The sequence below is a fragment of the Oncorhynchus clarkii genome, chromosome 5 (genome assembly GCF_045791955.1).
Source record: "Oncorhynchus clarkii lewisi isolate Uvic-CL-2024 chromosome 5, UVic_Ocla_1.0, whole genome shotgun sequence".
NCBI classification, from domain to species: domain Eukaryota; kingdom Metazoa; phylum Chordata; class Actinopteri; order Salmoniformes; family Salmonidae; genus Oncorhynchus; species Oncorhynchus clarkii.
This window is the reverse complement of record NC_092151.1, coordinates 32,598,066-32,663,579: the sequence shown is the minus strand read 5'-3', so window position 1 is coordinate 32,663,579 and position 65,514 is coordinate 32,598,066. Positions and strand designations below refer to the sequence as shown.

At 42.5% G+C, this 65,514-nt stretch overlaps 3 protein-coding genes across 7 annotated transcripts in view; all 3 read left to right on the top strand.

Annotated features, from left to right (window-relative positions):
- LOC139409956 (bile salt-activated lipase-like) overlaps nt 1–5,675 on the top strand; it is an 8,051-nt gene extending 2,376 nt beyond the window's left edge. The window contains exons 5-11 of the mRNA XM_071155367.1: nt 279–409; nt 972–1,079; nt 1,175–1,289; nt 1,505–1,691; nt 1,959–2,159; nt 2,277–2,486; nt 5,332–5,675. Coding sequence (XP_071011468.1) covers nt 279–409; nt 972–1,079; nt 1,175–1,289; nt 1,505–1,691; nt 1,959–2,159; nt 2,277–2,486; nt 5,332–5,497 — 1,118 coding nt within the window. The 3' untranslated portion in view covers nt 5,498–5,675. The remainder of the gene's footprint in view (nt 1–278; nt 410–971; nt 1,080–1,174; nt 1,290–1,504; nt 1,692–1,958; nt 2,160–2,276; nt 2,487–5,331) is intronic.
- A 1,313-nt stretch (nt 5,676–6,988) lies between these two features.
- On the top strand, nt 6,989–19,441 carry LOC139409955 (cholesterol 7-desaturase nvd). Its single transcript, XM_071155366.1, has 7 exons — nt 6,989–7,596; nt 16,830–17,018; nt 17,242–17,420; nt 17,602–17,727; nt 17,961–18,080; nt 18,584–18,760; nt 19,139–19,441. Exons 1-7 carry the CDS (start codon nt 7,167–7,169, stop codon nt 19,298–19,300), a joined length of 1,383 nt encoding a protein of 460 aa, XP_071011467.1. The 5' UTR covers nt 6,989–7,166; the 3' UTR covers nt 19,301–19,441.
- Nucleotides 19,442–28,302: 8,861 nt separating this feature from the next.
- Nucleotides 28,303–63,801, top strand: LOC139408658 (glutamate receptor ionotropic, NMDA 1-like). 5 transcript variants are annotated; one of them, XM_071152828.1, is made up of 22 exons: nt 28,303–28,934; nt 31,961–32,095; nt 32,465–32,641; nt 35,702–35,764; nt 36,479–36,576; nt 36,867–36,988; nt 40,007–40,181; nt 40,325–40,469; nt 40,708–40,794; nt 42,243–42,381; nt 42,874–43,001; nt 43,639–43,803; nt 43,949–44,067; nt 44,491–44,603; nt 48,762–48,910; nt 49,176–49,333; nt 49,839–50,000; nt 50,272–50,381; nt 51,270–51,415; nt 55,619–55,645; nt 56,476–56,589; nt 60,041–63,801. In XM_071152828.1, the coding sequence occupies exons 1-22, from the start codon at nt 28,686–28,688 to the stop codon at nt 60,107–60,109; spliced, it is 2,850 nt and encodes a 949-aa protein (XP_071008929.1). In that variant the 5' UTR covers nt 28,303–28,685; the 3' UTR covers nt 60,110–63,801. The 5 variants fall into 5 exon arrangements, with proteins under 5 accessions (XP_071008929.1, XP_071008930.1, XP_071008933.1 ...); XM_071152829.1 differs by lacking the exon at nt 56,476–56,589; XM_071152832.1 differs by lacking the exons at nt 35,702–35,764; nt 56,476–56,589.
- Nucleotides 63,802–65,514: the final 1,713 nt, after the last annotated feature.

The window sequence follows — 65,514 nt, the reverse complement described above, 5'->3', positions numbered from 1 at the left end:
GCTTTGCCTGGCAGGCTAGGTGGGTGGTGGGTGGGTGGGTGGCTTTGGTATGATCTGTGCCGCATCAGCTGATGTATGACATTGATATTTTCTTCATGTAGTGATTCTCAGGTGACTGAGTCCACTATATGATAATACTGATTAAGAATACGGTGTTCATCTAACCTTTAATCATCAACTGGCTGTCAGAAACGTTTGCCATTCTGTGAGAGCCAGATGTACAGTATGTTAGTAGGGAGAGTACTGCTGCTGGCTCACAGAGCGGTCTTCCATGTCAGGTAACTATGGTTTGTGGGACCAGCATGCTGCCATTGCCTGGGTGAATAGGAACATCCGCGCCTTCGGAGGAGACCCCAACAACATCACCGTCTTCGGAGAGTCTGCCGGCGCTGCTAGCGTCAGCTTCCAGGTGTGGGACTAAAAAGAGAACTAACAGTTTTAATACAGAGCTTTCAGGGCAAAGGTAGTCATGTCGAAGTACAAAAAAGGCCAGTACAAGGATGTTTCTTCCATCTCAATGTTATATACTCTTCATTATAATATCATTATTATTCAGTGTCTTCCTGTCATAAAACATAAATTTACTGTCACAGTGTGTAGTTTCTGGTAACTCGTGTCTATGACATTAGCTTATTACATTTGATATGTTTAACAATGAGAACCGGGAGACTTCTGATACCTTATTCTGAACCATGATGTCCTGTACAGAGTGATGGTCAGCCGAGTTTCTGAGACCTCTGTGATCTAATAAACAGGGTGATGGAAAACACTTGTACTTTAGACCATTTTAAGTTGAGCCTTTTTAAATTGTTAGATACAGTATATGTAAGCATATAATGATTGTAACTAAAGATACTGTAGGTAAGGATATGGCTTTCGGCATGGGTCCTCCGTCCACAGTATTAACAGATTAGCAAATGCAGAAAATGCAATGTACTAATTTGAGTTTGAATGTACTTTACACCACACAGACGCTTTCTCCCCATAACAAAGGGCTGATCCGCAGGGCCATCTCCCAGAGTGGCGTTGCTCTCTGCCCCTGGGCCATCAACAACAACCCTCGTGCCTTTGCAGAGATGGTATGTGTACTTCAGTAACATTGGGTGGAGGGTATGAAACTGACAGAGATGCATGTTGGTTGTTAAAGAGTGGTGTCATCCTCCTCTCTCTTTAGGTTGCTGGGAAGGTGGGCTGCCCCATTGATGATCAGATGATGGCCTGCCTGAAGCTCATTGACGCTAAGGAGCTCACCCTTGCTGGTACCCTGTCCCTGGCTGGTTCTCCCTCCAGTGAGTATTCACTGAGGTTAAAATAAGGGGCTGTGGCACACTTTGAGAAAGATGCTAAGGAGGTTGTGCTTTGCATGCATTGATGCCTGTATAGATGAGCATTAGCCTGACGCTCACATATCTCCTCAGCCCACCATTTTACACAGGAATTTGGTGATGGCCATGTCCTACCCATAGCGTTAAAAGTTATGTCTTTCTCTGCCTGCCTCCTCTAGCGCCCATAGTGGGCAACCTGGCCCTCTCCCCAGTGATCGATGGGGACTTCCTGCCTGATCACCCAGGGAAACTGTTCCACAACGCTGCTGACATTGACTACCTTGCAGGGGTCAACAGCATGGATGCCCACCTATTCACTGGATTAGATTTACCCGCCGTCAACAAGCCACTCGCTAACCTCCCTCTGTGAGTGACTTTGGGCTGATTGGTTACCTGGGAGGAGGAGGGTAGTCTGTTCAGTGTTGGCCATGTGCATTGTGTAGCTTAAATGGGACAGCAGATGTACCCACAAAGCATTTTATAGAAGCAACCAAGTCTAACTAACAAGTAGGAGTAGAATAAAACATGTATTAAAAAGAGTAGGGTTATCAGTTTGGGCAGGTACCTAACACAGTTGGCTTAAGAAGGGGTTGTTAGATCTCTTGAGACTAATCTCTCGCTTCCTCACTGAAGGTCAGATGTGAAACTGCTCCTGGGTTCTTTGACTAAGAAGGGAGAGGCCTCTATCAATAGCGCTTTCGCAGAGTACACGGCAGACTGGGGCGATAAGCCCAGTCAGGAGACCATCAAGAAGACTGTTGTTATGATCGAGACTGACTACGTCTTCCTGGTTCCTACCCAGGCTGCTCTCTATCTGCACGCCTCCAATGCCCAGTGAGTCTACCTCCTTCTTATTCTAGCACAGCCCTTCTCCCCCAGTATGTGCTGCTTCCTATCCCAGCGTCACATATCGGATATCTAATCATTCCCCCTCTCCATGCCCTATCCCAGATCTGCACGCACCTACTCCTACCTGTTCTCAGAGCCCAGCCGCATGTCCGGGATAGTTCTACCTTTCCCCAGCTGGATGGAGGCTGACCACGCTGAGGACCTGCAGTTTGTGTTTGGCAAGCCCTTCTCCACGCCCCTGGCATACTGGCCCAAGTACCGCAATGTCTCCAAATACTTTATCGCCTACTGGACCAACTTCGCCAGGACCGGGTAAGAAAGAGCTGCAGAGCAATCATATACAGTAATCACACTCTGTGGGGGATATATACACTGCTCAAAAAAATAAAGGGAACACTTAAACAACACAATGTAACTCCAAGTCAATCACACTTCTGTGAAATCAAACTGTCCACTTAGGAAGCAACACTGATTGACAATACATTTCACATGCTGTTGTGCAAATGGAATAGACAACAGGTGGAAATTATAGGCAATTAGCAAGGCACCCCCAATAAAGGAGTGGTTCTGCAGGTGGTGACCACAGACCACTTCTCAGTTCCTATGCTTCCTGGCTGATGTTTTGGTCACTTTTGAATGCTGGCGGTGCTTTCAATCTAGTGGTAGCATGAGACGGAGTCTACAACCCACACAAGTGGCTCAGGTAGTGCAGCTCATCCAGGATGGCACATCAATGCGAGCTGTGGCAAGAAGGTTTGCTATGTCTGTCAGCGTAGTGTCCAGAGCATGGATGCGCTACCAGGAGACAGGCCAGTACATCAGGAGACGTGGAGGAGGTCGTAGGAGGGCAACAACCCAGCAGCAGGACCGCTACCTCCACCTTTGTGCAAGGAGGAGCAGGAGGAGCACTGCCAGAGCCCTGCAAAATGACCTCCAGCAGGCACAAATGTGCATGTGTCTGCTCAAACGGTCAGAAACAGACTCCATGAGGGTGGTATGAGGGCCCGACGTCCACAGGTGGGGGTTGTGCTTACAGCCCAACACCGTGCAGGACGTTTGGCATTTGCCAGAGAACACCAAGATTGGCAAATTCGCCACTGGCGCCATGTGCTCTTCACAGATGAAATCAGGTTCACACTGAGCACATGTGACAGACGTGACAGAGTCTGGAGACGCTGTGGAGAAAGTTCTGCTTCCTGCAACATCCTCCAGCATGACCGGTTTGGCGGTGGGTCAGTCATGGTGTGGGGTGGCATTTCTTTGTGGGGCCACACAGCCCTCCATGTGCTCGCCAGAGGTAGCCTGACTGCCATTAGGTACCGAGATGAGATCCTCAGACCCCTTGTGAGACCATATGCTGGTGTCCTGGGTTCCTCCTAATGCAAGACAATGCTAGACCTCATGTGGCTGGAGTGTGTCAGCAGTTCCTGCAAGAGGAAGGCATTGATGCTATGGACTGGCCGCCCGTTCCCCAGACCTGAATCCAATTGAGCACATCTGGGACATCATGTCTCGCTCCATCCACCAACGCCACATTGCACCACAGACTGTCCTCACCAGGAGCATGCCCAGGCGTTGTAGAGAGGTCATACAGGCACGTGGAGGCCACACACACTACTGAGCCTCATTTTGACTAGTTTTAAGGACATTACATCAAAGTTGGATCAGCCTGTAGTGTGGTTTTCCACTTTAATTTTGAGTAAGACTCCAAATCCAGACCTCCATGGGTTGATAAATTGGATTTCCATTGATAATTTTTGTGTGATTCTGTTGTCAGCACATTCAACTATGTAAAGAAAAAAGTATTTAATAAGAATATTTAATTCATTCAGATCTAGGATGTGTTATTTTAGAGTTCCCTTTATTTTTTTGAGCAGTGTATATATATATATATATATATATATATATATATATATATATAGAGATACAGTATCAGCCAACCTGTGGGCACACCTACTCATATACATTGTAGAATAATAGTGAGGACTTCAAAAGTATGTATTAACACATATGGAATCATGTAGTAACCAAAAAAGTGTTAAACAAATAAACATAGATTTTAGATTCTTCAAAGTAGTACCCTTTGCCTTGATGACAGCTTTGCACACTCTTGGTATTCTCTCAACCAGCTTCACCTGGAATGATTTTCCAACATTCTTGAAGGAGTTCCCACATATGCGGAGCACTTGTTGGCTGCTTTTCCTTTACTCTGCGGTCCAACTCATCCCAAACAATCTCAGTTGGGTTGAGGTTGGGTGATTATGGAGGCCAGGTCATCTGATGCAGCACTCCATCCCTCTCTTTGGTCAAATAGCCCTTACACATGATAGTGCCACTAAGCGCAAACCAGATGGGATGGCGTATCGCTGCAGAATGCTGTGGTAGCCATGCTGGTTAAGTGTGCCTTGAATTCTAAATAAATCACTGACAGTGTCACCAGCAAAGCACCCCCACACGTCACACCTCCTCCTCCATGCTTCACGGTGGGAACCACACATGCAGAGATCATCTGTTCACCTACTCTGCGTCTCACAAACACACAGTGGTTGGAACCAAAACTCTCAAATTTGGACTGATCAGACCAAAGCACAGATTTCGACCGGTCTAATGTCCATTGGTCGTGTTTCTTGTCCCAGGCAAGTTTCTTCTTATTATTGGTGTTCTTTAGTAGTGGTTTCTTTGCAGCAATTTGACCGTTAAGGCCATATTCACGCTGTCTCCTCTGAACAGTTGATGTTGAGATGTGTCTGTTACTCTGAAGCATTTATTTGGGCTGCAATTTCTGAGGCTGGTAACTCTATTGAACGTATCCTCTGCAGCAGAGGTCTTCCTTTCCTGTAGCGGTCCTCGTGAGAGGGAGTTTCATCATAGCACTTGTTTTTTTTTTTAAGAAAATGAAATTTGTTTAACTCTTTTTAGTTTACTGCATGACTCCATATGTGTTATTTCATAGTTTTGATGTCTTCACTATTATTCTTCAATGTAGAAACAGTCAAAATAAAGAAACTCTTGAATAAGTAGGTGTGTCCAAACTTTTGAGTGTGTGTGTGGCGATTTAAAAGAAAATACCATTTAAAATTCTAAAGTGATATTATCCTCACACATTATTCTCACCATTATGTTTTTCTTACCATCCTCAACCCCTTTCCCACCACAGAGACCCCAACAAGGGGGAGTCCAATGTGCCTGTGACCTGGCCTGCATACACCACCTCTGGGCAAAAGTACCTGGAGATCAACGCCAAAATGAACAGGAACTCTGTCCATGAGAAGATGAGGGTGCGCTTTGTGAACTGGTGGTCTAACACCCTTCCCTCCATCTGAGGTAGTTCTCACTGAGCACAGGCTCCCTGATGCATAATTGACATCATGCTACATTCACAGCTATACAGATTGGTCTTGTTATGTCACAAATAAATGCAAGGCTACTAGTACCACCAGATGGATTTCTGATTGTAACCATTTTTTCTTCATAAGTAAATTAATGCAATTAAGAAGTCTACCCTGTTGTCTGTTTTTAATACTGTCCAGTCACTAGTGAAATGTGTTTTTGTTTGTATTTATCGAAATAGTAGCATGTTGGGGTATACCTATTCACCCAAATTGCATCTGAGTTTACAGTGGATTTTTTTTTCTCTGATTAGTTGCAGTACTTACACATACAGTACCAGTCAAAAGTTTGGACACACCTACTCATTCCAGGGTTTTTATTTATTTTTACTATTTTCTAGATTCTAGAGTAATGGTGAAGACATTGAAACTATGAAATAACACATATGAAATAATGTAGTAACCAAAAAAGTAAGTAGCCACTCTTTGCCTTGATGACAGCATATAACCATGTGGGTGATTGAAAGATGAACAAGGTCCACACTCCAGTCCAGTTGGTGGAGGTAATGCACCTTAAAGGTGGTTGCCAACTGACATATAAAATCAACAGCATCAAATCAAACAACCACCCACATGTCACAGTTTAGAGTAATTCTTAGTCAGTGATGAACACCCAACAATACCTGTAGTTGTAATATTTGCTGGTGGGTATGACTAGAAAGGGAAGATGAAGGCATGTAGCAGTGGTGTAAACATAGCTGGCGCTAACCTTTTGGGGGCCCTAAGCAAGCTTTGGTTGGGGGCCCCACCACCTTGTTGCACAACATTTTAGTGACCTCCTTATGACAGCAGGGAGAAAAGTTGAAGTTTTAAAGGTTACACTATGCAGAAATTGCTTTATTTCCTAGATGCTAAAAATTGTGACAAAATAAGCCAGTATAGTATAGAGAATCCTTGTACCATAAAATATATTTTTAATAATCCAAAATATTGCATTTTCAGTTGTTTGAAGCTGGTGTACAAACCAAAAGTAAAAGATGCAACAATAAAACTTAAGAATAGGAAGCATAGAAATAGTGCACATAAACCAGATCTACTGCGTCTTAGACTTTCAATTACAATGACAGATCTGTAACTCACATTTTAATGTAAATTTGGTTGGTTGCCCAAAAAGTTACATATTGAAGCTTTAAGGTTAATTTCTTGCAATTCTACACAATTTGTCATGGGGCTTAGATAGTGTTGCAGGTTTAAAGCATATTTTCTGCAATTCTACAAAATGTTCCATTGGTTTATGCCTGGGTATAAAGACTATTGTGTAACTCTTATCCCAAGCTTGACTTCTCATCTGTCGGAGGCGTGGCCTGTTACCCAAGTGTCACATCTCTATTCCAAGGCGCTCTGCCTCACGACAATAGCCTATAGAACATTTATGCCACACCTGACAAGACTACAGTACGACAAACTATTAAGTCAGTCTTTTTGTGAAGCCACACTGCCGATCTGGCACAGGAACCAGTGCGACAGCGCTGCAGTGGCCGGTACCGGAGGAGAGGTTTTCATGGTGACGCGGCTGTGACAAGCCGCCAGAGGGTGGCAGCCAGGGACAAACACCCGTGTACTCTGTCTGGAGATCTCCTTATAGGCTAAATAACACGAGAGGATGGAGGGTCAAAGCATGTCTCTACTCGGCAAGATGATGGCAGTTATAGGGATAAGCGTGGTAGCAGGTCTCATCGTGCACGTGCGAGACCCGTTGGACTCAATTTTAGGAGGTGGATACCCGGAGCTGTGGAGGAAAGCGGGACTGGTAGGTGCCCCAGCCCGGGCCGTGGCTTGCATCTTCGCCGGGGTTTCCCTTCTTGCTATGGGCTGGCTATATAGACTACTGTTTGCCCCCCTGGAACTGCTCAGAACTCCCGACGAGGTTGGATACATTGCCGAAGACGGTCGCTCCCGCGCCCAAGCGGCAAACGAAGTGCGTCGGAGACGGAAAACTGGCGAACTGCCACCCGTTTATCCCAACGGCTGGTATCGAGTATTGGATTCTCACATGCTGGAGCGAGGGGATGTCAAGAACGTAACTGTTTTAGGTATTCACAGCGCCACCCACTACAATACAGACAAACCAACAACACATTCGATTAGACGACAATATGTCCGTCTCTGAGATCAGCAAATAATTTGTGCATATCTACATGGTTTTTTTTGCAACACACACAGTGTCTCAGTAGTGCACCTCACAGTTGAATTAAAGGCTACGCATCATAGGATAAAAATAGCCTGTCTCACTCCAGATTGTAATACATGTGCTTGTCACGTCAGGCAGGACAGTCCAATAACGAATCCAGGTGGAGATGCTGACAATGCACCTGTCCTTGTTTAGGTCTCCCTTCTCTCTCACTTTTTCTCGCTGTGTAATGTATATCCACTCATGGAAAAAAACAAAAACATCCTATCCAGTTGATGTTAAATAACAAATATGTAGCCTACCTGCAATTAACAGTCCAAGACTCCTCTGACTCACATTTCCTGTGTGAACATTGTCACATCAAAAAGCTACACTACGATGTGCATAGGCCTACCAAATAGTGTCCTACCAACATGATTAGGCAACTTTTGAAGCATGATTTAAGCTTACACCATTTGTATACAAAGTCTCATATTACAACATAAACAGTATAGGTGCCTAGTTATGATCAGGTAAGTCAGATGATGTTTAAAAGTCATTCTTTCAATTAAAGTATTTCCATTAGGCCTATTTGAAATTATGGAAACTCTACTGTGTAAAAGAAAGGGACTACATTTGGTCATATTCTCTAAAGTTCAGCTTTGGCTCATTTCCTTAGGTGTAATAACACATGCAGTTCAATTCTATTGACTGAACACCTGATTTTGTATTACAGTACATTTCCTTGTCTCAGCTCTATATCCGCTCGCTGAGTGGTGGTGGTTGGAATAGGGAAACAATAGAAGCACCCTCTTTAACATGGACAACCTGGGGTTCCAAGATCCACACAAACTATGGACTTTTTTGTACTCTCAAGTATGCATAGTTTGTTGCCTCGTGCTGAGTGCCTGACACCAAAAAGTCAGCTGGTGAATGTGTGGAACACTGAAGATGAATTTGTATATAAAATCAGTCACATTTGACATGCACTAATCAGTACATGTGGTTTTGTATGTAGCCTACTGAACATATTTGCATGTCCTCAGAAAAGATGCAGTCACAAAACTGTACAAAAAATACTAATCCCCATGAGATAACACTATAATGATACACCATTGACATTCTCTTCCTCATATTATTTTTCTTCTTTGGGATGCCCTCTTTCTCTGGCTGCCTGCTACTCATAGCTCTATCATGGGATCTAATCAGTAACCTATTTTAGCCAAAGAAAATATAATGAATAGCATTGTAACAGTAATTAGGTGCCTGTTTGACCAAAACCAGTTATGCATTGAGATTCACTGTCCTTTACACAAAAAAAGCTGTAAAAAATAGTCTCTCAGGCAAATAATATCTAGGCCCGAAGGACTAAAATAACTTCTGAAAGGAATTCCATGTATTATTCTAACTCCGGTGACATCTGTATTGCATGATCCAGTCAGCACATTTGTAACCCTGTGTGATATGAGAGAAATGAATGTGTCATCGGTGTCTCCAGACAGTTATATAATAGATTATACTCTCTAATTAGTCACAGAAGTAGGTACATTAATGCAGAACTATTTGGACATATTTGGACAAACAGGGTTCAACGCCTATTGTGATTGGATTTCTAATCATTACTCAAGAATGAGGTTCTACTGAATAATTATTAAAATAATTACACAACTTCTTTTAGCTGACTGCACTCTGCACATTTTGTCTGCCATTTCTCTGCCATCATCTTGAATTGGTTTCAACTTTGAATATGTGACATCTTTAGAACCTGCCAAGGCAGGTCTCAACAATCCAACATAGATACATATCATTGAAGATTGTTTGATATACGCTCACTGTTGACATTTCAATGGTCATTGTCTTTGCCTTGTCAATACAATGCCTCACCTGTTCATTGTTCTTCATGTGCAGTTAGACGTAGCCAAGCCAATTTGCCAGGAGAAACCCTATATTGTTGGAAGGACCATTTTGGTTTTGTGTTGCCTGCCTGCCTTCCTTTAACCAAGGGCCATTGAACAGTTGAAGACTTGGCTGCTAGGAAACATTTAATCTGAAAAGACAACCTCCTTATTGTTTACTGGGACCTGGTCACCATCAATGTGTGTTTGCTTCAGCATCCTGGAGGTGGATGCCATGGCCACTAATGTTTATTTTAGTTACTCCATTCTTTCATCTGAAACTGCTGTGTGTCTCTGTGGTCTGTGCTTACTACAAGGGTGATGCAACCATTTTCAATAAATCAAGCAGAAGGCCCAAGTGTTGGTTTTGTTGCACAAGCCTCTGCTGTGTGTCAGGCCTGACAACACACCTTAGCTGCCCCGACCTCCAAAACTAATGCTCTTCACACACCAATGCATTGTGAGGCTGACTACTGCTATTCAAGGCCCGAGATTAGGCTATTTAAGAATGCTTGTCGAGTGGGTGACATGAATTAAAGTCACACAACCTGTCCAATAAAAACAAGTTCTTGGGTGAGACCCACTGATTCGCTAAATCAAATGTTTTTGTTATCCTGCAATGTTTTCTTTCTGCAGACACAAGAGTTGGAAAAGTCTTGTTGTGTCAAACCTCAAATTAAACTCTTGGCCCTCCACTTCAGTGCTATTTGTATTCATTCACATGTATAGTACAGACTATAAATTAAGATTAATGTGAGACCAGTACTGTTGAAGTTTTGACCATCCAGATGTTATTTATTTATTATTATTATTATTATTTTTACATTGGAGATTCTTCCATCTCTCCACATTCCCTTTTGACAGTGTTTACTGCAATACTGGGAAAAGGGGCTGATTTTGGAATGATTTATCTTTAATTATCTGTCAGCAAGAGTTGATAAATCTCCCCCTGTTATGGGATTAATTATTCTCCAATTCTCCCCAGGCACATTATTCTACATTCCCCCTCAAACACAGTCTCATGAGAGTAACTGGAGGAATATGCTGTAAGGGCTTGATTCTGACCCGAGTTAAGCGCACGTAAATGGAATGCAATTCCCTTTTTATCCACTCTTCTCTCTATGGTATTCTGACCTTGAATTTAAGCATAAGAATAGCTGTTCGCCTGTTATTTGTTTATAAATTAAGGAGTGGCGGAGGTGTGTCTGCAGATATGCCATATTCTGACCTTGACTTAATTCCCTAATAATTTCACCACTTTTACACATGAGGAAACCATTAATAAGGTCTAGCAAAACTACTGGTTCCAACTGTAAAAAGCATCCAATAGAAATAACATCATTCTCTATGCACTGATTTACAAATTGTTAAGGGCTATTGATAAGAGCTAGGTAAATGAGTAATCTGTTTGGATAAAATAATTGTACATTTTATGTGAAACTTGTTTTAGATCTATTTGACCTTATAATCACTGGAGACAAATGTGTAACCAATCGTATGGCAGCAAACTGAAGCATATCAACATAACTTTTAGTAGAGTTTATGAAATGCTGTGCCATTATACAGAATTTAAATTGTAGTGCCTTTTAACTTGTAGGAATGGGCACTCTCAAATGTCATGATTATAGGCTACCAGGACTTTTTTGGTCTCCTATTTTCTATCATGTTAAATATTAGCCACTATCAGTATCGACTGTCAGTTGGCTTAATAACCACACATATTCAACTGCCAATTTACTGTTAGTTCCCTTCAGTTGGTATAGTTGTCTCGTTCTGACCTTAGTTCTTTTGTTATGTCTTTGTTTTAGTATGGTCAGGGCGTGAGTTGGGTGGGTTGTCTATGTTAGTTTTTCTAGGATTTGGTATTTCTGTTTTTGGCCTGGTATGGTTCTCAATCAGAGGCAGCTGTCAATCGTTGTCCCTGATTGAGAACCATACTTTGGTAGCCTGTTTTTCACCCTTGAGTTGTGGGTGATTGTTTTCTGTTTACACCAGACAGGACTGTTTCGTTTCGTTCATTCTCCGTTGTTATTTTGTTTAGTGTTCTCGTGATAATAAATTATCGATATGGACACTTACCACGCTGCGCATTGGTGCGATATCGCTTACTCCTCGTCAGAAGAAGAGGACGAACCTTACAATAGTCTACATTAGCATTCCATTTAATTCAATTGTTTTGTTAACCTTCATTTACTTCCTCTGTAAACGCAGTCGTGGCCATGTGGTTATTGCTGATTAGTAAAAGTTGATCATATGAAAAAAAAAAGAAGGCAAGTAAGCTAATTAAATCGTTATGGAATGGAGCGCAGACCCAGCTGTAATAGTTTGAACCTGACGCATGGCGCAATACTTGGCCATGTCTTCACACAGTTCCATAGTTAGTGCAGTCAATAGGCGAGGGTATAGCCTACTATTGTACACTGTTCTCCCTATTATAATTCTATGTACACTAATCTTCCAACATTAACCTGGGTTGAAGAACTGAATGTGGCAATTGTCAGAATGAATCAATCCACCATTTTCTTTATTTCGTGCGTAAAGGCTCTCCAAACCAGTTAATGATTTATACTGTAAATACTTTCCTAAACCTAAATAATCTACAAGATCAGAGTATTTTAAAACTACCAACTGAAACGGACGAATATGCATATGTAACCGATGTGAAATGGCTAGTTAGTTAGCGGGTGCGCGCTAATAGCGTTTCAATCGGTGACGTCACTCGCTCTGAGACCTTGAAGTAGTTGTTCCCCTTGCTCTGCAAGGGCCGCGGCTTTTGTGGAGCGATGGGTAACGATGCTTCGAGGGTGGCTGGTTCGAGGCGAGGCGACGGAAGCTATACTGTTACACATATATAGTCTCTCAAGTCTGTCGACAAAATTATAACTAAAAAGGTACCCCGTTTTTAAAGGGATGTCTTAAGATAAATGTACTGAAAACCTTATTGAATGAAAACTCCACTAGAAAATAGGTTGGCCAGCAAGTGGATGGGATTTCAGCGGTTGAATTACATTTATTCAGAGCGCGCAAGGTAGCCACACCTGTAGAGCGCATAACGCTACCGAATAAGGTCAATCTGAATACCGGATACTGACAAGTGCGTCGGAAAGGCGTAAATTCCTAAAACGGAATCAGTCCCTAAAAGCATCACAATTTATATGGTCACAAACCATGACGGGTATGCACATGGAAATGTTAGGGAAAATGGATATTGGACTGATGGAGGAGAAACTTGACAACTGCTGATGACTAGATGACACCTGGTGCTTCAGAGTAACGTTACAGTGCTGCCATGTCTGTATCACACTTCCCCACAAAAATATGCATGCCATTTTGTGATAACGGTTACGACAAATGACATGGCATCCGTGTGAATTTATAGCTAAGCTATTATTTATATTACTGCACTACGTATCATTTCACACTACCTCGACTTACTCCATCGTGACATCAACGACAACATGCTCCTTATTTGACTGCAGTTAGCTGCAATCTTAGACAGATGCAGCCTATGATTGTTGAGTCCGGGCAAATGTTGCAGCCAAACTGCTTCAAATAGGGTGATTAGCCTAGCTAGCTAAATGACAACACTATTAATTCTAGAAGTAACGACTCTATTGCTTAATTCAGAAATTAGACTTCACCTCCGTGTTACATCTATAGGCATTATCTCGCTAACTAGCTAGCATGAGCTAGTTAACATAAGCTAGCTAGCCAACATGCGTTGTTTCTGACATGCCACAATTCTGCTTACTTTACATCTGACATATCCAGCTACTGTAGCTAGATAATGATGGTTTACAGTGACCCTACGCACACCCACTCACATACAAGCTGCTGCTGCTACTCTGTTTATCTTATATCCTGTTGCTGACTGCAGAACAAAAATATAAACGCAACAGTCAATTGAAATAAATTCATTAGGTCCTAATCTATGGATTTCACATGACTGGGAATACAGATATACATCTGTCAGATACCTTTTAAAAAAATGGGCCTCACAATGGGCCTCAGGATCTCATCACGGTATTTCTGTGCATTCGAATTGCCATTGATGAAATGCAATTGTGTTTGTTTTCCATAGCATATGCCTGCCTATACCATAACCCCACCCCCACCATGGGGCACTCTGTTCACAACGTTGACATCAGAAACCGCTTGCTCACACAACGCCATTCACGTGGTCTGCGGTTGTAAGGCGGGTTGGACATACTGCCAAATTCTCCAAAACGATGTTGTAGGTGGCTTATTCCACATTAAATTCTCTGGCAACAGCTTTGGTAAACATTCCTGCAGTCAGCATGCCAATAGCAAGCTCTATAAAAACTTGAGACATCTATGGCATTGTGTTGCGTGACAAAACTGAACATTTTAGAGTGGCCTTTTACTGTCCTCAGCTTCTTGATATGCCACACATGTCAGGTGGAGGGATTATCTTGGCAAAGGTGAAATGCTCACTAACAGGGATGTAAACAAATTTGTACACGTGTTGTGTACGGCACATGTTACTAATACAATTTGATTTGAATTTGAGACAAATAATGTTTTTGTGTGTATGGAACATTTCTGGGATCTTTTATTTCAGCTCATGAAACATGGGACCAACACTTTACATGTTGCGTTTATATTTTTGGTTCAGTGTAGTATGTTAGCTAGCTAACCAACTAGGCGGTTATCAAAGACACTCAGTCAGTAATTTAAAATACTTTTCTGACCAACTGGACATTACTTTAGCCAATCTCGGCCTACTCCTTCTTGCCTACTCCCGTCTATAGGTCTCCTACTAGGTTCAAAACAATATCAAATAAACTCTGTGGCTGTAGTCCGGTCAAAATAAACCACTCGCACACTGCCTTCTGGTGCAGCCAGGCAGTCAATGGTTCAATGTTCCAAAACTATTCACCTGAATCTACGTCAAGCCTGGACAACATTCTATTTCATATTGTTATGGTGTGCGTGCAGCCCAGAAGTATATTTAAGCAATAAGGTACAACGGGTGTGGTATATGGCCTATATACCACAGCTAAGGGCTGTTCTTACCCACGACACAATGCAGAGTGCCTGGAAACAGCCCTATTGGCCATATACCACAAACCCCCAAGGTTCCTTATTGCTATTATAAACTGGTTACCAATGTAATTAGAGCAGTAAAAAATAAATGTTTTGTCATACCTGTGATATACGGTCTTATATACCACGGCTGTCAGCCAATCAGCATTCAGGGCTCGACCCACCCAGTTTATATAATCGATTATATCTCCAATTTACAATGTTGGATGGAAGAAAAAAAAAGTGACACATCAGATTCATACACTACTCATTATTGTTGTTGTTGTTGTTTTTTAAGTGAAACATGGCCTTTATTCGACTCAGTAAGCATATCATTAGTCAAACACATAAGGCCTATTGGATTGATGCTATCTTCTCTTTTGGAGCCTCTCTAGTTTCTCTACTTCCCCACATGGATTTATCGAGATCCTCCTCTCTTTTTCTCTCCCCCTTTCTCTGTGCCAGTTTTCCAGCCACCAGTAAGAGCCTGTCCCAGATTCCGCTGACCCAAATCAACATTTGTCAGTTCCGGTCTGTTCATTTATTTTTGTTGTTTTTGTAAATAGCCACACCTGTTCCTGAAATCTGTCAGTCCAGTCAGTTTCACCATTTTATGCAGTACACAGTCAGTCTAGGACACTCTTCTCAGTATATCTCAGTCAACATTTGCACACTCTCTAATTCTGTCCCGGCCTGCAGACAGTGTGGTTGCAGTCACGGCCTGCTCTACCTATCTGCTGTCATTTGGGCGGCAGGGCGTTATCCCGGTTTCCGAGGGTTTAACCGGGAGGGCCTACTCATTGCCTAGCGTTGCCAGGGCCGCTGAATCCTATCCTTAGTGACAGTTGGGCGGCTTTAATCTGAAGGTAATCTTAGCTCCGTGGGGTCACAGTCAGGAGCTAAGCCAGCTAGTTTGCTGCTTGGCCTCTGGCCCCATATCCAATCCCACACTGTCTCAATCTGATGGCTCACTATGCAGTGGGCCGTGGCTTAGTGTGGTGTACGTGCTTGTGGTATACGTGCCTGTAGCTTCCTGATCGGTCCTGTCCAACTTAACTATATATAATGTAGGTCGCACATACAACACACCCGCCCTTCTCTGATGCAGTGACACAGTTTAGGAGACAGGGGTCATACCTCAGATGAGCATTTAACACAGACTTTGTTGAGAATATGATTGTGAGAATATGACATAAACACCCAGTCCATTCTTTTCATTTACTGTACTGTTAAGCTTTTCAACTCAGACCAAGCTCATTCCAGGAAATTAAATAGGGCCTTCAACATGGTTTACAATTGAAAGAAAGTGTACCAAACGCAGATGTTTACAATTGTTTATATGTATTTAGGTAGCTATTTATTTAATATCCTAGAATAGTTTCAGTGTTTGCCAGGAGGTACAGGTTGGTTACAGAAGAGTTCAGGCCAAGCCAGGTGGGTTGGCAACCCTATGGATACGGTTGTTGTTGCCCTGAATACATTGTATACTGGGGACACTTATGGGATTTTTATAAATAATGACTAAATGATGTATACATTTAAAGTAGAATTATAACTAACAGAATTCTATCCTGTTTGATTAAGAATTTTTGCACATAGGCAAAGAGGAATTATTAACAAACAACTTGAGACCACAGTGAAACTAACAACAGGAAAGATGTCTGGTCCCCAACCAGGGAGGGGAGAAACCGTTGGGCTTGCAGTAGATTGTGTAGCATATGGTAAGCAATATGTATGTGTTGGAATGGAATTGAAAAGCAGCTTTGTCATTGTCTGAGAGGAGGAGGGACATTTATGACGAAATGAGAGGTATATAAACCAATGTCCATGAAATGATGGGCAGAGCTCTCGAGAATAAACGCTATTGACTAATTTGGTGGCTGGTCTCTGTCCATTTTATGCAAATAAGAACCTTACAAATTCTTAGAAACGGACAGTGTTTTAATTGAATTGGTTAATGAACACATAGTTACTAAATTCATCTAACAGACACCCAGTGAATTTAAAGAGAAATGCAGCCTTTTCAGAGATGTTTTTAGTTGTCCTTCAAAGAGTAAAATGCTCATTCAATAAATTAGGTGTCTTCACATTTATGTGTCTTAATTGGCTTTAAGTGGATATTTCAAGTATTTTATTATAGTAGTCATCTAATTTTAAGACCCAGCTCCTCACAGCTTACTTTTGACCTCCTTTCCCAAATCTGTTTTCCTCCCAGGTGAGCAGGTGGCAGTGTTCCGGGGCACAGAGGGCAAAGCCTATGTGGTGGATGCCTACTGCCCACACCTGGGTGCCAACCTGGCAGTGGGGGGGCGTGTGGTGGGGCAGAGCATAGAGTGCCCGTTCCACGGCTGGCAGTTCCGGGGGGAAGACGGAAAGTGTGTGAGGATCCCCTATGCAGAGAAAGGTGAGAAGCCACAACCAACTCAATGTAATGTAATTTAATGTATCCAGCTAAAATAATGTGGGATTTTACTTCTGTCAATCTATCGTGACAGCCTAAACATTAGTAGCTGATTTGATTCTGGGTGCCGAGATTGTAAACAGTATAATGTCTTACATTTTAAAAACAGATTTGTCATTTTGCGCAATACAATGAATTTGTTTATTTTCCCTCTGTGGATTGTTAGTGCCAGAGTTTGCTAAGGTGCGCTGCTGGCGCAGTATGGAGACCAATGGTCAGGTTCTGGTGTGGTTCCACTGTGACGGAGAGGAACCTGGCTGGACAGTACCAGAGCAGGGGGAGATCACACGAGGGGAATGGGTCTACCGGGGCCGCACTGAGCACTTCATCAACGCACACATAGAGGTCTGTTGTCTGTTGTAGATGTGTGTGTGTGATAAGAAAAAGTCTTCATTTTATACTTGTATATTTTTTATTTACCATATGGTAACTTTAGGTCAATGTGTTCTTTAGTAAATCCTGAAGACTTTGTCTTATAAAGAGAAAGTCAACTGTGCCTTTTCCTCTCTGTGACTGCCACCTGTAGGAGATCCCTGAGAATGCAGCAGATATTGCCCACCTGGCCCACTTGCACACACCAGGCATTGTGAGCGGGGTTGACCTGCGCTACACCAACAGCAAGACCTGGGAGTTTGTGAGGCACGACTGGAAGGTAAGGACTTCCTGACCATGTGACCTTACTACTCTGGGCCCTACTTATATATACTTTTAAAACTTCTTTAAATGGTTCCTCAATGGTGTGTCCCTACAAATACGTGTGTGTGTGTGTGTGTGTGTGTGTGTGTGTGTGTGTGTGTGTGTGTGTGTGTGTGTGTGTGTGTGTGTGTGTGTGTGTGTGTATGTGTATGAATATGTATATGTATATGTATATATATATATTTCCAGGTGCAATGGGAAGCTGAGTCTGAGCCCACAAAGCACTGCTCCCAGATGCTGGTGAAACATGCCCTGACTGTGTTTGGTCGCCACTGGCCTCTGCTGGACATGGATGTAGTGGCTCGACAGGTACAGATAATCACAGACAGACTAGATAGTGTTTAGAAAATTGTGACCCTGAGGTGCTGAATTCAGTCATAAAACACAGCTGAAGTCATCATTGTCAACAAGTGTGTCAGCCAAGACCACCCAGTGCCAAGACTGCTCTTGGTTTTAGCCTCTCCGTCAGCTGAGATATATATCACCGTCTCAAAGGAATAAACGGACCATTCAGACAGCTTTGTCACCTCTTGTTTTCGCTTCACTGTGCTTTTGGATTTGTGTATACATGGCTGCATCCAAACGAGCTGCCTCAGTCACTATGGTGACGTTGAACAAGACCTCTGGCTGCAATTAACATTCACCTTAGTATTGTATCAATAACAGTGTTTCAGTCTGATGTGTCCAGCACCATAAATCAACTACGTTTTTTATGGATGGTCCATTTAGCTCTGTCCAGAATTGTGTCTACTCTATGTTTAGTACATGGACATGATGTGTATGTGTCAGTAATATATGTCTGTGTGTTCCAGGTTGGTCCAGGGGTGGTGTTCCTGCTGTTCGACCACAGTTTCCTGGGTCGGGGTGTGATCATGCACTGTGTGACGCCCGTGGAGCCTCTATTGCAGTGTGTGTCCCACACCATCTTCTACCAGAGCAACATCCCCCCACTGGTGCCCAAGTTCATCCTGAGGGCAGAGTGCATCCAGGTACCATGTATCCCCACCATATTGCCCAGCTTACTCCTGCCCTCAGACTCTCGTACCCACGTTGTAACACACAGGAACTGTACTGTACAGCCAATGATCAAACTGTTCTCAATGTGGTACATTATATTCCAAAACCATGAATATCATGCATGTCAATTCATACACATTATTAGTATCCTTAATAATATTAAATTCATCATAATTTGGTGAATATACAGTATGGTAGAATACATGGTAGACTTTGAAATTTGACTTTTAAAAAGTCACTCATTAGCAGTTTTTTGCTTTTTATGTGAACATTCTTGTCAGATTGATCACTACTTATTTCAGGTTTTGATATAACTAACCCCTTGTTGTTCTGACTGGTTTATGTCCCAGTTTGAGCGGGACGTGATGATCTGGAACAATAAGAAGTACATCTCTAAGCCCCTGCTGGTGAAGGAGGACTCTGCCATCCAGAAACACAGGCGGTGGTTCAGTCAGTTTTACAGTGATAACAGCCCTCGGCTGCGCTACCAGCACAACACGCTGGACTTCTGACCTCTCACACACTGAAAGAAGCACAGGAAAGCCAAACAAGGTACTGGTCCAAAAACACCTTCAATGTCCAAAAGGTATTCAAATATAAAAGAGAAGAGGACACCCTTGGAATTTAACACCAGAAAATTGTTAGTCTTTTGTAGCAGCTCTTTCATGGTTAATGAATTGTGGGGTCTTGTGATGCAAACCAGCTGTAGTAACAGCAGCATTTGTTATTGTTTTGATAACTGAGCAGCAACCAAGCGCCCAAAGGGACTCTTATTCTACCAAAGCCCCGAAGTCGTGCTCCACATTTTCACTTAATTGGACTTCCGTAGCAAGACAAAATGCCGGTGGGAGGATTCATCTTCTCCCCTTCTTGTTATATTTCAAACAAAGCAACTGAATGCCCTCACATCTCCCATCAGAGTTGTACAGGTGTAAAAAGAGACCAGACTATGTTTGGCCAGTTCAGTGTACGAAATGAACACTCTCCTGTGGGAACTTGGTGAGATTCGCTCTGGCCTCGTTTAAGTGCCTAGCTATAGCTACTCTGTGATCCTATAGGATTGATGGGACCTGAGGACTGCTCCCTTTTCACTCATCTTTCTTTTGATTTATTCTGATCGCTCCTGGCGTCTTCAATCCAGTTTATTCACATCTCAATCGTACAGGATTCAGCCCATATTCCTGTGAAGACCCACCAGAACCAACCAATATCAATAGATATGCCAGAATTGCCTAGCCTTTATTGTAGCTGATAGTGAGAGTCTATACTGTGTGAATGAACAGGAATGTATTGGAAACCGGTGTGCTGTCTGTACATTGTTATATGATTCCAGCAGGCTTCCGTTTGATCTCTGTACCACCTGGCATTATAGACCTGTGACTACCATACAAAATAGGTCAGTGTAAAAAACATAACTTGCTATAACTTAAAACAGGTCATTTCTTTTCAGCCTAAGTTATTAAGGAAACTCCAAATCGGGCAATCATGACTTGTGAGGACATCACTGTGTTCCAAAATGAGTGCTTAAAGCATTAATGTTTAATGAAAGCTGGCACCCAGCCCCAGCTTCAGGCCCTTTCAGGAGTGTTTGTGTCCCCTGGAGAATATCTTAAAGCTCAGTTGCTGATTGACCCTGCCAACTGATAGTGGTTCCCTCACGTTACCCCTGAATAGATTATGCACTTCATTTGTACTATATGCACCAGTGACAGTACTGGAATGTTGGTACCAGGTAGTTACCAATATGTTGAATTTGAATCGTTTGAAATAAGTATTAGAAAGTATCAAAACCAGGTGGAAACAGTAAAATGAAGTACTACCGCACACTGTGTAGACATGAGGATAACAATTATAGTAAAAGGTCATTACTCAAGACAGATTGCAGAATATATTTACATGTGGATCGCTTATTGACAAAGCATTTAGCAGAGATGTCCTATAAGAAACTCAGTGTTGTTGTTTGTAGCTTGTTCTTTCTCTATTACATAGCTGTGAGTCCCATTTGTGATGAGGAAAGGCGGGGTTGTCCAAGGAGTTTCATGGCTTCATACCGCAGGTGTGCACTATATATGCACTCAAATGTAGCAAATATCATGTGGCAATATTGTTTGATTTAGTTGCTTCACGCCAGACTTAAAACATGCTCCCTAATGAGAAAAGCTGTGAGAGTGCTAACAGGGTCTTACTGTGCTAATGATACAGGACATTATTACCATATTAGTGCTTTGTGACTGTGCAGGTCTATACTGACCATTGGTATGTACTTGCATTATATGATGCTGTGTTGCTGGCTGTACTCTGAGATTGCTCCTAAGAGCCAGATTCTGTCTGCACTCTGTGACAACAATGATGCTGTTAGGTTGTACCAAATACTGTACATGTCTGTCTGCTCTGATGGAAGTGTGAGCATAATGACCCGCGAATGAGTGTACTGGTAGCGCTGAATGTGCTTTGTGACTGTGTTGATGTTCTGGGTCAGGGGTCAGGGTTAGTGTGACTGTTCTAACTGATCCCAGTTGGCCCTTTATGGCCAATAGTCACAGTTACCCCAAAGTGGGGACGTTGGTTTAGAAAAATGATTAGCAAAGGTAGAATAGCACAATAATACGTGTTTAACCCACCTTTCTTCATATGACACAGCAGATTGGAAAGATTATTTTTTGTAAATGCATTGTCTAGAAATGCAGCATTTATGTAAATCAGCAGAATAAACATATTCAAATCTATTGTGTTTGCTCTTGCATTATTGCAGTTGTAGACAAACTCTTCTAAAGCAAGCTTTAATGTGTTGAACTGAGTGGAATGCTCAGTGTACTGCTTGGCCACTAGCACTTCTGGAAACTTGGACTTATCACTGTGAAAGTGCTTATCGAGGTTGGTTTCGCTGACAGAGAGGCTAGCATTACGTCAACACTACTGCCTACTTTCACATTGAGTCGAGCTTTGTCCAGGTAGAGTGTTGTGACTGAACTTTCTTAGCTAAGAGATCTGGGTTGTACATGCCTCTGGAATTCTGCTCAGCCTAATCTGAAACTTGACACAGAATACTGTTTAGTTTTATCTAACAAAATATGGATGGAATAGTGGGTGACCTTGAAACGGGGCAAGCAGGGAACGACGTGACACATGAGGAAATGATTTGTTCTGTTGTTGGAGCAAGGTGTCCTGCAGTGTTAAGTATGGTTGAGGAAACCAAGGAGGTAGAGAAGGAGAGGGACCAGGGAGAGGATGGCTCAGTGAAAAAGCCCCTGCTTCTACAACAGCATGTCCTGGGAGAGGTCAAGCAAATTCACAGACCAGTCACCCAAACAGGGCCAGCGGATGGGGCTGACCAATATACATCTGTTCAACAAGAGCTCCATTTTGACAACACAGAGCAGCCTCAAAGCAAAGGGACAAGTGTCGGGAGTCAAAGAAATAGCGACAACCTAGGGGACAATGAGTGCCCCATCTGCAGTGAACTGTACGACTCTCAGGGAGACCATCGGATGGCATTGTTAAACTGTGACCACACGTTGTGCCATTGCTGTCTGGCCACCATCCTTAAGCGTGCAGCAGATCCTAGCCGGGTGCAGTGCCCCTTATGTCGACAGAAAACTCCTCTCCTTCACTGGGAGATCCAGAGGATGCAGGAGGATATGATGTACCACCAGGTCAGTAGCTCTGAATGTGGACTCATTATCACAGACACTCTGCCTGAGACCATTCCAGCCCCACGACTCTGCTTCGCCATGGAACAGAGGCTGCAGACTCGCATGGAGTCAATATTGCTGTGTGGATGCTGCCTGTACCCTCCTCGTCTGATGCAGATGATGAGGCAGATGCAACAACACTGTCGATGCTGCTACCTGATATTCCTGGTGCTTCTCTTCCTGATGGAGATGAGCTTTCTGCTGGTTGTCTTCCTTCCTGTTATTGTGCTAGTGTTGTTATTCACTCTAGTGAAGTAGATAGTTGGTTAATCTATACACATTAATCTCCTCTAACATCCACTGTATTTCATTATTTATAACAGTGTTGTCTGTTTTACCAATGGGCCTTTAGTTTTACAATCATCAATGAACCATGTGTTTCTCTCAAAATTCTCAATAAAGGAGGAATCCTCCATGGACCTTGGCATAATATTAGACTGGGATTGAGTGATTTTACATAAAATATACAAATAAACAGTGGAACACACTTCTTGGAAACATGGTGAAACTGCATCCATCTAAGGATGAACAAGGTCAGAGTGGCTTAAAAATAGCCTAAAATATTTCAGTGCCTCTCTTGCAGTGTCTGTGCCTTCTGTTTTCCCTCTGTCCTACTTTAGCAGTTTGGATATCTTCTACTGTGTGTTCCTCCTGTTTATTCCTAGCCACTGTAGTCCAGCTTGTTGTATTTTCATGATATGTACTTGGACGTTTTCAATAAGACTGAGTTGGTAAGAAATCCAGGTTTTAGATGCTTGATTGTTCTGACATTTAAATTGCGTCAATTACACTACATGTCACCTTTTGAATTATTGATTTGATTAGTTCAACCCCGAATCAAACAATCAGTAAGTAAGCCACCTCTTTTCCATTAAAGTATATGTAACGGATGTGAAACGGCTAGTTTAGTTAGCGGTGGTGCGCGCTAAATAGCGTTTCAATCGGTGACGTCACTTGCTCTGAGACCTTGAAGTAGTAGTTCCCCTTGCTCTGCAAGGGCCGCGGCTTTTGTGGAGCGATGGGTAACAATGCTTCGTGGGTGACTGTTGTTGATGTGTGCAGAGGGTCCCTGGTTCGCGCCCGGGTATGGGCGAGGGGACGGTCTAAAGTTATACTGTTACATATACATCTACTAAATGTATGTTTTCTGACAAACAGAACAGGAATACTGCCGCTGGGACAGGGCCACAGAAAAAAAGGGAGAACTGCTCATCAGTAATTTATGCAGGAAACACATCAGACATGCATCTTCCGAAGGCACGCTTAGGCAACCCGCCTCTATGAATTACAGTACTCTATTTATGCTAACATATTGACAGCAGAAGAATGCTTTACTCCCACCTCTCAATCAACTAATGTGGCTAAACGGTCACAGAACTTGATGAACACACACTCATGTAGATGAACTTAGCAATGCAAAGGGACGCTGGTGCAATACTTTTCAGAATGTTATTTTAAAGGTGTACTGTTCATTATTGGTTCCCCACCTGAAAGGAGTACCTGTGTTCTGCCACTACTGATTCACATTGCAACATGTAACTAAAGGTTATGGCTGGCATACAAATAGATTGCTGCCTGGGTATGTGTTAGTGTGTAGGAGGGACGTGTGTGTGTGTGTGTGTGTGTGTGTGTGTGTGTGTGTGTGTGTGTGTGTGTGTGTGTGTGTGTGTGTGTGTGTGTGTGTGTGTGTGTGTGTGTGTGTGTGTGTGTGTGTGTGTGTGTGTGTGTGTGTGTGTGTGTGTGTGAGAGAGAGAGAGAGAGAGAGAGTCCTTCCACTGTGTAGGTGGTAAGTGTATGTATGTACTTGTCTCCGTGTGGGTGGATGATCGTGTGTGTGCATGTGAGAACTCTAGAGAGTGTGTGTGTGTCTCATTGGAGTGGAATGAGACTCTTGAGTCTGTTTGCTTGTCTGTTCTCCGCCAGTGCACATCATTATATAACGGCTGCATTGCAGGCTGGCCCTGCTGTATTGATGTGTGAGTGGTGGGAAGGTGGTGGGTGGGTGGGTGGAGGGAGGGAGGGAGGGAGGGAGGGATGACACTAAGGGCTACTACAGGAATCCAGCAAACAAGAGTCCTTGTTGCTGTTGGCCTTCACTCTGAGTGGCTCTCATTAGGCAGCGTTTAACACACACCCACAGCGCCACAGTCTAACAGCTATCCCAGAGCCACAGCCATGGATAGTCATACTGTATATCTATATGGCTCTGAGCTATCTGAAAACCAGTCGTGCTGTTAAATTGTTCTATTCATGACACCCGTGTTATGAAAGGTTACTTTATATGACGTATACAGTAATGTAGTTATTTAAACCAATCGAGAAGCCTGAGGCAGGGGTAATGTCCCTCCCCCTTTAAGATGTTGTCATTGATCTGAATACAATTTCATATTTAAGAAATCTATTGAATAAATGAATCCTACAGACGAAGAACCATATGTACTAATAGTTTTGTTTCCATTCCTGAGGAAACCACACACTTCATAAAAGGACAATGTGTTTACTATGCCTAATTATGATACAGTGCATTTGGAAAGTATTCAGACCCACTGACTTTTTCCACATTTTGTTACTTTACATCCTTATTCTAAAATATTTAAAATGAAAAATGTTCCTCATGAATCTACACAAAATACCCCATAACGGCAAAGTGAAAACAGTAAAAAAAAAAGAATAATACCTTATTTACATAGGTATTCAGACGCTTTGCTATGAGACTCGAAGTTGAGCTCAGGTGAAACCTGTTTCCGTTGATCATCCTTGAGATGTTTCTTCAACTTGATTGGAGTCCACCTGTGGTAAAGTCAATTGATTGGACATGATCTGGAAAGGCACACACCTGTCTATATAAGGTCACACAGTTAATAGTGCATGTCAGAGCAAAAACGAAGCCACGAGGTCGAAGGAATTGTCCGTAGAGCTCCGAAACAGGATTTTTTTGAGGCACAGATCTGGGGAAAGGTACCAAAACATTTCTGCAGCATTGAAGGTCCCCAAGAACACAGTGGCCGCCATCATTCTGAAATGGAAGAAGTTTGGAATCACCAATACTCTTCCACCCAGCCAAACAGTAATCAGGGGAGAAGGGCCTTGATCAGGGAGGTGACCAAGAACCCGATGGTCACTCTGACAGAGCTCCAGAGTTCCTCTGTGGAGATGGGAGAACCTTCCAGAAGGACAACCATCTCTGCAGCACTCCACCAATCAGGCCTTTATGGTAGAGTGGCCAGATGGAAGCCACTCCTCAGTAAAAGGCACATGACAACCCGCTTGGAGTTTGCCAAAAGGCACCTAAAGACTCTCAGACAATGAGAAACAAGACTCTCTGGTCTGATGAAACCAAGGTTGAACTCTTTTGCCTGAATGCCAAGCGTCATGTCTGGAGGAAACCTAGCACCATCCCTACGGTGAAGCATGGTGGTGGCAGCACCATGCTGTGGGAATTTCTTTCAGCGACAGTTACTGGGAGACTAGTCAGGATCGAGGGAAAGATGAACGGAGCAAGGTACAGAGAGATCTTTGATGAAAATCTGCTCCCTAGCCCTCAGGACCTCAGACTGGGGCAAATATTATCCTTCCAACAGGACAACGACCCTAAGCACACAGCCAAGACAACGCAGGAGTGGCTTCGTCTCTGAATGTCCTTGAGTGTCCCAGCCAGAGCCTGGACTTGAACCACATCGAACATCTCTGGATAGACCTGAAAATAGCTGTGCAGCAAAGCTATCCATCCATCCTGACAGAGCTTGAGAGGATCTGCAGAGAAGAATGAGAGAAACTCCCCAAATACAGATGTGTCATGCTTGTAGCATCATACCCAAGAAGACTCGAGGCAGTAATTGCTGCCAAAAGTGCTTCAACAAAGTACTGAGTAAAGAGTCTGAATACTTATGTTAGTGATATTTACGTTTTTTTTATATATATAAATTAGCAGAAATGTCTTAAAAAATGTTTTTGCTTTGTCATTATGGGGTATTGTATGTAGATTGATGAGGGATAAAACAATTTAATAGAATAAGGCTGTGACCTAACAAAATGTGGAAAAAGTCAAGGAGTTTGAATACTTTCCGAAGGCACTGTACATCATCTCTAGCCTATTTGTGTGCCTCTCATAGAGGGCCATCTCTGCGTTCGTAATTTATAATTCAGTAGACAGTTTGATCAATTGTGACCTCATTTCCAAAATGTCTCTTTCATTTGAAAATATATGTGCACATGAAATTTACATTTGCTAAACACACAACAGGGCTCACAGATTATTTCCTGCTAAATGAAAAATTCATTGACTATTGATTAAAGGAGATAAAACAGATTAGATTTAACCACTAATCATCTGGTTTATAAACAGCCCATCCCTTTTACAACCCTGGTTGACCTTATACAGTGAGGGAAAAAAGTATTTGATCCTCTGCTGATTTTGTACGTTTTCCCACTGACAAAGAAATGATCCGTCTATAATTTTAATGGTAGGTTTATTTGAACAGTGAGAAACAGAATAACAACAAACAAATACAGAAAAAGGCATGTCAAAAATGCTATAAATTGATTTGCATTTTAATGAGGAAAAATCATTTTTTCCCTCACTGTAGGCTAGTTAACCCAGAAACATCAGATTTGTCTGGGAAACATGTGGGGTTTAATGTGGGCAGAAATATGATAGGCTATTGGCAGGCCTACATTCCAATTGCAATGGCATTTTGTCTAAATGAACCTAGGCTAGGCTACTATGCTTGATCAGTTTTCCAGTGTGATGTGCATAAAATAATAGCTGTGCCATAAGGTATTTTATGTTCAGTAAATGTGTTAGGTAATATGAATTTTCTGAAATGTAACACTGTGGAGAGAGAGAGGCTTGTTTCCTAGGTTACCAGGATGGTTGAAAATTTGCTTAGCAAGATGGATATTCTTGTGCCTCACATGGTTACTTGGACACTTGGTTCCCTCTCTCCATTCAGACATTTCAAATGACATTACCCGACTCCACAATCGGACAAAACATCTAGCAAGTATGGACATCTGTCAATACAAATTAGATAAAACGACACATTCATGTCACACTTTTGGAATTAGTCAAGATAAAATAGTTTATTCGACACTAATTTTAGATACAACTCAAGAAATTATTCAGGCATTTTTATCTCTATATATCCCCATATCAGGGACTTGCAGTAGACAAGCGTCATAAAAGTACTGTGGTTATGTTGGAGCGTTGGAGGTTTGCAAGATTTGCAAGGTTGAAATATGGATAACATGGTTACATAATTGATTGGATGTTTGGATGTAAAGGGGGGAGGTGTAACCTAAAATGGGTCGTCCTGGTCCACCTGGGTATGTGGAATTATGTTGATTTACAGTTCGAGCCAGTTCAACTGAGACCGGCGACCCATTTCAGCGCAATGAGCATGCAGGCTCGGGTCCATCTACTCGGTGCGCTGTAGCAATGCGGTTGGAGAAAAAAAATCACATATTGGAATCATCTGGGTCACTGGGTTATTGAGGTGTCAATTTTCATCAATTATTTTCAATTATTTTTGTTCTGACACACAAATGTTTTCTTGATTGTCATTGATCCCCTATTCATAATCTAAGATGCGTGTCCTATAATGAATAACATAATTGATGAGATGTTGAAAACAAGATACATTTATGTTCTGTGATTAGCTTCATTTGTTTTATTTACTTTTCATTTTAGCAGCATAAGGTCAACGCAAAATCAAAAGGTAGACGGCGGAAGCGCGCACCACTGCGCGGGCACAGCTGTCAGCACCAAGGACAGCCGCAGCCCCAAGCGTCGCATCAGTCTGATAATCACTTCACAGCAAAGCCCCGCACAGAGCCCACGGAGGACCGGGAGAGCGATACACAGCGCATAAAGGAAAACGCATACACCGCAAAATATGCTCTGACTCGTTTCTATCGACATTGGAAAAAAGAAAATGGTGGAAATTGACAAAGAAAATCAAAATGTTTGAAGAAAGGCTGCTGACAATTACGAAGATAATCCAACAGCGGTTGAGGTCCTGACCATGAACATTCCTCCGCATTTCCCATAAATCAGCTGTCCAGATTTTCCACACTGTCTAGGGGGACGGTGGTTCCAGTCTTTTTAACCGGGTGAACCGTGCAGTTCAGAAGCCGGGAAAACCGACCCGCCAACACGAGGGAGAGACGCAACCGGGGTCCTCTGTGCGGTTTGATCGTTCACACGATGCGTCTGTTTCTGCTGGCGGTGTTCCTCTCGTGCTCCTGTGCGCGGGGCGGCTGCGAACCGAAGATAGTGAACATCGGAGCAGTCTTGAGTCAGAAGAGGTACGAGCAAGTCTTTAAGGATGCGGTGACCCAGGCGAATCAGATCTACGGGAGAGATAAATTCAAGTTGACCGCCATCTCCGTAACGCACAAACCCAACGCTATCCAGATGGCTCTCTCCGTCTGCGAGGACCTCATCTCTAACCAGGTATCTCAGGAGGGATCCGTTGTCCCTGCATGTCCCTGCATGGGTGTTAAATGATTAATTGCCTAATTAGATGAGTCATTTAGCCATCTATTCTATGCAAAATGCCCATCATATCAATCAGAACCATTTATAAGGCTAAAATGATTATGAAGCCTACTATATTTAAGCTGTGCAAATTAGAATGAGGCCTATGCACACTATTGGGAGGGAAATTAATCGTCCTATTTAGTGTGATGCAGCATCATCCTGTGTCTGTTTCAAGTGAACTGGCTGACGTGAGTAATAGGGCAGATGAGGTCGATATATTGTGATCAGTGACCACTTAATTTGCAATAAACAGACAATGCCATCTGTCTAGATTATAACCTCAATGCCTGCCTGTGAAACACTGTGCCAGTGCCACCTGCTTCTATTGTATATTTCAAGCAGATTGAGCTGACTGCATTTGATATATTTTCCTAAACGAAACGTGTAATTTGTTACACAATTTTAATAATCAATACAGCAATGTCGTTGCTCTCACAATATCTCTTAGAGCCTAGCCCTTTAGGCTATGATAACAATACTATGAAACTGCGTCCTTTTCAGAGATCCGTCACCTCTGGTATTACCATCGAGCTTCCGAAAGAAAATGGAAGCTGAAATGAAATGATATGTCAGATATGCATATGACGTTGTTACATAAACAGTAGACTATGTAATGAGTAACTACCAAACCTGAACTTGTGGCCTAACATGAAAAGTAAATGGTCTGAAAATGGTCTGTTGGACGTGGCCAAATCTCTATCCCCATATCTGTATCTTATTAGCCAGACAAAGCTACGTATTCAAGGGTTAATATAACCAATTCAATAAGATACGCTTTAACGACATCGGCATAGCAGTTGTTTTGGCGGTGTTAAGAGGTGGAACTGCATTGTCAAATCCACAAGCAGCTCCTGGCATTACATCTAAAGCAGACATTGCCATTGGCTGCAAGGAGGTGCATTAACAGAAATCCCATGCAGTCTTGTTTACATGTTCGAACACTGGATTACACTGATTAGGATGATAGAAATTCTCCTAATTTAGTTTAATTATTTTTAAATTTGAGGATAATTATTTCTATATTGCCTACACTTTCTCATTCTGAACTTCTAACATGAGTGGGGCGGGTGTGGACTCACGACAATGATTGCAAGAGCAGCTGCTCACCATTTTGACAGCTATGGTCGTGTCTGCTATTGCCAATTAACGCTTGATGTGATTGAATCCAGGCCTAAATCACATCCAAAAGTTCTTATTTTATGATAGCAGTTATAAATGGAAAATCTATTTAGCTTTTAGCTAAAAAGCTAAGGGTCAAAAACACAGATTTGTGGGGGATGAGAGGCCAACTCCACTTCAGTGTGCACAGCTGCAAATCCACTGAAATGAACTAACTAACCAAGAGTGAAATCAGTGACTCATCAGGTATACTGCAAGGTTCTGGCATTTAGGCCCTTGTTCAATTTACCCAGAGTCAGATGGACTCGTGGGATACCAGTTTTATTTCTCTGTGTGCAGTATGAAGGAAATTAGCAGTACTTTCACGAGCAAATGCTGACTAGCGTTAGCTCAATGTGTTAGCATTGGTTTGTAAAACTACAGCTCATTTTTCTTTTAAATGTATCCAAGAGTTCATCTGACAACAAGAGATTAAATGCCAGAATCTGGCAAGTATCCCTTTTAACAATGACATTGTTTTACTGTTTTTATTTTCACCGCTGACATTGCCGCATGCGTAACGGCCCACTGCATCAAAGCATTTGGGGGGTAGCAGTTGTGGTGCATGTCTGGCTGGTCTGACATTATGTCACCAACCTTATTAGGGGAGAAGGGCGTTTAGTTTGTATTATGTCAAATTATGATTTGGTCATTTGAAATTGATAGTTTTAACTGTTTGGTTCATGTTCATTGCTAGAGATTAATGCAGACTGATGTTGTATTGGTTAGGCACATGAGTGTATGGTATGCAATTGTTTTTGCCTCTAGACTGGAAAGAATAACTGGCTTTTTCACTTGAAGTGCGATTCTTCTTTAGGTCATTATAGCTATTGCTCAGGACATGTGAATACAACTTTTGCAATTTAATCCTAACAATGAAAACAACATTCATAAGTTATGTATTGTGATGTTATCCCTTTGAGAGTTGTTCCAACACTGAAACACATGACTAAAATCCTGGTCCATCACATTCACATTAAGCGTTACGTTGCTTTGGAAAGCAGCAATATCATGTAGTGAAGAGAGCTGAGGTGTGGAACACCGTCTCCCCCATCTCTCTTTCAAATTCTCACACTCTCTTTCACACACAGCAAACCCACACAGACACACACACGCAAACACACACAGACACACACACGCAAACACACACAGACACACACACGCAGACAGTGTCCCTGGTCCTCTTCATTGTAATGATTGTAATTGACAGAAATGGTTACGTTACAAACATATCTCCCTTCGTTCCACGACATCTGAGTTCCATTCATCATCACAGAGGGCTGCAGGGATACGTGTCAGTATTCTACATGTCAAATGCAGGAAACAGTGTCTGGTAACTGCATAGATGGAGATCTAACCATGTGAGAGACTCAATAAGAGGGTCTATGACAGATGGTAGATGCCTGGAAGCACTCTCTGGATGGAAGACCTCATTTGAGGCCCAACCATACGGGCTGCACGCACTAAACCATCATGCCTGCATGGTTTTTTTCTGCCTCAGTTGGATCAATGTTCCATTTTCAAGAATCCTATTCATCTAAGAATTGATATACAGTTGCGCAGTAAAAATATGTTTGTAGAGTGCCATTCAGCTTTGAGCCAAATAAATATCTATCTACTGAGCAGTCATATTGCTAAATGAGGATGGTTTAAGAGGAGAAAGCTGATATGACATTTCCATGTCGCAGTGATGAATCAATATTCCATACACTTTTTTTTATCCTTTCAACTCTCTGTACAGGAAGTGTGGTTATCTTTCATTCCCATACTTGTGTCTGCAGGTGTATGCCATCCTGGTGAGTCATCCTCCCCAGTCCAATGACCACCTCACCCCCACGCCTGTGTCATACACCGCAGGCTTCTACCGCATCCCTGTGGTGGGCCTCACCACGCGCATGTCCATCTACTCCGACAAGGTGAGAAATTAAAAAGAGAGAGAGAGGGAGGGAGGTAGGGAGTGAGAAGAGAGAGAGTAAGAGATAGAGAGGGGAAGAAGAAAGATGAGATAGACAGAGAGAGAGAGCGAGAGAGCGAGAGAGAGAGAAAGGGAGACAGAGAGAGAGAGAGGGAGGGAGAAGAGAGAGAGAGAAGGGGGAGGGGGAAATGATGGAGAGGTCCCTGGGAATGGAAACCGATAAGAGAGACCAATTCTACTCCACTACTTGGCTAGCTGCCAAAATAGCTAATGTAAGGCCTTATGAATATGTTAGAAATGTCACCAAAACCGTGGATGACTAGCAAGTAACTTCCTCTCACTCATTCTTCTTAATTTTCTTTCTCCTCAGAGTATCCACTTGTCCTTTCTGCGGACTGTCCCCCCGTACTCCCACCAGGCTCACGTGTGGTTCGACATGATGCGAGAGTTTCGATGGAACCACATCATCCTGATTGTCAGCGATGACCACGAGGGGCGGGCCGCGCAGAAGAGACTGGAGACCCTACTGGAGGAGAGGGAAACAAAGGTGAGATGCTCGGGCTCGCAGGACCCCTAGTGCGTGTGACTGTGTGTGTGTGTGTGTGTGTGTGTGTGTAGTCTTTGTTTAACTCTCAAAGACCTTCTATGTACTATATGTAACTGTTTTCCTTTATTTTGTGTGAACACATTTCTCACTGACCATTGTGTAAACATTGGCTAACATCAAAATGCTAGAGACATCTACAGCGTCTAATGTGGTCTGATCTGAGTACATCTTTTACTCATCTCATGTTGCTTTTCACCATAGTCAAATTCTCCTGTGCCAATCCACAACGGGAGCCAAATAGCACACTTTAACCTGGGGCGTTGCAAAACATCAATGACTCTCAAACATAATGATGGTCCAGAGATCCTTCATGTATATTTGTGTTGTGATCTTACGTGTGTAAGGAAAGGAGATAATCTACCCAGTGTTACGCTCACTAGGAGGCTTGTAAAGTGTTGCATGGTTGACATGCAGTATATCAGATTGTCCTGAGACACTGTCTGAGAGACATATCTTTAGCTTTACTACATGTACATCCTTTAGCAGACACTTACAGGAGCAACGTACAGAAGCAACGTACAGGAGCAACGTACAGAAGCAACGTACAGGAGCAACGTACAGGAGCACCTAGGGTTAACTGCTCAAGGGCACATCAACATATTTTTCACCTAGTCGGTTCAGGGATTCAAACCAGCATCCATTAGTTTTGCCTGCCGGCAAGGTCCTTGTCCTTGTCAGATAATGGACTGTGAGACCATGCAAGTGAAATGACACGTAAAAATGTTGTAACCATGAGCATAATTTTAGCCCATAGTCACCTCTGGCTCTGAGGCTGTGTTACTTGGAATGTAGCTAGCTCATTAATAAATGTGCTGATCCACCTAAAGCCTAAAACAGACCGGTGATCATGTTCCCTAAAGGAAAAGAGAAGGAACAATTAACACATCGTTGAACATACATTTAGTATGTTTCACCTCAAGATGTAGTTAAGGCTGTTTGTAATTAATGCGCGTTCTCTTCAGGGACTCCTTCCTGTAATTGTGTGACGGAGTGAAATGAGTCCTGATTTGAAGAGTAATTTAATCAGAGGCTGATGAAATGGTTCATTTGACACATGCTCATGATAATCCACACCAAAGGGAGATGGGACATTTTAAACACGTTGTGGTTAATCAGTTACTCACACATGATCAAGATTGATTAGGAGTTACTAAGTATAGTTTATGTCGATAAATCATCTTGTTATTAAGGATTATGACTTAATTGAATCGTATGTATGACTTTACCTGTGGAGTGGTATTGTCTATGGTAAAGACCTACATTACTGTAGATTAAAGAATAGTTGGTTAACTGATAGCTCCTTGTTCCTTCCTTCCTTGGAATCCATCTTGTCCGCCCTAGACTATCTCTCTCTCTTATATACTGCCATAAACAGAGATTGGATAGATTTACAGTTACCAGATTGAAGGAATCTATCAATGTCACAGAAACCTTGATATGGTAGACACTACGATATGACGATGTAAGGCAGTATCTCTGTTCCCACAGTTAAAAGCTTGGACTGTGATTTTATCATTGGTTGTAAGAAATTACTCAGCTAGCCAGGTTGGCAGAATGTTTGTCACATTTAGGGAGATGTGTCATTTCCTCCTTAATGAGAAATATTCTAGTTATTCACATTTTATATTCTGTATCGTGCAGACTATTCACACTGTAGGTCTTTGCAGGTGTATTTGCTGTGCTGCTGTGACAAGCCACAGGGACAATTTGATGGGGTTCTCTAGCACAGCTGGTAGAGAGACTCTTCTAGCTGTAATGGATTCAGTTAGAATACTAACATAAGTGACACAACATACAATATCATACTAGACTGAATAAACAAAAATAGGGCAGTCAGAGAGGAAATCCTTGGTAAAAACAATGGCAGTCATCTAGACATTTTTTTGTTTGTTGCCTAGGCATTATAATGCCACACAGAGTTAGCTGCAAGATGGTGGAGGGGTAGAGAAAAATCAATTTGGGTTTTTACTTTAAAGTCATTTAGCAGACACGGTTATCCAGAGCCACTTACCTGATCAATTAGGCATAAGTGCCTTGCTCAAGTGCACAGGCAGAGTTTTCACCTAGTCGGCTCAGGGATTCAAACCAGCAACCTTTTGGTTACTGGCCCAACGCTCTTAACCGCTAGGCTACCTACAAGATGAGTTGATTTATATTCTAAATAAGGACCGTAGTCCCAGTTTGATTAATGCTTGTTTTGCAATGTCATGATTCATGAGTGTGCACTGACCATGACACAAGACATTATCATGCAACATTTGGAAAGGGGAGCTGTGTTTTACAGAGCAGCGATGACCACAACAACCTCAGATTACATTTGAGGCAAAACTGTTCTTTATTCCTTTCAAAGAAGTGTGAATACAATGGAGGAAATGGGATTTACTTCAGATTTGCTTGTCAGGCAGTATAATGAACCAATGTGTCAGAGTCACTGTAGCATTTGGGTAGCGGAGGACGTAGACCCAGAGCGCTCTGCCTCCCAACGGTCTGAGCTGAGAGTTCAGGCATCAGGGTAGGCAGGTCTATCAAGCAGAAGATGCTATGTTTAACTGCGAAATGGCTCCCTAAGGCAAAGAGACTGCCTTGCGACTCCTTTCACAATATACAGGAGCAGAGTGGAATTCAAAATGGAGAGAACCTTAGGGGCATTAGTTTGCAGAATCAGACTTTTTACGTGTTGGGATTGCTTTGATCTGGGACATAGACCTCTCAATCTAATTGTTGTACAGAGAGTATGACTGTTTCTGGACCAATGCTGGACGATGGTTTAAGGGTCTTGGCTTGTATTTGAAAGGTGGTGAATAAGGGCATATGACATAGCAGTAAATAGGATTGCTAGTGGTCAGTGGCTGTCATTGATGTTTTTTGCAAGCCCCAAGGGATCCCAATTTGAAGCAGAAAAGTTGGAGATTTGTTGGAATGCTTTACTGCGATCCATTTTCAACTGTTTATAATATTCTTCTGTGTCTGCATATTTTCTCTGTGCACATTACTCATCAGAATAAAAAAAGGAACTATGAAAACCTCGACCAACTGTCCTATGACAACAAGCGAGGACCTAAGGTATATTTGCATGGTCAATGCACGCCGCCCACCAACTTTTCAAACGTAGCAACTAGAAACCAGCCCAAGCAGTCACCAGCCGACCCAGAAATGCCCCTATCTTGGAAGCACGTGTTTCTTTTTACTTTGAGGCATTATTCCTATGATTTCACAGAAGAATGGTTTTGTTATGGAAAGACTATAATTTTCCGTAAAAAAAATAAAGAAATGAACAGCGCTCCGCTTCTATCATATTACTTTTTTTCCTTCAACTAAAGGAATGCATGTTCTAAACAAAAAAAAAAAAGATTGCAAGTTTATTCCTTTGTGGAGATCCGGTAGTGTGGGACAAAACACTTTCCCAGATTACTACTCCCTCCTGTTTTGTAGCACCTCTAGTTTTCAACCGTTTTTGGTTGGGGGAAAGGTTCCCCTCACTCCCCTTCACCTGTTTTTAGTTACTGGTTGCATTGACCTTCTTCTCCCCCCTATCTAACATGCACGTCCTTCTTTGGAGCCTTGATAACCCTCAGTTTGCATGCGAAAAATGCAAACGTTTTTTTCCCCTCAAAGCTTTTTTTTAGTTGAGCCGATTTCCATGGATCGCTTTCCTTTTTTCCTCTCTCTCTTTTTCAACAAAAATCAACAAAACCTAACACAACAGGTAAAGAGACAGCGTGGTTTCTGAGGTGGGGGTAAGTAGCTGGCTTGACTTATTTTGTGCCCCGATCACAGGCAGAGAAAGTCCTCCAGTTCAGCCAGGAGACTAACTTAACTGCTCTGCTTCTGGAGGCCAAAGAGCTGGAGGCTCGTGTCATCATCCTCTCCGCCAGGTGAGACTACAGCACCTCCCATTTGTCTCATCAGTCCCCTCCCATCATAGATGACCTGCCTCTACTACTGAATCTAGTTCATTCTGATCACGATCCTTAACCTAAAATTATCATAAGTCCTTTTCCCGGCTCCTAATTAGAACACACCTGGATTTACAGTGACACTTTTTTACATACTTTTACTGCTAAATGTTGGCATGATATCACACAGTAGTGATTTACTGCAATGATTTGCGTTTAAATGAAAGATAAGTAACCACGCCTGTGTCACTTAACATCTCTGTTTTCAGTGAAGAGGACGCTGCTGCAGTTTACAAGGCTGCCCGTTTCCTCAACATGACGGGCTCGGGTTACGTGTGGCTGGTGGGAGAGCGGGAGATGTCGGGTAAAGCCCTGAGTGAGGCACCAGATGGTACGTACCGTACGCTGCTACCCAACAGCCACTCGGAAAACACTTCATAACGCTGGATTCTTTCTGGAGTCACCTTTATTTAACCTCTATGATTAGGGAGACAACCATAGATGAAGGATTCATTGTTTTACGAACAATGTATCATGTGTGATCATTTGTTGAGTGTTAAGCATTTAAACGTTTAAGCTTTTGATATGTTTAGAGGTTTTAAATGAGTCACAGTAGTTTACACTATAAGCTCTTAAGATACAGTGTTAGGTCCTGTATCTCTGAACCTATTTCTTTATCTATAGTCATAACTATTGATAGGTTAACCCGTACATACAGTGAGTTTCTTAAAAATATATGTTGGGTTATCCAAAGCTTCCCGTGCTGCCTTTATTGTACTATCCTGACATATTAATAGCTTGGTTCTCATGAGTTTATAAAGGGAGTTTTTCAACCCCCACATTGAAGTGTAACTGAAATAGAATGGTAAGCTACAACGGTCTTGCTTATGTCCCGGAGTCTGCACAAGTCTCACGTAATATGTCACTTTGTGGTCACAAACGTAAGCGTCAACCCCAGGCACTCCAACACCCCCTACCCCCATTGTCTTACGTTAGGTGGTGTCACTCCTACATAACGCTCGTCAACCGGTGCAGAGACGGTAAGTAGCGCTATCTGACGTAAGACAATGCTCAGACCTCTGCAGAAAATTATTCGCCAGTAATGTCTAGGGTTGCAAAGCTACCTGTAATTTACCAAAGTTACAGGAATCTTCAGTAATTTTTGTAATTAACAGAAAATCTATGGCAATCTATCGTAACTTTGGTAATTTCTCCATTACTTTCTAGTAGATAGACCATATGGTTCAAGAGAAAATATACTTAATAACGAAAAAAGCATCTAATCAACAATGGCATTAATTACCGTGCAACTCTTCCAACTATTGACTGCCACCAGTTTGACGCCAAAACATTCACAATAAATATACATATTGACAAAGTAAAATAAGTGTATAAAGAATATTTCATGCTGAAACCTTCATATTATACACCAAATGTATTCACTAAGTTGATGGTTTATATTTAAGATGATTTACAGCTTTGTCATTCTATTTTTTATTTTAAAATCATCTATTTGAACGATTTCATAAGCAGTATATATACAAAGTATGTGGTCACCCCTTCAAATGAGTGGATTTGTTTATTTCAGCCACACCTGTTGCTGACAGGTGTATAAAATCAAGCACACATTCATGCAATCTCCATAGAGAAACATTCGCAGTAGAATGGCCTTACTGAAGAGCTTCATCATTCCAACAAGTTAGTTCATCAAATTTCTGACCTGATAGAGCTGTCCGGGCAACTGTAAACGTTGTTAATGTGAAGTGAAAATGTCTAGGAACAACAATGGCTCAACCTCGAAATGTTAAGCCACACAAGCTCACAGAACCGGACCACCGAGTTCTGAAGCAAGTAGCGCATAAAAATCATCTTTCCTCGGATGCAACACTCACTACCGAGTTCCAAACTGCATCTGGGAGCAATGTCAGCACAAGACCTGTTCGTTGGGAGCTTCACAAAATTGGTTTCCATGGCCGAGATGCCGCACACAGGCCTAAGATCACCATGCACAATGCCAAGTGCCAGCTGGAGGGATGTAAAGCTCGCTGCCATTGGACTCTGGAGCAGTAGAAATGCGTTCTCTGGAGTGATGAATCATGCTTCACCATCTGGCAGTTCGATGGACAAATCTGGTTGTGGCGAATGCCAGGAGAATGCTACCTGCCCCAATGCAGAGTGCCAACTGTAATGTTTGGTGAAGGAGGAATAATGGTTTGCATGACAATTCTTTGTGCACAAAGCGAGGTCCATACAGAAATGGTTTGTCGAGCTCGGTGTGAAAGAACATGACTGGTCTGCACAGAGCCCTGACCTCAACCCCTTCGAACACCATTGGGATGAATTGGAACTCCGACTGCGAGCAAGACCTAATCGCCCAACATCAGTGCCCGACCTCTCTAATGCTCTTGTGGCTGAATGGAAGCAAGTCCCCGCAGCAATGTTCCAACATCTAGTGGAAAGCAACCCAATAAGAGTGGATGCTGTTATAGTAGCAAAGGGGGGGACCAGCTCCATATTAATGCCCATGATTTTGGAATTAAATGTTTGACGAGTAGGTGTCCATAGACTTTTGCGATAAGGCCAGAGAGAGAGAGCCAGAGATAATTACAGACGATTGTGGTAATCGGAAGTACCCAAAAGGGCCACTAGATGTCTTCTGATAGATTACATAAAATCCTTGAAAGATACTGCAATTCTGGTAGTTTACTGGTGAACTAGTAATATACCAATATACCAATATACCCCCCCCCCCCCCCCATTGCAACCCTAGTCATGTCCATGTCTCAGCACCTGTTGCTGTCTTAAACTCACCTCTGTGGCTTCTTTCAAGAGTCTGTAAGACTACCGGACCAAATGCAATGAAAAGACTTAGCTGAAGTTGGATTGTTGATGTGTTTTGTATATCAATTCTCTAATATAGTTGATGTAAGTTTGTTTGGTCCCACACATACACTATAGCTTTCTGATTGTGGTATTTTCCAACCTAACCCCTCTAAAATGGGTGATAGAATTGAATCGATCCAACTTCAAGGTACTCTTTTTTTCATGCTGGGAAAAGTTCACTAACAACCTCAAAATATGAATCCATTCCTCTCTGATGATGTTGCCTCTTCTCAGAAAGGAATAAAAAGAAAATCAGCTAAAATCTATTTTGATCATGATGAAGGTCATGGTTCAAAGACATCCAGTGCTTGTTTGTTCCAGTACTGGATGATTAAAATTGCTTTTACAAATAGAGCAACAGAGAGCGTGGTGCTGGATCAAAACTTGCGGTTGGACCTTTTCTCAGGATGGCTGAACATGAGGTTCCTACAAGTTTTTATTGTGTGTATTGCAAAAGAATCCGAGTGGTTGGTAGCCTAGCAGGTCACTGATTGGCTTTGTGCTGCTGTTGGCGTGATGTGAGCAGGTCTCATCGGCCTCCAGCTCATCAACGGCAAGAACGAGTCGGCCCACATCAACGACGCAGTGGCAGTGGTGGCTCAGTCCATCCAGGAGCTCTTTGAGAAGGAGAACATCACGGAGCCGCCCAGAGGATGTGTGGGAAACACCAACATCTGGAAGACCGGGCCCCTCTTCAAAAGGTATATTTATAAAGTCATGATATATTGTAATTCAGGAAGACACACACGTACACACATACACACACATACACACACACACTTTCTCACTCTGTCTATTTCCCTACACTATCACACTCACATTTACTTTAATTTCTCTGTCTCAGGGTTCTGATGTCATCAAAGTACCCAGAGGGCCTCACTGGACGTGTGGAGTTCAATGACGATGGCGACAGGAAGTACGCTCACTACAGCATTCTCAACTACCAGAAGAGTCGACTCATTCAAGTCGGGATTTACAATGGAACACAGGTAACTTTACTGCAAAAGTCATTCTCGCTATTTCTACTGTGATCTTCCTATCTTTTGCTATTACAGCTCTCTATTAAGCAGTACGCATGGTAATTAGAAAGCAGTGGTTTTATTAGCTAAATGCTAAGCTGTAGCTAAAGCAGCTGACTCTTTCGTATTGGACTCCCTTGTGTTTGGGCCTCATCAGCTCCACACATTATGTCAACACTCCTCTAATCGTGGTGTCATGACCCTGTAGGTGGTGATGAATAATCAGAGGAAGATCATCTGGCCGGGGGGAGAGACAGAGAAACCGCGGGGCTTTCAGATGTCCACAAGACTAAAGGTACAGCATTTCACCCTCCTCAAACAATGATGTACAGTGCATTCAGAAACTATTCAGACCCCTTGACTTTTTCCACATTTTGTTACGTTACAGCCTTATTCAAAAATTAATTAAATTGTTCCCCCCCCTAATCAATCTATACACAATGACAAATGACAAAGCAAAAACAGATTATTAGAAATGTTTGAAAATGTCTAAAGTATCACATTTACATAAGTATTCAGACCCTGTACTCAGTACTTTGTTGAAGCACCTTTGGCAGCGGTTACAGCTTTGAGTCCTCTTGGGTATGACACTACAAGCTTGGCACACCTGTATTTGGGGAGTTTCTCCCATGCCAGATCAGGTTCAAGTCCGGGCTCTGGCTGGGCCACTCAAGGACATTCAGAGGCTTGTCCCGAAGCCACTCCTGCGTTGTCTTGGCTGTGTGCTTAGGGTCGTTGTCCTGTTGGAAGGTGAACCTTTGCCCCAGTCTGAGGTCCTGATTGGTGGAGTGCTGCAGAGATGGTTGTCCTTCTGGAAGGTTCTCCCATCTTCACAGAGGAACTCTCGAGCTCTGTCAGAGTGACCATCGGGTTCTTGGTCACCTCTCTGACCAACGCCCTTCTCCCCCGATTGCTCAGTTTGGCCAGGCAGCCAGCTCTAGGAAGAGTCTTGGTGGTTCCAAACTTCTTCCATTTAAGAATGATGGAGGCCACTGTGTTCTTGGGGACCTTCAATGCGGCATACCTTTCCCCAGATCTGTGCAATCCTGTCTTGGAGCTCTACGGACAATTCCTCCGACCTCATGTATTTTGCTCAGACATGCACTGTAAACTGTGGGACCTTATATAGACAATTGAATCAATCAATTGAATTTACCCCAGATGGTCAAAATCAATTGAATTTACCCCAGATGGACTGCAATCAAGTTATAGAAACATCTCAAGGATGATCAATGGGAAGAGGATTCACCTGAGCTCAATTTTGAGTCTCATAAAAAAAGGGTCTGAATACTTATCCAAATAAGGTATTTCAGTTTTTTGTTTTTAATACATTTGCAAAAAATCCTGAAAACCTGTTTTTGCTTTGTCATTATAGGGTATTATGTGTAGATTGATGAGGAGTAAAAAATATATGTATTTTAGAATAAGGCTGTAACGTAACAATATGTGGAAAAAGTCAAGGGGTCTGAATACTTTCCGAATGCACTGTATATATAAAGTAAAGCAATGCTTTATATCTTACAGAATCTTCAATGTAATGGGTCTGCGCAGGATTCTTTCTCTATCCTTCTATCTCGTTTTCTCTCTCGCCATCATTTCAACCATGGGTATGTGTGTGTGTGTTTTATGTGTTCCTTGAGGAGGGGTTGTTGTCCGGAGGGTTGGTGATGTAGAGCTCCCTCAGGGTCAGTGTGAGCTAAAGCCCACTGTGTGATAAACAGCGTTCTCTCCCGTCTGTTATAGATAGTGACCATACACCAGGAGCCCTTTGTGTATGTGAAACCCACTGAGCAGGATGGAACCTGCAAGGAGGAAAAAACCTTAAATGGAGTGGCAGATATTAAAAAGGTGATCTGCACTGGACCAAATGAGACCATCCCAGGTAACACAGCAGGGACGTTTAAGATATCACTGTGCTTTTACTACGCCCGCTAAGTACCAACTGGAAATGCATACATATATATACAGTAGGTATCTATATATGTATGCATGTAGCTGAGTGTGCCTTTGTGTGATTGTTGGCATATTGGTGTGTGTGTGTGTTTGTGTGTGTGTGTGTGTGTGTGTGTGTGTGTGTGTGTGTGCGCGTGCGCGCGCTCGCGCTCGCGGGCGTGAGTATGTACCGTGAATATGCTTGAGTGTTTGCCTTAATGTTTGCAAGCAGTGTGGGCATGTGCCAGCCTGTGTTTAGTGTGTGAAGTCTGTTTGCAGTGAACATGTGTGAAGCTATATTATTGTATGTGTGATTTTGGTTGAACAGTGTGTGTGTGTACTGTTTGGGCATGTCTGGTGTTATTCAAAAATATTTAAAAAGAAAGAGAGGGATTTCCTCCAGATTGATTGTAACTTGCAACCCTCTGCTGGTTGGTTACAGGACGTCCAATTGTACCTCAATGTTGTTATGGATTCTGTATCGATCTACTTATCAAGTTGGCCGGAACCATGAACTTTACCTATGAGGTGCACCTGGTGGCTGATGGGAAATTTGGAACACAGGAGCGGGTCAGTTCCTATAGATACTCAGAGTTCACTCTAGATAGAAAACCTCACTGGCCCAAAATGTATTGACCAACGATTGTCTATTTACATACATTTATATTAGATTTTATTATGTTAAGTTATGAAGCAAATCATATCTCCTATCTCGGAGATGTGCTTTTTGAATTAAGTTCATGCATTTGTAACGTTTAGAAAATGACACAGAATCATCTTACAGTATGTTACTGAACTCACAAAAATGGTTTTGTTTGACATAATCACTAACTTTCCCTAAATCACTAACTAAAAGCAGTCCGAGTGAGCCATGGAAACCTAGGGTCCGACTACATTGGGGACTTTAGCTCCGTGTTAGAGGGACAAGTAGGTGGTGAGAGTGAGACCCACGCTGATCTGTCAGGATCTACCGAACAAGCAAGATGAGCTGAATGGAGCTTCTCTGGAGAGCCAAGCTCAGTTACCACGTCTCTGAGCTAGAAAATACTATTTAGACCATTTCTGCTAATATTAATTTGGGTTAAAGGCACAAAGGGTTTTAAGAGAGGGCTCATTTGTTGTTTCTGTTTCTGATAAAAGACACTACATTCTGAAATTCATTGTCATGTTGGGTTAGTTGTTAACCCTTTACGCCCACATACCACAGGTGAACAACAGCAACAAGAAAGAGTGGAATGGCATGATGGGAGAGCTCCTGGGGGGTCTGGCAGATATGATTGTTGCCCCGCTGACGATAAACAACGAACGAGCCCAGTACATCGAATTCTCCAAACCTTTTAAGTACCAAGGCCTAACCATCCTCGTTAAAAAGGTATGTTCCCAAATTCCCCCCAAAATGTATGAAGAGTGTGAATTGAAAATGTATCCAGACTACACCTGATATAGTCCTCATTGCAGATGGGGTGGTAGTAGACTGCAAGTGGTTAGTGAATGACTGTTGGTGCTGTGTGTTACAGGAAATCCCTCGCAGTACACTGGACTCGTTCATGCAGCCGTTTCAGAGCACACTGTGGCTGCTGGTGGGTCTTTCGGTGCATGTGGTGGCGGTGATGCTTTACCTACTAGACCGGTTCAGGTACAAGGGGATCCGTGTGTGTGTGTGTGTGTGTGTGTGTGTGTGTGTGTGTGTGTGTGTGTGTGTGTGTGTGTGTGTGTGTGTGTGTGTGTGTGTGTGTGTGTGTGTGTGTGTGTGTGTGTGTGTGTGTGTGTGTTTGTGTGTATTTGTGTGTATTTGTGTGTATTTGTGTTTGTGTGTGTGTGACATACTCTACCTCTGCTTATGCTCCAGACCTCTCCAGATCTTCTCTCACTGGGGTCGAGGGGACAGAGGTGAAGACTGGCTCCAGTCATTCCACTGCTCTGTTCATCTGGCCTTCTCTTTCTGTGCTCTATCTTGCTCTTGCTTTGCCACTCACAGACTCTCCTTGTCTGGGGTTGCCAGGGATTTCGTCTCTGTCTGCTTGTGTATGTCTCACTTCATATCCTGCTCTCTCTCTAGCCCGTTTGGGAGGTTTAAAGTAAACAGTGAAGAAGAAGAAGAAGATGCCCTCACCTTGTCGTCAGCCATGTGGTTCTCCTGGGGAGTGTTGCTTAACTCCGGTATTGGGGAAGGTAGGAGAATACTATCAGTAAAGGCCAGATTTACTAATACAATAGTTACTTATCTAGCTACTTAGTGTACTATTTCTACAAATACTATACAGATCAGTTTGTGATACTGATACTGATACTCAATGGGCAAAAACTGTTGTTCTGTTCCCACATCATTTCTACCCCAAAAATCAATGTGATGACGTTGAATCAACGTGGAATTCAATTGGATTTGCAAAGAGTCATCAACATAAAGATATTTCATGTTTTTGTTACCCAACTTAACCTAAATCCAATGACATGGTGAAATGTTTTGTTGATTGCACATTGAATTTACGTTAGTTGACAACTCAATCAAATGTACATCAAAACTAGACGTTGAACTGACGTCTGTGCCCAGTGGGCATTAACAGTATAAATATTAGTGTTGCACGTCGATAAATAATGTAATATTTGAGAGACGCTATGCCATACAGTACTAGTCAAAAGTTTGGATACACCTACCTATTCTTTATAGAGACTATTAACTACATTGTAGAATAATAGTGAAGACACCAAAGCTATGAAATAACACATATGGAATCATGAGGTAACCAAAAAAGTGTTAAACAAATCAAAATACATTTTATATTTGAGATTCTTCAAAGTAGCCACCCTTTGCCTTGATGACAGCTTTGCACACTCTTGGCATTCTCTCAACCAGCTTCACCTGGAATGCTTTTCCAACATTCTTGAAGGAGTTCCCACATATGCTGAGCACTTGTTGGCTGCTTTTCCTTTACTCTGCGGTCCAACTCATCCCAAACCATCTCAGTTGGGTTGAGATTGGATGATTGTGGAGGCCAGGTCCGCTATGTAATCTGGTTTCCGAGCTTGTCACGGGTACACCTCAGCCACGTTTAAGGTCTTAAACGATATCATAACTGCCATCGATAAAAGACTGTACTGTGCAGCCGTCTTCATCCACCTGACCAAGGCTTTCGACTCTGTCAATCACTGTATTCTTATCGGCAGACTCAACAGCCTTGGTTTCCCAAATGACTACCCCGCCTGGTTCATTAACTAGTTCTTAGACAGAGTTCAGTGTGTCCAATTAGAGGTCCTGTTGTCCGGACCTCTGGTTGTTTCTATGAGGGTGCCACAGGGTTAAATTCTCGGGCTGACTCTTTTCTCTGTATATATCAATGATGTCGCTTTTGCTGCGGGTGATTCTTTGATCAACCTCTACGCAAATGACACCATTCTGTATACTTCTGGCCCTTCTTTAGACACTGTGTTAACAACCCTCCAAAAGAGCTTCAACGCCATACATTACTTCTTCCGTGGCCTCCAACTGTTCTTAAATGCTAGTAAAACGAAATGCATGCTCTTCAACTGATCGCTGCCCGCACCTGCCTGCCTGACTAGCATCACTACTCTGGACGGTTCTGACTTAGAATATGTGGACAACTATAAATACCTAGATGTCTGGCTAGACTGTAAACTCTGCTTACACCAAAGCTATAATTCACTGAATCACAATCACAGTGGGTTAGAAGTTTCCACATTAAGCATCTCCAATCCAAAGTTAAATCTAGAATTGGCTTCCTATTTCACAACAAAGCCTCCTTCACTCATGCTGCCAAACTTACCCTCGTAAAACTTACTATCCTACTGATCCTTGATTTCTGCGATGTCACTTGCAAAATTGCAAAATAACACTCTACTTAGCAAATTGGATGCAGTCGATCACAGTGCCATCCGTTTTGTCACCAAAGCCCCATATACTACCCACCACTGTGACCTGTTAGCTCTCGTTGGCTGGTCCTCGCTACATATTTGTCGCCAATCCCACTGGCTCCAGGTCATCTATAAGTCTTTGCTAGGTATAGCTCCGCCTTCTCAGCTCACTGGTCACCATAGCAACACCCATTCGTAGCACACGCTCCAGCAGGTATATTTCACTGGTCATCCCAGACGCCAACACCTCTTTTGGCCGCCTTTCCTTCCAGTTCTCTGCTGCCAATGACTGGAACGAATTGCAAAAATCACTTAAGTTGGAGACTTACAGTTGAAATCAGAAGTTTACATACACTTAGGTTGGAGTCATTAAAACTCATTTTTCAACCACTCCACAAATGTCTTGTTAACAAACTATAATTTTGGCAAGTCGGTTAGGACATCTACTTTGTGCATGACACAAGTAATTTTTCCAACAATTGTTTACAGACAGATTATTTCACTTAATTCACTGTATCACAATCACAGTGGGTTAGACGTTTCCATGCACTAAGTTGACTGTGCCTTTAAACAGCTTGGGAAATTCCAGAAAATGATGTCATAGCTTTAGAAACTTCTGATAGGCTAATTGACAACATTTGAGTCAGTTGGAGGTGTACCTGTGGATATATTTCAAGGCCTACCTTCAAATTCAGTGCTTCTTTGCTTGACATCATGGGAAAATCAAAAGAATTCAGCCAAGACCTTATAATTTTTTTTTAGACCTCCACAAGTCTGGTTCAACCTTGGGAGCAATTTCAAAAAGCCTGAAGGTACCACGTTCATCTGTACAAACAATAGTACTTAAGTATAAACACCATGGGACCACGCAGCCGTCATACCGCTCAGGAAGGAGACGCGATCTGTCTCCTAGAGATGAACGTACTTTGGTGCGAGAAGTGCAAATCAATCCAAGAACAACAGCAAAGGACCTTATGAAGATTATGGAAAAAACAGGTACAAAGGTATCTATATCCACAGTAAAACGAGTCCTATATAGACATACCCTGAAAGACCGCTCAGCAAGGAAGAAGCCACTGCTCCAAAACCGCCATAAAAAAAGCCAGACTACGGTTTGCAACTGCACATGGGGACAAATATCATACTTTTTGGAGAAATGTTGTCTGGTCTGATGAAACAAAAAAATAACTGTTTAGCTATAATGACCATCGTTATGTTTGAAGGAAAAAGGGGGAGGCTTGCAAGCCGAAGAACATCATCCCAACCGTGAAGCACGGGGGTGGCAGCATCATGTTGTGGTGGTGCTTTGCTGCAGAGGGACTGGTGCATTTCACAAAATAGATGGCATCATGAGGTAGGAAAATTATGTGGATATATTGAAGCAACATCTCAAGACATCAGTCAGGAATTTAAATCTTTGTCGCAAATGGGTCTTCCAAATGGACAATGACCCCAAGCATACTTCCAAAGTTGTGGCAAAATGGCTTAAGGACAACACAGTCAAGGTATTGGAGTGGCCATCACAAAGCCCTTACCTCAATACTATAGAAAATTTGTTAGCAGAACTTAAAACGCGTGTGCGTGCATGGAGGCCTACAAATCTGACTCAGTTACACCAGCTCTGTCAGGAGGAATGGGCCAACATTCACCCAACTTATTGTGGGAAGCTTGTGGAAGGCTACCTGAAACGTTTGACCCAAGTAAAATAATTTAAAGGCAATGCTACCAAATACTAATTGAGTGTATATAAACTTCTGACCCACAGGGAATGTGATGAAAGAAATAAAAGCTGAAATAAATCATTCTCTCTACTATTATTCTGACATTTCACATTCTTAAGAGAAAGTGTGATCGTAACTGACCTAAGACAGGGAATTTGTACTATGATTACATTTCAGGAATTGTAAAAAACGGAGTTTAAATGTATTTGGCTAAGGTGTATGTAAACTTCTGACTTCAACTGTATATCTCCTTCACTAACATTAAGCGTCAGCTGTCAGAGTAGCTTACTGATCGCTGCTGCTGTACACAGCCCATCTGCAAATATCCCATCCAACCAACTACCTACCTCATCCCTAAATTGTAATTACCTCACCACTATTGGCCTATTTATTGCCTTACCTCCTTACTTTATTTGCGCACACTGTGTACAGTTGTAAATGAGATCTTGTTCTCAACTGGCCTTCCTGGTTAAATAAAGGTTAAATAAAAAAAATAAAAAAATATAAACTGTATTTTGAATTGTTTAACACTTTTTTGGTTACTACATAGTTCTTCCGTATGTGTTATTTCATAGTTTTGATGTCTTCACTATTATTCTACAATGTAGAAAATAGTAATAAAAAAACAAAAGAACTTGAATGAGTAGGTGTGTCCAAACCTTTGACCTGTACTTTACTTTCAATATGTTGTCTCATAGAGTGAACGTGTTCTAACTTTTTATGGGCTTTGCTTATCCAGGCGCGCCGCGCAGCTTCTCAGCGAGAATCTTGGGCATGGTGTGGGCTGGCTTTGCCATGATCATAGTGGCATCGTATACTGCCAACCTGGCTGCCTTCCTGGTGCTGGACCGGCCTGAGGAGCGCATCACCGGCATCAACGACCCGAGGGTGGGCATCAAGAAGTAGTCCTGCTTTAAATACATATAGATACTCTTTCAGTACATCTCTACCTCCATAACCTGTGGATATTAGGTAGCATACTGTAAAATGTGTGGAAGTTTAGCGAGGTGCGCAAGTTATTGGGGGTGAAAATACTGTAAAGTAAGTGGTTGTGCAGTGTCAAATGTTGAATTTTTCCAGATTTCCAGAATTGGTAAAGTGTATGTGAGTGTTGAATGTAATGTTCCTTCCAACCCTCCCTATCCTTCAACAGCTGAGGAACCCATCAGACAAGTTCATCTACGCCACTGTGAAGCAGAGCTCTGTGGACATCTACTTCCGGCGGCAGGTGGAGCTTAGCACCATGTACCGCCACATGGAGAAGCACAACTACGAGAGTGCCGCTGAGGCTATCCAGGCCGTGCGCGACAAGTGAGTCCTGGCCGGGCCGGCCTGGCCTGGGCGTGTCGGCCGGAACTGGTCAGATAGTCAGTCAGGTCAGAGAGAAAGAGAGAGGGCCAGTCAGTCAGACCTGGGGGTTCTGGACCTCTGGATCAGCGAGACACAGAGGGTCTTACTGCAGCGTTCCCTCTGGTCCAGGCCCATCATCCAGCCAAGACAGAACCAGGCTCAGACTCAGAGCAGGGCCGCATGCACTGTGTCAATAGCGTTCTAAAGTTGAGCTAATGTTGAGCTGAGGAGCACCCTTTTTCAGGCTTTATCCAAGACGAGCGTCTTTGAGGTGGGGAATCCAATGGGGGACGCGCCGTCGTCCGTCCGGCATTGGATTTCATTTTTCAAGCGGCGGTAGACATGGATGGTAATGCTGATTCACACGCTTTGTGTGGCCAAAGGGGAGCCGTAAATGTGTGTTGTGACAATCACTGTACTGTTGCACCGTAACCCCCTCCTCCCCCCTGCCTCCCTCCCCCAACAGCAAGCTGCATGCTTTCATCTGGGACTCTGCGGTGCTGGAGTTTGAAGCCTCGCAGAAGTGCGACCTGGTGACCACGGGAGAGCTGTTTTTCCGTTCGGGCTTTGGCATAGGCATGCGCAAGGACAGCCCCTGGAAACAGAATGTGTCCCTGGCCATTCTCAGGTCTGTCCCAGCCCAAGCAGCATTGTTTTTATGTTGTTCTTTTTTTTCTCTCTTTTTATTTTCCTTTTTTGACCATCCGACACCGCTGTGTCAGCTCTCTTCTCTCTCTGTATCTCCCCATTCCTGCCCTTTGTCTGTCTGTTAGTCTATCAGTCAGTCTGGTGTTTGTGTCGTCTGTGTTACCAGCATTCTGGGATTTCTCTTCTGGAGTGTATGGCTTGGCTTTTTGTTAACTGTCTTACCTCTTTGCCCACTCCCCCCACCCCTGCAGTTCCCATGAGAATGGATTCATGGAAGATCTAGATAAAACCTGGGTGAGATACCAGGAGTGTGACTCACGGAGCAATGCCCCAGCCACACTCACCTTTGAGAACATGGCAGGTAGGGTTTCCCTTTTGGGTTTTGAGAAACCTAAAAGTGATTGGACAAAAACTGCAGTGGTAAGGTACTGTAGCCTTTTTTTGTCCAATACCTTTTTTTCCTGTATTTTTTTTGTTACTTGAAGTGTGTTAAAGTTGTTTGTTGTGGTTTACTGTTGTTACACACTGAGTGTACAAAACATTAAGGACACCTGCTCTTTCCATGACATAGACTGACCAGGTGAATCCAGGTAAATGCTATGATTACTTATTTATGTCACTTGTTAAATCCACTTCAATCAGTGTAGAGGAAGACAATTGAGACAATTGAGGCATGGATTGTGTATGTGTGCCATTCAGAGGGTAAATTGGCAAGACAAAGTATTGTAGTGCCTTTGAACAGGGTATGATAGTAGGTGACAGGCACACCAGTTTGTGTCAAGAACTGCAATTCTGCTGGGTTTTTCACGCTCAACAGTTTCCCGTGTGTATCAAGAATGGTCCACCACCCAAAGGACATCCAGCCAACTTGACACAACTGTGGGAAGCATTGGAGTCAACATGGGCCAGCATCACTGTGGAACGCTTTCGACACCTTGTAGAGTTAATGCCCTGGCGAATTGAGGCTGTTCCGAGGGCAAGAGAGTTGTGGGGGGTGCAAGTCGAAATATTAGGAAGGTGTTCCTAATGTTTTGTACACTCAGTTTTGTTGTTATAGCCGTGATCCTAATATAAACTTGCAAGGTTTGCAGCGGACAGCGTGAAGTGGAAGCAGGTCGAGGAAAGGACGGGCAACCGTTGACGTATAGACTAGATTCACACAGACACAGTCATGGTCAGTGGGTTGCGGCTGAGTGTCAGAGTGGCGACTCACCACCCATCCCTGTGTCTGTCTGTCTCTGTCTGACAGGAGTGTTCATGCTGGTGGCTGGAGGCATAGCAGCAGGGATCTTCCTCATCTTTATTGAGATCGCCTACAAGCGACACAAAGACGCCCGAAGGAAGCAGATGCAGCTGGCCTTTGCGGCCGTCAACGTCTGGAGGAAGAACCTGCAGGTATGGCATCTCTTTCCCCCCGTAAGCACTGGCACCCGGGGGGGGAAGGGCAGAGATGGGCTGAGACACGCCCAGCATAGCCCTTCCTGCAGGTTCCTCCAATACAGGTGTACGACCAATCCTTTTTTTCCGTCACTGTTAGCATCCTGTCTGACCATGTTGCCTACTGGTGATAGTCACTCATGGATTGCTGTGTCACATTCAGTGATGAAGCTGTTCCTAAGGCATTACCATGGGCCACCGTGGGTCCGTCTTCCAGTCCCTTAGACCAACGGCCCCCATGTCTCCTCTCTGTGCTGCAGGACAGTAAGGAGGCCTCTGGGAGCCAAGCTGTGGGCGCATCGATGACTCCATCGTTAGTACGTAACATAGACAAGAGCCATCTCCACCCCACGTCACCCTTCGCTTTTAGAATAAAAGTTCAGCTAAAATCAAAAATAGCTTTAACATAAGAAAATCTGAAACAAAAATATGCATTCCACGTTCATGGCATGAGCCAGTTAAGCCTTACACTTAACTTAGCACGTATGCAACGCAAGAACGCAATTAGCTACGCAAAATGGCCCTTCTGCGTACTTGCGTTGCAAAAATATGGAGAAGTGTGCAGCCCAAAATGTATAATGCAACGCAACTCCGCAGAACGGCCATTTTGCGTAGCTAATTGCGTTGTTGCATTGCATGCCTGTGTAGGGTGTGAATTAGGCTTTATGCACTGCTGCTATAACACTTTTAAGCTTTGTAAGGTCAGATGATGAGGACATGCAGGGGAATAAGGTAATAAAGAGATTCTCACATAACTATGAGATACTCAGATAAATCTCATGCTTTTTGATAGCTGTAACAGTGTGCTGTTACACTATCATTTCTGACCCCGACTCTCCTACGCTTGATGTTTATACTTCTCCAGTATTTACATCACTCCATCCCCCAGAATCCCCGCTCCCCTACACTGTTTATGGACACAGAACATGAGAGTCCTCTCAGGAAAAGCCTGCGGGTCAGTAACTCATTTCAAAAAAGTGGTCGTCTAAAGCTAATCAGGCAAAACCATTCCAGCTACAGTTGAGTTATGCGCTCGCTCCTCAGTCCGGCTCGTTGCTGAAGAACATGATTTTCCCTTAACTCCAATATCTTCCACTGTGAAGCATTGGTGGCCTTCCAACTTCCTCTTTCGCCCTTACTTCGCATCATCCTGCCCCCCCCCCCCCCCCCCCCGCCCCCACCCTCACTGCGCTGGCTTTCCAGCAGCAGGAGGAGCTCGGCGTGGGGGTACGGGGGAGGGGGTTGACGGGAGCACAGACGAGGCGGCAGTGGACAATGTGAGCCTGTGATGTGGCTCTGGCAGCCAGCCTCCCCATGCTGACTCTTTGTTAAGCACTCACAAAAGGTCAGTGGTACACCTGTTGTATTGACAGCAGGGCTGGAAGAAGGTACGGTAAGATCACAGTCTCCAGTGTGTGTCAGCAAATCAATGTCCTTCCGAGACTGTCTGTCATCTACCTTACTACTGGATGTAACTGTTGTCTTCATGTCTGTCTACATGTATAGGCACATACAGCAGACAAATGCATGCAGGCGCCCGCTGAGAAAGGAAAAGGACACACAAACTGTTGTACTGCGTAACATCTGTGTTTTAGACAAGGTTTTATTGCACTAGTGATCAATGATGGCTCCATCCATGTAAATCATACACAGAATCATTCTCAATAGGGCCTGGAGCTAATGTGGGGTTCACAAATGACAGTTTTCTGCTCTTATTCCTTAAATGGGGATTTATGCTTGGAGTAGTGGAAATGAGATCATGCTTGGAGTAGTAGAAATGAGATCGTGCTTGGAGTAGTGGAAATGAGGTCATGCTTGGAGTAGTAGAAGTGAGGTCATGCTTGGAGTAGTATACGTGAGATCGTGCTTGGAGTAGTAGAGGTAAAGTCATGCTTGGAGTTGTAGAAGTGAGGTCATGCTTGGAGTAGTAGAAGTGAGGTCATGCTTGGAGTAGTATACGTGAGATCGTGCTTGGAGTAGTAGAGGTAAAGTCATGCTTGGAGTTGTAGAAGTGAGATCATGCTTGGAGTATTAGAGGTGAGGTCATGCTTGGAGTAGTGGTAATGAGGTCATGCTTGGAGTAGTGGTAGTGAGGTCATGCTTGGAGTAGTAGAGGCAAGAAGCTAATACAGTATTTTATGAACATTATTCATATTGTCCTCATGTCTCTGGAGGCCATCAATGTGATGACTTACTGAGCTTCAACGGAGGAAGTACAGTAAAATACATATTTCACACTATTCAGTACACACTATCATAATAGCAGGGTTGGGTGACAATTTATGTGCACTTTCCTTTCTCTGTAGGTATCTCCAACTATGTGTCCAGATGTCATTTTGACTGCTTGTGTGTTTGTTGGTTTGTGTGTTAGTATGTTTATATTTGTGTGTTTTTATTCTTCTGTGCATATGCAAAGTGTTTGTATATGCCCGCTTTCCAAACACCGGTACCTCCAGAGTATGTGCACTTCTGAATAACCTGTTTGAGTCTGTCATATCCTTCACACTGTTTCTGCTCTGAATTGATTACGCCTTAGTCTCATCTCCAACAACTAACCAACCATTCCAGGGTTGGGCTAAATTCCATTTGGAATTTCAAGTCACTTCCTGAATTGATTGAATTGAATTGGAATTCACCCAAACCCTCACCACTTTTGTTAGCTTGTATCTACTGAAAAAGCACCATGAACTGAATCTGTCCTCATCCCTAGTTTAAAAGCAGCTGCAGTATCTACTGTAGCCGTTAGCTTTTTCTGTTGTAGCAGGTCTTATTCAGAAGTGCACTGCCTAAAAGTGGAGGAGATATTAGGAGTGAGATCAACGAAATGTCAACTAGAACTAATGCACTCCAGTGGCTGTTGTTTCCTATTGGAGACAGGCAGCCGCTGCACATGCATCCAGTGGGACTCTTTCTCCGTTGGACCAGCATGCTTTGCATGACCGGGACTGTGCAAACGCAGCACTTCACCAGCGGTCAGTATCGCTTGATGTCATGTGAGACCTGGATAGTCTACGCTGAAAAGTACAAGAAGAAGAAACCATTTTGACAAAAAAATTAAAAATACTAAATCCTTTGAGTTGCCTGGGCAATGAGCATTGTCTTGTTTATATCTAAATGTCTCTATGCCTCATCATGACCTCATTGATGGAGTTTTAACATGAGGTGACTTTGACCATTGACTAACGTCTAGATGTCATCTTCCAACAGGAAATACATTTTATTTGACTTTTTTCTCTCTCAGAGCGGAGTGGTGACCTGTCCATCACTCCTCAGCCAGTCAGCTCCATCAATCTTCCACACCACCCAATAGAACAGCACTTCTTAATGCTGTGGCATTAAGAGACTGGGGATGGCTCAAACAGAGGCCCAGTCATGTAACCTGATGACAGGGGATGTTCTGTGTTGGTCCAGTGCTGGCCTGGGTTGAATGTCATGCTTTATGTTATTTGTCTCCTCTTCTATCTCTTTCCCTTACCAACCCTGCCAAGCTCTTCCCATCCTCCCATGCCCCTTTCTGCATGCTCTCAGCTGAAATTCACACTGCCCCGCCCTAAGGTCCTCCCCATACCCTACGATTAATTCACCTTACTCTACATCTCATACCCATTAATCTAGGCCTAGGGCCTCCCTAACCCCTACGACTAATGCATCCTACTCTCTACATCTCTTACCCATTCACCTAGCTAACCATCCCCATCCAGACCTCACAAACTACCTACCTACCTAACCAAAATTTCTCGTACTTCTCCATTCCAGGCCCAATCCCTGCTCTAACTCCATTTACTAATGTACTGTATATAGTACATACAGTATACTATTCCATAAACCACTACCCCACTCTTTAAAACATTTATTTCACTCCCTAGGGTGTGGGGGGAATTTCCATTATACCCAACCACCGGTATAATGACTCAAGGGGCTTAAATTATATATTACCTATCTGTTGTTTATCTTATGTTGGTATGCATTTTGGCGGCTCCCCTGCCTTGTAGAGCACCTTTTGTTTTTACTGCATGGCTTTCAATGTGGTTGTTTCCTTTGCCAGCTTTTCTTCTCGCTCGTTTGGTTCCCTTGGCTTTGCTTATGGATCTTAAAGTAATAACGATCTAATAGCAAGACGACAGATGTTTATTTATTTTTTCTTTTCTCCCCCCTACGCAGCCCTCTTCCTCTCTAGAGACTCAGGATGTAAGAATACCTTAATATGAGCTTTTTCACACAAACACTCTCTCTGCCATGTACCTATAGAGGACTGAGAGTAGCTGTGGGGCACTTTGATGGGATGAGGGAGGGACGTAACACAACTGATGTGTGAATATCATGTAAGGATATGGTTAAAATGGGTTTGGGAATAAGTGGGAGGGAATAACAAGCTTTTCTAGACCTTGGACAGGGGTTTGCACATCCAATGAATACAGTTGATTCTGCTGACTATGACATATCATAGACATGGTATACCGGCTATTTTGTTGTTCCTCAGACCTGGCTAATGTATATTTTCTCTTTGAAAGGGTGTGTGTCTTGGGTGAAGGGGGTGGAGGTGACTATTTGATGTGTGGGTGTGTGCAAGTTGGAGTGAGTGTGTGAGTAGGATGTAGTGGATGGTCAAAGCAGCATAGCACAGGTATCGTCAACACATGCTCCTCAAACCATTCCAATGCATTTCTAGAGACATGGGGGTATTTGGATGTGTCAGTGCTTGGCTAAGGATTTTCCATCATGTCCAGTCCCACTATGGTGAAATGGCCTAGCCGACAGTGTAGAGGCATTCTTACAGGATTAGACAGACTACAGTCCCAGTCCCACCCTTGAAAGCGGAGCAAATCTCTTGTTGCCTCCAATGTCCAATAGAGACTACTTTGGGCCAGGACACTCACCCTCATATCGCTTCAGACAGTGAAAGGGAAGGGGGAGGGAGGGTGTGGAGAGAGGGTGAGTGGGTGGATGGGTGAGACTGAGACCAAGGTATCACTCCACCCCAAGAATATGAATAACTGTTCTACATATATTTATTTTAGGATAGGAAAAGTGGTAGAGCAGAGCCCCCCGACCCCAAAAAGAAAGCCTCTTTTAGGTCCATCAGTACCTCCCTGGCCTCCAGCATCAAGAGACGTAGGTCGTCCAAAGACACGGTAAGGAGATGAAGAAGGGAACATCATCTTCCCTTACTCTTCCCTCTCTTCTCTCTCTTTTTCTCTACCTCTGTCTCCTCTTCTCTCTCAATCTCTCCCTTTTCTTCAGGTCTTTTCTATCACCATTCCCATCTTTTAATTGCCAGAGCCCCATTCCTCTCACCCATCCTACATGGCTCAGCAGCAGCCATGGCCACATGTCTGTCAGTCTGCCATCGATCAGCCATCCAACCAGACGCCATCTGTAGGCAGACAGGATGCAGGATGCTAGGTAGCAGTGCAGGATGCAGAGCAGGTCAGGGGTTGGAGCTGGTGTGCTGGCTGTGGGGAGAGCAAATGCAGGGCCGGGCCGGGCTGGCTTCATGGGATTAGTGGGTGTAGTACTGGAGGAGGGGCAACGCAGCAGTCTGTCTTGCTTGTTTGGGCTGCTCTTCCTTCCTGCCAATGATATGGACGTGGTTTTGACCAATTTGTCTCTTGGTGATTTTGTAGTGTGTGTGGGTGTGTGTAATTGTGTTTGTCTCTTGTTCCTTTGATTGCCTGATCCTTCTGTTCATTTTTTATACACTTAAATCCCGCACTTCTTCTCGTTTTGTTTCAGTCGTTGTTGGTTTTGATTTCAAAGCATGCGCCAACGTCCTGCCATTTGCCAAAGTCAGTCAACCGTTCTGGAAACAAACTAACATGTCGATTTTTACCAACAGACCATCTATTTCAGGGTTTTCCTCATGGAGTCATGTTATTAGATCTAGTCGATCTACTTTTGATTTGTCATGTTTACTTTGTCATGTTTGTAACCATATTGTCTGACGAAAGGATTTATTTCAATGTCCTTGTGGTGTCCATTTTGCATGCTTTTTAGGGTCTATTTCTAGGTGGTGAATGCAGGTGGATCTATTGTCTTCCTCTCTTTGCCGCCTTTCTCGGCTTGAGAATCTTTGAAACATCACGCTTTTCTTGTATAAGCAGCTTAGACCCACTGTAAAAAGAACTCAGGCTTTATCTACCTCTCTTTCTATGGGGGCCTCGCTGCAGCACAATAAGAGTGTGATGCTCTCTCATTTCCTCCACAGTCCAGTTGGAAGGGCCTGCTCATTGCTGGTGAGGAGGCTCCTCCACAGTGGCCTGACAATCCAGTGACCTGCAACATTCTCTGTCCTGCTGTTCACCCAGACATAGCTGGCTGATGACCAAATCTGAGTTAACCAGCTATGGTCAATTCGGATTTAGCTTAGAGTTTCACAGTAGATATCAAAGCATTTTGTTTTTCCTTGACTACTTACTGGCCCAATCAAACATGTCGAAAAAGTCTCTCTTGGTCTGTTTCTGTTTGATTTCTCTCTCTTTTCCCCTTGGTCTTATATCTAGTATCTCTGACATTTACATTGATGTTACTTCTTTGATCCAAATCAATACTCACTCTCTCTTGGAGTTTTTCTATAGACTTGGTCTCAACTATTGGAATGGAGAAGATGGAATGACCATTGTTGCTGTTTGTGGGAGGGTTGGGATGGTGGTTTGGGAGTTATCATGCTCTTACGCACATCCATGGTGAAAAAGAGAGACCACATAGGTTATAATAAGATTATAACCAACGATGTACCATCCTCAGTCTTTGACTATTATTTTGATTTTATATAAGTGTTCTTCTTTTATATTAATGGTTATTAATGGACTTTTGAGTGTCAGTGTCCCTCACCCACATGCCACACTGCTCCTCTCTCCCTCCCTCTACAAGCATGTGAATTAATGTTATTGTTGTCAGTAGTAGTAGTAGTAGTAGTAGTAGTAGTAGAAGTAGTAGTTGCAGTAGAAATAGTAGTAGTAGCAGTAAGATATATTATTATTGTAGTAGTTCAAAAGTCATTGTGGTAGTGGCCATAATATTGATGTATTGAAGTGTCTCGCTTTTGCTGGTCCACCTTCGGCCAGTAGGGGGTGCTCTAAAAGATACCACTAACAGCAGCCCCCGAAGTAGGTCCACATGTGGACATCTTAACAGGGGCCTGTAAGTCTTGTGATGATGCAACTCTTAGATCTAAGTGATAAGTCCTTTGCTAACTATTACTAAAAAATCATCAGTATTTTTTATTTGTATTACCCTATGATGATGTTGACCCTTGACTTAGCGTAGTAGTTGCATCATAACAACTTATATAGCTCAATATGCTTGAATGCTTGAAGAAAAGCATCAACACAGATTCAAACGAGAGACACAATCACCAACACCTAAAATAATCGTTTTGAATTTGCTGATTTGCGAAATTGACAGGCATCAGAAATTACATTTGGGATTTTTGTGAGGATGGATGGAGGTACACGGTGGATTATGATTGGCTTGTACTGAAGTGTCCCTGTTCTGAAAAGGAAGACCTCTTAAAGTACAAAAACATGTTTAAGCCATTTGTCTTATCACAGTTTGAAAAAGTGTTGTGAATTAGGTTTCTCCAACTTTTATATTATAAATCAGAATCCATGGCAAAGTAAGTTGGATTTTGATTTGACATGCTGGAAACAATGTTGATGAAAACAGCATGTCTCGTAGAGAGCATGATTCAGCACAGTGGTATGGTATGGGATTATAGGAAGGCAACAAACTTCACAAAAAACAATCTCTATATTTTGCAAGATCAGTTAATGGCCATATTTGCAATGGATAAGGAACAATCCACAGCAATTGCAGTGGTTAGTGATACTGCTTCTTTGTCAATTGCTAAAGGAACCATCCTTACCATTTTCAAGTATGTTACCTGCCATGAAGCTCATGACGAATTACACAATCAATGACATTAGGTTACACAATCCCAAAGTCACAGTTGCCATAGTAACTGAGCACCTGCATGGAGCTGGGTATGTTGCTACCCAGCACTGTAGATGCCCATTAAAACCAACCACTCTGCTACTCAGGAGGAGTACAGTGAAATATGGACTGGAAGTAAGAGTCCAACTGGATAGCGATGTGAACCAGCCAAGATTGCACTGGGGATTAATCATAATTCATATTTTTCTCTCAGCTTAGCTGCTAAAAATAAAACCCGGTCTGTGTGCAAATGACTGTGGGTCAATCAAGCTGTCTTATTTTATCCAAGGGGGTAAATGATTGCCAAGTCAGTCATGTAGGGTTGAGATTACCTTTGGCTGATTCAAATGTGCTCTTTTCTCTGGGCCTTACCTCCACTCCACTGTAGTCATATGATAACCCTCCTCAGGCAGAGCAAGCAACTAGCACATGTAGACCAATGGCTGCACTGTACTAATCTGAGGACACAACAATGGAACCAAAATGTTTCCACCTTTCCTAACCACACTGCCTTTCGGGGGTTATAAAACACCTCTGCTTTGATGATTTTGACTGAAATGGAGCAGAGGTGTTATTTTCTAGTTTTGTTTAGGGATTTTGTAGGGGACTGACTATGGCTCTGTTTTTCTCATGTTCTCTCCATCTCTGCAGCAGTACCCACCCACCGACATCACGGGCCAGCTCAACTTGTCCGACCCATCTGTCAGCACAGTGGTGTGAGAGGGACAGAAGGAGAGAGAGATTTTCTCCTCGGAGAGAAAGAGAGAGGGTGGGTGAACGGAGAGAGCCTTCCCCCAGATCGCTGCATCGTTGGATCCATCACTGCTGAAGCTTTTTGTCCCATTGGCTTTGCAGTGGAGCAATGGAGCCTACGTCTAAGAAAGGACTCCCCTGATCATATTCTCTGATCGTGGCACCTGTTACAGCTGTCTGGCATTAGTCAGCTCTAGGGTTCTGAGCTTACTGACACATACTGTGTTTTTATCTGTTTTCTCTATTCATGCTCAATTTATGCTTAAAACAGTCCAATCTTTGTCTAATTTACTTACTGCAGACATAGTGATGCTGGATACTACTACTATTTAATATATCTACATGATACATTTTACTGCTTTAAAAATCTTGTTTAGTTAGATTACTTAAGTATACAAACAAGTTAAGTTCTGTACATATCATTTAACTTACAAGGAGGGACCATAACACACATTATTATTTCACAGTATTTAACAACAGGATTTGGCAGGTAGTTTAACTGTTAAGGGTTAGTTAGGCCAGTAACCGAAAGGTCGCTGGTTTGAATCCTCAAGCTGACTAGGTGAAAAATCCGTTGAATGTCCTTGAGCAAGGCACTTAAGCCTAATTGCTCCTGTAAGTTGCTCTGGGTAAGAGCCTCTGCTAAATGACTAAAATGTGAACAGCATAATAGGTACACTTTGCTGGATAACAACTACAGCATTTTATTAAGAAATACTTATTTTAACTCCATGTTTAAACATTTTAGATATGTCTTTGTTAAATTGGACACGTTTTAACAGTGAGAATATTAACTTTTGTGACAATGTAATCCTTTAAAGCAGCAATTCTAAAGAAGGAAGCATGCATGTATTGTAAATATATAGATGCAACTGAATATTTATGTAACTAATGTCCATGGTGTTAATATTGCTGCTACTGTTTGTTGGAATACTCCGTGGCATTTTACAACACACTTAAAACCATTTTCTAATAACTCACAGTTTTCTGAGATACAAAAATGGTGAACTTTGTTTACATTGTATTCTTTGCCCCTTAATAATTTTATAACTGTCTGCCAAACTGTCTGCATGCTTGTATATATTATATCCAGCCAGTATTATCCTTTGGTGCCCCTTGAAAACATTCTGCCTGTAACATAATGTTCACATTTACCTGTATTTGGTCCAATGAGGTCCTTACACCTTTGATATTGGGAAAGTGGCAATGCTCTATTCTTATTTGAAAGGGACTTTTAGTCACAAATCTAATCAAAACTATAGGAAATACTCTCAAAAGGGTGCACATTTTTGCTGTTTCCCTAGCTCTACACACCTGATTCAAATAACCAACTCATCATAAGCCTTTGATTGGTGGAATCATGTGTGTAGTCCTAGGGCAAAAACAAAAATGTGAATCCTTTTGGGTCCCCAGGACCAGGATGAAGAGAAACATTCTCTAAGTCATTGTTTTCTACCATATATTTGGAACCCCCCCCCTCTCTCCCTCTCGCTTTCCTCAGTCTTTCTCATCGCCAGTGTCAAGGGGTTGCATCAAAGGGCCAGGTTTTTCACCCAACCAGCACTTGGTCTTTCATGAAAAACCTCCTCCCTGTGCACGTCAGTCTATCTTCAATTTGCACTTTGAGATCTTCTACATGAAAGGAACCCATTTGAATTGATAACTCAGCTTAACTTTCAGTCTTGGTGCTGTGAGCTTAGGTACAGTTATCTTGGTTAAATGCAAAAAGGGCCATTTCCCAGGCTCTGATGTTGAGAAACAAAGACAAAGTGTGGCATGTTGAAACAAAGACTACAGTACCATTCTGGCCCGGCAATGCACAGCACTTTAACCTGAGGGCTTCCCCATGTTCCCCATGATGTTTCCATCAACAAGGCTGATTGAAATATAATTATGTATTCAGTATGCAAGTACATACAAATGTATATGAATAAGAGTAGAAAACTCTCACAAGAGAGATCATGGTCTAATTGTTATAGTATGATCCACAGCACAAAATGGTTAAATCAACGTTGTTTCAACGTAATTTGTCAACGTATTGTGATGTGGGAAATACATTGGATTTGAAAAAGTTATCAACTGTTGTTTTGAGGGTGACATTTCAACCACAGAATTATGTCATCATTGCAACCAATTTTCAACATAGTCAACCTTGAATAAAATATGTTGAATTTGTACCTTTGAAACAACATCAGATCTTCAATGTTATATCCATGTCAGAAAAAAAACAACAGGCTGGGCTGTACCTGGTACTGGAGAGTTGATCTATCCACAGCTACCCGTTGGTCCAGGGTTTTAACCAAGCCCAGCCCTGCTTAGCTTTGATATTTTCCACTGACTACTACCAATGTGCTATCGTGAGACTGATTATTGAGAGATCTCTTAATAGATAAATAGATTCACTGTTGCTATCAAAGTAATTCCAAAGGTCATATAAGCAAGGTTGTGAAAATTCTGTGCCCAAGTAGGCTACTGTGGCTATTTGATCATAATGTAGGCCTACCATGAAAAACTATGGAGAAAATGCATCCCATAACATCTTAACATGGAAATAGCTGTTCTATCATGCAGCCAATGTGTGGTGTTCAATGTAGGCCTACATTCCATGCAGGACTTGACATTAACCTGTTTATCCTCTTGTCTTTCATAAAAGGAGGTGACTGAATTTTTTGTGTGTGTTTTTTGATGTAAGAAACCACTTTATAAAAGAAAATGTATTATTATTTCCATACGGTTATTACAGAGAATCAGACCATTTATGCTACCCTCTGCTTAATGCCTACTTAGCTTATTCAAGCCTGTCTCAATATACAAAACTGCCCCTTTAAGACAAAAAAAGCTCTTTACCTGACTCGCTTTTCAAAGATGTCTAGGAATGTGCACATTTTGTGGTCTTGCAGGAAGCAATCACTCCCCTATTGCTGACTACAAATGATCTATAACTGGGCTATTAACTCACAAACTGGTAAAGGATATGAACAAAATGTGCACACGTGGCTACATGCAGCTCTCGCTTTGATCTCAAAACAAGCATCTACTGAAGACCACTCGTGCTGTAAACACAGTCCAGTTCAAAGTAAACGGCACAGATCCATATATGGCAATGGTCTATTTGTATATGGGCCTACTACAGCTCTGATTGGTTATGCCGCATGGGTCTGTGTAGTGTACGGGCTGAGTCGTGTGCAATAGAATCCTACTCCGATGAGGTCTGCCTACAACAAAATCTCTTGCATAGTTTGTTTTGCATGCTAAGTCTTGCATAGTTTGTTTTGTTTCGGTATGTTGCATTAAATGTGACTAATATTGCATTGATTCGACCACAATTGCCACAGTAAAAGGAAACGTTGATAGTGTTAACTAACAGGGAAAACTCTAGACAAACTGGATATTGAATTGTTTTTAGTTGTCAACACAACCAAATATCAACATTTGAAGGAGATGTAGCTTCTGCTTTGGTATTTCCATCTGTGCCACTGACATAGTTTGGCTTGAATTCCAGTTTGCCTACAAATAAAAAAAGCATTTGTTGGATTCATGTCCCCTTCTCAACCAAAAATCTAAGTTAATGAATAAGACTAAATCAAATCAAACTTTAAATAAAGTTTGATTTGATTTAGTCCCATTCTTTAGATTCAATTTCTGTTTTATATGGAGACAAACTGGAATTAAAGCCAGACTGACTACTGGCACAAAATATACATATTTTTCAAATGTTGATATTTGGTTGTGTTGACCAAACACAATTCAATATCACTTTAGCAATACAGCAAATAGCCTAAAATTAACGCTATCTTACAAACTAATATAACAGTATTTATTCAATGTTAAAATGAGTAACACACCAATGGCCACATTTTGAGGTTACTGTACTATAAATGTCTTCTTATGTCATCATAGAACGTATGCATGTTCAAGATGATAGTATGCAAAGGTTGCAGGTCTGTGGAGAGCTTCACAATTGCTTTAATAACGTGCAGAATCTCAAACAGCATTGATCAGTTCCAACATTTTTTATGTAATCTCAACTGCAATCCAGGTCATTTGGTTGTGCTATTACATGAAGAACAGTGATAACACATTATATTGTTGTATGAATAGAGATTATCTGACAATGTCTTTCCATTGGAATTTGGTTGGGCTTTTAGATGGCTGAAAGCATAGTAATAACAAGTTGGGAATTCAACACATTTCTGGCTGTCTTTTTGAGTGTCTCTCAACCAAATATTACCCAAATGTTCACTTTGAAATGATGTGGTGTGCCCAGTGGGGAGTGTCTCATACAAAAAGTAATTAATAATTGTATGAATTTGTTTGGTGACAAAGTTTTTGATGAAACACATAGATTGTAGTACTTCACTGGAGAAACAGTTAACACATTTGTTGATGGGGTGGCAGGGTAGCCTAGTGGTTAGAGCATTGGACTAGTAACTTGGACTTGGACTTGCAAGTTCAAACCCCTGAGATGACAAGGGTACAAATCTGTCGTTCTGCCCCTGAACAGGCAGTTAACCCACTGTTCCTAGGCCGTCATTGAAAATAAGAATTTGCTCTTAACTGACTTGCCTAGTTAAATAAAGCTAAAAATATAGAACTAATTTGGTTTGTGAAATTGTATCATTTAAATAGTTGCTTCTAGTCTAGTCTTCTCATTCTGGCCAATGCATTGCTTAAGTGTTTTTATCAGTGTTGTTTTTTGGTTCTTGAATGCTTAATGATATTGACCACATATTGACTATGTTTATTTTTCTGAAATGCATACTTTGAGTACAATGTATATAGAATTTGGTTTGTTATTGATGAGGATGAGGATATTGACATTCTAGTACCACAAGTGCAATACAATATCACGCACACACAAACACACACTCAAACACGGTATACATGTTGAAGTTTAATTACGAAGATGATATAAAAATATTTTCAATTCAATTATCTTGTTTGTATAGATGCACTTAAAAATAAAATGTACCTATTGCCAAATGCAATCAGAGATGCTTTTGTTTATGCAGCGTAGCCTACGGCACACATTGCAATCTATATTTTCGGCCGACACTCAAAGGGTGCACTTGGGTTAGTTCGCTTGGCACGTCGGATGAGCGTAGAGACATGATACGGTATGTTATGTTCTGTTAATTTAGTGTGAACCCAATCCAAACGAAGTGCGGGCAAGCTAAATCAGGCAAACTCATTTTCAGTGGCCGGAGTTGGGGCCTAGGACAGAAGAATGCTGACGTGCCTGCTCAGGTAGAATATTTCTAAATGGGTGTAGCTTAAGTTTTGTGCCTATTTTTTTCCCAGAAGAGACGGGTCATGAATTGTGTTTCTAGTTAGGCATATGGCACAATTTTAGAGCAAATACATGTGATACC

What these genes read in the sequence shown, in the direction of transcription:
- LOC139409955 (XM_071155366.1), top strand. Translation starts at nt 7,167, where the DNA reads ATGGAGGGTCAAAGCATGTCTCTACTCGGCAAGATGATGGCAGTTATA. An exon ending in TTGTGAGGCACGACTGGAAG is followed by an intron (nt 17,728 to 17,960) that starts GTAAGGACTTCC and finishes ATATATTTCCAG; the next exon opens with GTGCAATGGGAAGCTGAGTC. An exon ending in TGGATGTAGTGGCTCGACAG is followed by an intron (nt 18,081 to 18,583) that starts GTACAGATAATC and finishes TGTGTGTTCCAG; the next exon opens with GTTGGTCCAGGGGTGGTGTT.
- LOC139408658 (XM_071152828.1), top strand. Translation starts at nt 28,686, where the DNA reads ATGCGTCTGTTTCTGCTGGCGGTGTTCCTCTCGTGCTCCTGTGCGCGG. An exon ending in ACAACAAGCGAGGACCTAAG is followed by an intron (nt 35,765 to 36,478) that starts GTATATTTGCAT and finishes CCCCGATCACAG; the next exon opens with GCAGAGAAAGTCCTCCAGTT. An exon ending in TAACTCCGGTATTGGGGAAG is followed by an intron (nt 44,604 to 48,761) that starts GTAGGAGAATAC and finishes TTGCTTATCCAG; the next exon opens with GCGCGCCGCGCAGCTTCTCA.